This window comes from Chrysemys picta, chromosome 4, assembly GCF_011386835.1.
Source record: "Chrysemys picta bellii isolate R12L10 chromosome 4, ASM1138683v2, whole genome shotgun sequence".
Classification (NCBI taxonomy): Eukaryota; Metazoa; Chordata; order Testudines; family Emydidae; genus Chrysemys; species Chrysemys picta.
Window position 1 is genome coordinate 129,127,704 of NC_088794.1, and position 72,089 is coordinate 129,199,792.

The following is a 72,089-nucleotide window of genomic DNA, read 5'->3' on the forward strand; positions in this document are numbered from 1 at the left end:
TTGCTTCCTTCTATCTCCCTGACCAGCTCTGTAATGAGTCCTGTGCTGGAGTCCAGTGGTTCTGCACCTGACTGACAAAGACTGTATGCTGGGGGATAATCCTTGTGGAAGCACTGTGTTCTGCAGGCACTCTGAACCAGCATGGCTGGCACAAATGGCACAGAGCAACCATGACTTGAGCATATAGTTTAGCTCAGTCCAGTTTTAACGTTTCAAGGATGGGTCTTCCACTACCTTTCACAGCCTGAAAGCTCTTACTGTAGGAATAAGGATGGCAGTTTTGCCAGCTCTTGCAGGTATTTCCTGGTATCGGGTGGGGTTTTTTAAAGCTCTGGCTCCAGGAATCACTTGACTCTCAGCATTCTTCTTTAGAAAAGTTTCTAGCCCTCATTTTTCTGGAAAATCTTAAAACGTGACCTGTAAAGGCTCGAATACCAGAGGGGGTGGGGGGGACCTCCCATTCAGTCTTTAAAATCTCATGCTTTTAAGCCAGTCCCAGGAGTTGAGTGTGCGGTTTGGCAATTCTGCAGATGCATCGCCCTTGGCTGTATTTTCCACTTGCCTCCTGGGGTTTTACTCATTAGATGGTCTCCGAACTGGAGTTCCTGAACACGGCTCCTTTGCACGGCTACCTTCGCGCTCCTGGTCCTTTCGCTCTGGGACAGCGCAGGCTTGCGCCGCCAAGCCAACAAAAACTACAACTCCCAGGGTGCACCGGGCTCGGGGGTGGGGAGGGAGCGACGGTGGCCGGTGAGGTGCGCGGCCGGCTCTGTTCTCTTGTAGGCGGGCTCCGCCGGGTAGGTAGCCAATAGGCGAGGGCGATAGTGGGATGTGCGTAGACTGGCGGGCGGGTTGCCTGAGGGCTCATGCAGTGCGGGAATTTCGGACGGGGAAGAAGGAGCGGTTGGGCCGGGCCCGGCTCCTGAGACCCAGCAGGTATTTGAAGCTGGGGCTCTGAGGAGGCGGGCTCAGCCGGCTGGAACCGGCCTCAGCCTGCTCCCCTCCCCCCGGCGCTGGGCTCCGGCCCGGGAAAGGGGCGGGAGAAGCTCCTGTGTCGCGCTTTGCCCCGCGAGTCCCCGTGGGGGGAAGGGGTTTGACCCCACTCGCTCCCCGCCGGGGATCAGCCTCTTCCCCCTCCCGGCTTGCTCGGCGCGGGGCTCACTCCTGCCCGGCTTCCCCACGCCCACGGGCCCATTTCCACCCGGGGAGACGTTACTGAAAGGTCTCGAGGTTCATCCCGCCCCTTAAGCTCGGGCGGGGCCTACCCAGCTGTGGAGCCCACAACCCCGCAGTGCCCCGCTTCTGAGCCTGCCCCCTCAGCCCCCCGCCCCAGGGGCTTTTGATGGCCGCGGCGTTGGACGCGGGTAATGCTGTATACGCCAAGGTGTGAGTCATGGGGGGAGGGAGAACGGGCGGGATCAGTCCAGCACGTGCAGATAAGAGTGAAGTGTATTTCTCATCTCTTGGGGAGGGGTGTGAAGGGAGGAGAAGTGTCACGGGGAAGTGGAGGGCGGGGACCACTTGAAATCCATCATCACTTAAGACGATGAGGATGCGAGAGAAAATAAGTTTTACCTTGTAACAAATGTATCCTTAAAATCCTGCCTAAATGAGTTAGGCTCGAGCAGGTCCATCCTGTTTGCGACCCGGACTGTGGAGATGAGTTGGCTCCATTTTTCTACTGTTGATAGGACTCAACTTGCACAGGTGTAGACTCAAACCTATTGTCCCGATGGATTTACAAGGAGAGCACTTCAAGGCATCCCTCACATTCTCTATCATTCATTAGGAAATTTTGAGTCTCTTCTGCTGGTGCTAAAGATTTTGTGATGTTTGGAGACTGTCTTGTTCCTGATTAAGTTTCACACGTTAAACTCATCGCTGTTTGAGACAGACTTTGAGATACCACTTTCTTCTTGGTGAGAATCAGCATTGAGTGCCCCAAATGAATATCAGAACAGCAGTTCTCAACCTCTGCAAAATCACCCCAAATACCTCAAACTGAAGGACTTCCTTGTTGTTGTGTAGGTGTCTGTTGTTGGTCCAAAGATGTAGAGATTTGGGGGTTATATCTGGTTTGGCTTTTTAGACATTTTCCCAGATAATAGAAATATATGAAGGGCTTTATCAGTCTGAGAATTATATGAATGGAAGTCAGAAAGTTGAAGAAGATTTTAAATCTAATTGAAGTACAAAGTGTTAATTATGGCTGGAGAAGATGGTTTAAACTGGTTTAAAATTAATCCAGAATCAGGGAGGTTGCTTCTAAAAAGAACTAGATTTCGCAGGTCTGATTCATGCTGCATTGAGGGATTCAAAAAATTAAAATGTCTTTCCCTCTGTGAAGAGGCCTGTGTCCAGTTTTCCCAGCTTTCTGCAGTCTTGACAAAACATTATAAAATATTTTAAAATCCACCAAAATTCACCCTGTCTAGTTTGAACATAAATACTGAGAGGGAAGAACTTTTAAATAGCTGTAACGAAAGCAATTACTTTGCTACCAATTGATTTTTAATAACCCCAGTTAATCTGAAATGTCTGGTGTTATTCTAAACGTGTAACAGAAGGCCTGAAGGAGGGGAAAAAACTTTCTTGCATAAATTAGATCTTCAATTGCTGTAGAAACTACCTGTTTTCACACTGGAAATATCTGAAATATCAGTGGCCATTTTGGTGCCTTTCTCTCTGAAATGAGCAAAATTGTGTCCATTGTTTTGAATAAAACAAACAAAAATCCCAAACCTGCAAACAGTTTAAAGTATTTAGGAAATTTAAAAAAGAAAGTGTTTTTGTGGAGAGGAGGAAGGTATTTTTTTCTTCTTTGCTGGCAGACTTGGAGAGTTCTGCTATGAGTAAGCAATATTAATGATGCACAGATTTCATGTCTAGCTGGAACTGCCTATTGACTAAAAGATTCACAGGTTAGCAGCACTGTCCTCTCTATGCTGAAAAATAAAAAGCGATCCTATTGAGATAAACAAATCTAAAAATGACAGTTTGTAGAAAATAAGAAAAGAACCAGGAAGGAATTCAGCAGCATAGTTATTCTGAATGGCCACATACAGAAATACTTCCTTAAAATGAATTTGATTTATAGTCATTTCACTTTTACTGAGAATGGAAGAAAACACAAACTGGGAAATGTCTATTCAAGCTTATTTAAGAGTACAACAGCAGTAACTGGAATACTATTTCAGATTGCATTTATAAAGATTACTGATTGCGAGACTGAATTGCTGAATTGTGTGCATACCTCAAGCATAGCATGTGGAAAAGCAGACCGTCACCTTGTACTCACTAAAGAAGTTTTGGAGAAGAGTTCAGACAAACCAACCTCTACTTCCGTTGTCATTTTTCTGTTTGTTAGGAGCAAAATCTAAACTATTCAGTCTATACAACTTCTGAGTAAACAGCCCTATAAAGTGGTGCAACCATGTGCCTTAAAAATATGTTCCTGCCAGTAAGCAGGGTCAAATCTTTTCAGTACTTAAGAGAGAGATGTCAAATAATATACTACATAGTACCCTACATTCAAGGATTTCAAAGCAGTTTGTGAGCACTAATTCAATTAAGCTTCACAATACTCCTGTGAGATAGAAAATATTTCTGTTTACTGATTGGGGTGAGGTGGGGGGAGTGGTAATACACACAGAATGATGAAGTTGCAATGACTTATTACGGAGAGAGAGACAGACTAGCATCTCCAGGCGATAGACCATCTCTCCTCTCAAAAGGTATATCTACACTAGAATAAAAGGCCCATGGCACAGCTGTGGTTGTCTTGGGCTCAGAGGGCTCAGTCTCTAGGGCTAAAAATTGCTATATAGATGTCTGGGCCCGGGCTCTGGGACCATCCCCCCCTCGTGGGAGATTTCAAAAACCAAAAAAAGCTATGATGTAGGTAATTTGTAGTCTTCTAAGGCTGTACTAAATGTATGCCCTAGTGTGGTGTTAGTGGGTATTGTACTGTTTGGATGAGAGATAAAACTGATGCTCTGTCCTTAGTATGTATTGTGCAAGAGGAATAATTTTAGTGCTGGTATTCTGGCAAACTTCTAATTTGAGTAAATTGTATTTGATTATATCTAAACACCTCCCCCCCCCCCATCACTTTCATTTTGTTATAATCTTCACTTCCTGCCCTATAAATTCTGTTGTTACTATATTGTTAAATAGCTGCAGCATTCCTCTCTAGAAATGAATGATTTTTGTGCATCATTTTGTAAAGCATTTTAAGATCATATGCAATGAATGTTTACTTTTGGTTGGTTAGTAGTATCCCAGTGAGAAGTAGATGCTTTGAAACAAGGGACATCCTCCAAATATGGAGAGGGTAATATTCCAGTCATATATCTAAATTAAAAGTGTAGTGGTCTACAACATTTAACAGACCATTTAATCTTTGGGTGGCAAATTATGTGCAATAACAAAAGTAGCAACAAAGGGTTGTCTTTTCCTTCTTTGTTGCTGTTTACCTTGTCTCTTCAAATTTCATTGTCTTAAAAATGTGGGGTTTTTTTTTTTTGTAGGCAGCTACAACTGCTTCCAATCCCAAAATCTTCCTGTTTTTATACTGTGTAGCTTCTGAGAAGGTACATATCTGAACATATGATCTCAAGTGTGGAAGCATGGGGAGCCAGAGCTTCAGTACTTCCAGAGGACAGGTTTTCTGCAAAAAGAATGCTTAGCCTTGAGCACGCTGCCTTTTTAAAACTATAATTGCTTGGCACCTATGACCTAGTGATAGCTTGACCAACTTGTGAGTAGGCACAGTGCCATCCTAACAGATGGATATGAATGTGTAGACAGTCAAGAAACCATGTATGAGTATCTAGTATAATTGTTAAGGGCAGGATTCTCAGCTGGGAACAGTCAAACCTCTGTTCATTCTGAGCTTTCACTTTATGGTTAAGGGGATGTCATAATTAATTCATTTATTGACTGAGTGTCTGCAGGCGTGTAACTTTTGACCACGTTGGATAAAGAAAACTGGGGGGAGAGGGGAGCATTTTTCACTAACTCCTTTTGTGGAGTTAGTTGAAGTAAGCTGTTTTGTTCCCTGTCAGCAGCAGATCTAATGGTGAGGTTACTAGGGTGAAATATATCCATAACTCTTCATTAATAAAGCTAATATTTATGTTGAATATAAATAGTTCAAGTTTTGTCTCTGGTTGGTAGCATTTTACAAAGAATAAATCCCAGGAGAAGATGTGGCAGCACAGGTCAATATAGTATTTTCTGAAGCCAGGTATATGGTGGTGGAGAAGAAGCAGTAGTTCCTGGTGTCTATGGACCACTCTCTCTGGCTAGTTCAAGGAACATTTGAATTTGTACAAATCACACAAGTCAGATTTCTCCGCAGTTATAAATGGAGGAAAAACTTTAACCTGATGCTATTGTATCTCATTTAAAAAAAACCCTGAAGTGTCAAGAAAAACATTTCAAGAGGACCAAGTGCAAATTATGGGTAAACTTTGTTTTATTAATTTAGATGAAGTGTCTCAAAGCTGTGTCTGGATTATATATAAAAGGTGGTTTTATTTTACAGTAATAGCTAGAAATATTGGAAAGCAATTCAGAGTTTAAAAAAAATCTTTGCATTTTGGATACTAAAAGGTTCAGATGTGATAGGTGTGGGTAATAGTATTTTAGAAATACATTTTAGAGGTACCCTTCTCTTGAGGTGGTGATTTCATATTTGTTCTGCTGCTGGTGTGCCTATATCTGCTATGAGTATTCAAGTGTAGTTCTACTATCTTATGAAACTTTGCACATTTAGGAGGCTCCTGAAGAGTAGAACAGTATATTATTTCTTTTACTTTGGGGGTGGGGAATGGAAGCATTTTATTTTTTTTAACATTTTATTTTTCATCCAGGTGACGCATTTCCGGGCTGCAGACTTATTAGGTAGGGGGCACATCTCATTTGCCAGGAAGTGGTGCTGGCAGCTGGTGGGAACATGATACCTGTTGTCCTGTCCTCCAGGAGAGTGTTGCAGACTCTGGCATGGCAGGGGGCTGCTTGGGGGAAAAGCAGTGGCTATTCAGACCAGGGAGCTTCAGGGAAAGGGTGTGGTGCTTGGGGTTGCTGCTACAGTTGCAAGGCCCTCTATTTCTCAGATGGGGGAGCTGGAGAGAGGGCCCCAAAAGTGCATAGCAGCCAGGAGGGGAAGCTGATGAGTAGGGAACAAAAGTTCAGCAAGACCAAGAAAGGAAAATACAAGGAAAAGGAGGACACTGGGGAGTCAGAGAGGAAGTTGCAGCGGGGTGAGGCAGAAGGGAGCAGAAATAGGCCAATTCAAGCAATTGTTTCAAGCCTTTCCCCACCGTCTCATTGCACCTTCTCTGTAATCTGCACTGTGCATTTGCCTTTCTCTGGTCTTGCTGAGTTACCACTTACAAGCTTTTCCACTCACTGGCATACTGTCCTAGCTTTAGTGCATATTAGGAACCTCTTCACTCCTTTTCTCAATCTCCTCCCTTTTAATTCAGCGACACCTAGTTTGAATGGCAATCAGTATCCATCTGCAGAGGCCCACCAGATGAGTCCTGGAGAAGGGCAATAGGTGGCAGTTTCTCCCCATTTGCTGAATGATAGCTATGATAGGATCATCTTCAAAATTGTCACCTTCCACTTCGTGGCAAACAGTATATGGCTCCTACATCATGGGAATAGTCAGGAACTGTGATTACATAGAAGAAATACAAATAATTATTCTGCTGTCCAGGAACCTCACAAATTGAGCATTGTTAGAATTTGAAGACCCAAGGCTAACTGTACTTTAAAAAAGGTAAGCTCTGTGTATGGTTATATGGTTTTATTTTTCATAGGGAACAGACAAAGATCAAGTTCTATGTAAAACAAATTAAGAAGGCCTTTCACATGAAAGATGTATATGCATTCCTTGACATATCATACCCAAACAATCTAGATAGAAAGAATTGACTCAGTGAAATTTTGGTTCTTGTCCCAGTGTTGGAAAACCCTAAGGGGCTTATTGTCTAGTGAAGATCTCAGTCATTCTGGAGGGTAACATATTTATTTGACTGTGATGAAGCCATTAAATTATTTAGTTTCAAAGTGTTCTCTTCCCAAGCTGGAATTTGAAGGTCAAGAGGCAGAAATAAGATTTATGTTCAGAACCTTGAAACTGGAGGTTATTTATTACACTGTTGAGGTTTCTGGATTATTTTAAATGCTGTCCTGGGATACAGTAAATCCACTGTTGCATTTTTGTTACAGATATATTTGTGGGAGAACATTCTATGACTACTCGAATGGTTCTTATAGGTGTTTGATCTTTTTGTGGCATCATGCCAATCACAAACTTAACTACTGCAGACATGGTTAAAGAGAAAGTTGAGAGTTCTTTTTTAGCTGTATCTAGCTTCAGGACTCCAGTTATTAAAGACATGGACTACATGAAACATTTGTAAATTTAACAGGCTTGATAAAGCTTATTGTATCACAGCTAAATATATTTTTCATATTGTCAGATCATAATTAATTATCAAATGGAATAGATTCTGTAATTCTCCAGTATGTATTAAATTATGCAAAGCCTTCTAATACAAAATCTTTTGTTCTGAAGCTTCCTTTTTTACTTTTTATCAGATTTTTCTTATAATCAGCTGAGAAGTTTTTTTCCTGATCCCTGAAGAAATATGCATTGCTTTTCACCTAGGATTCATGCCAACAGGATTACCTTGCAAATTTCTTACAAAGTATTTTTGTAGTAACAATTTGGCAATTTCAACAACCTATGGTTGCTTTGTGGAAGTCTGTCATGAGCAAAAAAGAGCATAAAAAACTGGCATATGGAGTAGAATAAGGATGCAAAAGAAAATGTGCTCAGTTTATAACCCTGGCATTTACTTCTTATAGTGAAAATGCCATATATAAAGAAGACATCTGGAAAAAGAGGTCCTGTGAAGAGGAAGCTTGCAGAAGAGTTTGCTCCTGGAGAAGTGTTAACAGACACATCAAAAAAAGAGTGGAAATTAGGCATGCCTATAGGTCAAGGTGGCTTTGGATGCCTATATCTTGGTAAGTTTGTGTGACCCAAACTACAACTTCTTAAAATGAGGGTCTTTAAGGTCCCCCCTCCCCAATAAATTGGGGACCCTATTGTCTTCAAATTAACAACTGTTTGGTTAGAGCTGCCGTTTAGTGTTTTTCTTTCTTGCAGAATTGAGAAATGTAGGTAGAAAATTAGTTATTAAAGGCATTGAAGATATAGTCCTCCATACGCTGTATTTGGAAGCCCCTCTTGGTTCGTACTCTAACCCCAACTACTTCATATGACAGATCATATTTTTTTCTTAGCTGAAGTGACATTCTTTATTCCCATATAAATCATCCATCTTTATAATATCCCTCAAATGTTTGTAGACAGATTTCATAATTCCCCCTTTCTCATATTTAATTAGTTTATCATCTTAAAGGTCATTTATGCACTTTTAATTTAAATTTAGTACTTGTGAGAGAAGCCAGATTGTTGGTGTGGCCACCAGCACTTCAGGCATCATCCCTACACTGCCTTGCCATGGTATTTCAGCTCTGACTTTGGAGGACCTATCTGTAGAGGTGAGAGGATAGCTCAGTCTCCATGCTAATTTGGTCTTTGGTCTCTGTTCTGATGGTATTATTTATCATGAGGATACTTGGCACTTAAATTCTAAACTGAGACTATTGACTCATTTGATATAGGATGCTGACCAGACAACAGATGACAGCTTTCCATTTCCTCTCTGCTGGGTTGCATTTGAACTGACATGGTCAAGTGCTTGATAGATATTGCAGGGAATTGGTTATGTAATATCAAGTCCAAGTTTCAGAGTAGCAGCCGTGTTAGTCTGTATCCGCAAAAAGAAGAACAGGAGTACTTGTGGCACCTTAGAGACTAACAAATTTAGTAGAGCATAAGCTTTCGTGGACTACAGCCCACTGCATCCGAAGAAGTGGGCTGTAGTCCACAAAAGCTTATGCTCTACTAAATTTGTTAGTCTCTAAGGTGCCACAAGTACTCCTGTTCTTCTTTTATCAAGTCCAAGAATTTCACTGTCAGGGTATCATTAAATTTAATTTTGTAGTGCTTTCTGTTTGTTGAGTGTGAGAAAACGTGTGAAAAATAATTTGGCACCTAATCCTTAAATGTATCTGTTTTCTCAATAAATGGGCAGTGTGAAGGTGGTCCTATCATAGCTATCATTCTACACACCAGTGTTGAGGAGATGAAACTTTAGATGAACACTCTAGCCAAGGGCCCTTTTGACTATGTGGTGCCTTTACTGTGTGACAAGATGTCCTCCCTCTCCTCCCAATTTATGTGGCATGATTGCATTGAATTATGTGGCATGCAGTCACTTATTGATTACAGAATCATTTGGTAAGCCATAGTGCTCCTAAAATGAACTGGCAACAGTAGGAGGGGATTAAGCGTTGTATTGAAAGACGGTAGCTGCCAAGTGGGGTTTCTAGCCTTGCCATGGCGGCCCTCCACTACTGCATGTTTTTGCCCATTCAACTGGTAACCCTACCAGAGATAGAACTCTGCTCATGTTATACACTTGTGCATATTAGTAGTTGCCTTTGCAGGAAAGACTAACCTTGCTCCCACTCAGAGAGTGCTTAAGCCCCTTCTCCCACTGGTATAGATGCGTGCCCCGGCTCCCTGAGTATCTGGTATTTTAAAATTGCCTGCCATGGAATCCCCCATTAACACATCTCCTGTGGAGTTTCTAAAATGGCACTCAGACAAGCTGAGAGCTGAAAGATAGGAAAATATTTTTTGGATATATATGGTATCTTCGTAAAAAGGTAAATGATGGTCTCCTGTGCGTAAGCCACACTGTAAATTAGGCCTTACCTTTAAGTCACTTGAGAAGGTACTATTGAATGGGAAGGGGGTGGGGGACTCCTTTATCATTTAGTAAATGTCCCCAGTGGGAGAAATCAAGACCGGAAATTTAACTTGGTTTTCTGCATAATTCTGACACCAAGCTACTGAACAATTTATATTCATGTTAATATTTAATTACTTTATAGAGTAGCTAACCAAATGACATAACAAGTAGTAACTGTATGTGTTTTACGATAGTTGCCTCTCATTCTACTGATAAACGCTTCATATTTTAACAGCTGATGTTAATTCTTCAAAATCGGTTGGCAGTGATGCACCCTATGTTATAAAAGTGGTAAGAGAAATTTTGAATCTATTTATTTCAAGATATAAAATGACTTCTCTAGTATTGCATGTATAACATGAAACATCCCCTCAGCTAGAATTGAGTCATATAGTGCGAGCTTCATTAATGTACGTTTAATAATAATTGTGGTAATACCTAAAAGCCCCAGTGAGGATCAAGACCCCATTGTGCTAGCTACTGTACAAACATGTAAGACATGATCCCTGTCCCAAACAGTTTACATGCTAAACACAAAGTGATATATGAAGAGAGGAAAAGAGAAACAATCACATTTGTGCTGTAGGGAGACTAGAGAAGGCTAGGTTTCTGTAACAAGACAAGAGATGTTAGAATCTGAACTAGAGTTTTGGCTGTCTGGACAGAAAAGTTGGAATTGAAAATATTGGATAGGAAGGAGTGGTAAGATCTGAACACAGCCTGGGTGTATGGGGCAGTTGATGAGAGGGAATTGAAAATGACCTAGAGGTTATGGTTCTGAATTACTCTCAGAACGATGGTGTTATTAAGAGTGACAGAAAGGAGGGAGAAATGAGTATTGCAGAGGGAAGATCAGAAATTTAGTTTTGGCCATGTTACATTTAAGTTAATGGAAAGACATCAAGAGAGGCTGAGACATGAGTCTAGATGAAAGGCGGCAGATCAGAAGTGGAAAGGCAGATCTGAGAGTCACCAGCACAAAGCCAGTAGTTGATGCAGTGACCCAGATCATGCAGCACAATTCTTTACTTTACACCACTCAGGCAGCACAAACTGGATTAAATGTCTGCAAATGGCTATTGAAGAACTTCCTTCTGGTGTAAGACTGATCTAGGCAGTTCCTGTGCCAGTTAGCCTCTTCCTTCTCTTGGTGGCAGGAGTAGACTAGGTGAAGGCCAGGGAAATGGCAGAGCACAGCTTTGCTACACCAATTCTCCACTAGGAATTTTATGGTGGGTGTAAATTAGAGTGGCCCCATGACTGCACCGACTAATGTTAGGGCAAAACTGATGCTGAATCAGAGCTTTAACTGACTCCCTTATGGGTCCCTACCCGATGCCAAGATGGAACTCAGACATAGGAGAACTGAGCCTAGTATGAGCATATAACAACAAAACACCTTAGTTTAAATACTGAAGTTTAAGTGTACAGCTAAGCTTTGTTGAATCAGAAAGTTGTTGCTACTTAGTTTTTTACCTAGTGATGGGAAGGTAAAAGAATAAGTATACATTTAAATACGTTTGTTGTAATTGCTTGCACTAGAGAAAATAGGCTATATATTAGTTAATGATAATACATTCATGCAACTATTGGCCAAACTTTGCAATAATATGTATTGCAGTTTAACTTTTTTCCAGTTTAACATGTTCTTTTCCCAACCTAGTTGATATGTAGGTTACATTTGATTACTTTGAATGTGGCCCCTAATTTGGGTTCTGACTTTGAAAAGTAGCTCCAGGAACCACTTGAGAAATTGGGAACATAGTAATGCACATACTAGATCAGACCAGTGGCCCATTTGGTAAAATATCTTGTCCCTGGCAATGGTCAAGACCAGATGCTTCAGAGAAAGGTGCATGACCTTTTATTGGAAAATTGCGCAATAACTTGTTAGTATGGACTTTTGTTCCTGAGTCTAGCTCTGAAGCATCATGCTTTTTCCTCTGTCTGCTCATTTGTTCAGCAGCAGTGAAATCTACTGCACTAATAGTTGGCCCTCTGTGAAAAATATAAATGTTATAGTAGATTTTTATTCCAGTTTAAAAATCCAATTAATTTAGAATAAAACAGTCTGCTTGGCTCATTGCATCACTTTGGAAACTGACAGTGTCACATCATATGAACTATAAAATATACTTATTTTTTGACAATTGGTGGTGAACCTGTTGTTAGAAATGATCATTTGCTGCGAAGTGGCATTTTGCCTGATAAGAAATAGAAGGTATTGTAACAGATTTTTGTTGTTCTGTAATAATGGAATTGCCTTTTTACTGCGTTTTGTAGCACCTCTATTGCTAAACTCCCTGAAAGTTAATTCATTTCCTTTTATTCCTGTCTATGTATTCAGGATGTCTTTGCACCAGTATGAAGTGCTCTGCACCCAAGTTTTTGTACTGCTGTTTTCTTCTCTACTGGTTAAGCAGTTAGTGCTCTTCTTTCTGCTCTCCTAGTCCATGCATTTTGACTTCCTCTTCAACAGATATTTGTTATACCTATGTGAATGACCCATGACTTGTTGCTTCCCTTCTCAACTGGGATGCAACTTCTAATAAGGGTCTGTTTTTGATGCCCTGAGAGCCAAGTTAACTCACAGCAGAGATAAAGAGGTTAATTGCTGAAGGATTATTAATGTTCAGTAGTTTGTTCACCCAGCAATGTTCTTCAGATGGTTAGACTATTAAAGCAGGATAGAAATTGGCTTAGTCTTCTGGCATAGAGTTCTTATCGTTTTGGTATCTAATCGGTATAAAATGAATAATTGTAAAGTTTTTCACAGTTTTTTCCTAATGAAGAAATGCTTCTTGAAGTATGAACTTTCAGATGTTTCTGGGCAAACGTGGGTGCAAAGTTTATTTAATGACATTGCTTATCTTTACTAGCTGGGACAATTTAATTAATTCTTAAAATATTGTTAAAGAAAAGAGGCAGATATGTCTTGAATTTTGACATATACAATGTAATGGCAGAGAGTGATATTTCCTCTAGTCAAATTTTAGTTTCAATTTCCTAAAGCTTGGGCATGAACTTCTAGAGTACATCAGGTTTGAAATCTAAGTATTTTATAAGGTGCCAATCACTGTGGTATTGAACATTGTTATAATACATAATCATAATACAGCATCATGAATGGGGAACTGCGGCCAATGGGAGCTGCGGGGGCAGTGCTTGCAGGCAGGAGCAGCATGCGGAGCCACATCCCCACCCCTTCCCAGGGCCATAGGGGCGTGCTGGCTGCTTCTGGGAGCGGCGTGGGGCCGGGGCAGGCAGGGAGCCTGCCTTAGCTTCACTGCGCTGCCTGAGGTAAGTGCCACCCGGTGGGAGCCCGCACTCCAGCCCTGAGCCACCTTCTGGAGCCAGCACCCCATATCCCCTCCTACACGCCAAGCCCCTGCCCCAGCCTTGAGCCCCCACCTAGAGCCAGCCCCCCATACCTCCTTCTGAACCCTCTCCCGGGCTCCAGCTCTGAGGCCCTTCCTGGAGCCAGCACCCCATACTCCGCCTTGCACCCCGACACACTGCCCCAGCCCGGAGCCCCCTCCTGCACCCAAACTCCCTCCCAGAGTTTGCACCCCTCACCCCCTCCTGCACCCCCGCCCCGGGCTCAGCCCGGAGCCCCCTTGCACACTCCAAACCCCTCTGCCACAGCCCCTCCCCCAAATCCCCACCCCCTGCCCCAGCCCGATGAAAGTGAGTGAGGGTGGGGGAGAGCAAGCGACAGAGGGAGTGGGGGGGATGGAGTGAGTGGGGCGGGGCATCAGAGAAGGGGCGGGGTAGATCCTGGGTTGCACTGAAATTAAAAAAGTGATCTTGAGTGTAAAACCTTTAGAATTAACTTTATTATGGAGGCATTAGTTGCAGCTCCATAGTTAAAGCTGAATTCTGTTTTACACTTAAAGCATGAATCAGCCTCAGTTATGAAAAAAACAGTGTATGCTTACCAAATTCACTTACTCTGTGTACAGAATATATTTTCTGAGAATTTATAGGTAAATCTGTTAGTTTGGGTTAAAATGAATTTTAAAATGTGTGCTTTTAAAGAATTTAGCATCAGTCAGCCTTTTTTGTTCCAAATGATCTTAGTAACAGAATAAGACTCTTCAAGCTTTCTATATAGTTGCAGTTAATTGAAATCTTGTACATAGGCTATATTTGAAGAAATTGTTATAATTAAGCTTAATTATTGTATTGTTGTGATTGTATAGGCAAATATGTGGTCAGGTCAGCAGCTCAGGTGACTGGGGCTGTTGCGATATCCTAGATAACTCAACCAATCACCACCCTTTTTCTACAGCAAATTTGCATGTCACAATTCTATTGGTTATAATGAGTGTGATATAAAGAATACTGGATGAGTGCCAGAGTTCTCAGTGGTAGATTACTTGGCCCAACTGTCCTTGCTCTTTAAAGGTTCTGCCTACTAGCCTGGGTATCAGTACTTGAAAGGCTACCCATAACACTGCTGCCTTGGCTCTACTGTAAACCAGGGCAGTACTGCTGGGGGAACAGAGTTAAGGACCATTTGAGAAAACTTGAAAGTGCAGAAGTATTAGGACTTGGGAACTGGACTACTCTTGTCCCATTCTTCACATAATGACGATCTTCTTAACAGTGCTCTAAATCAATAAATAGTTGCAAATTAAGGGTCTGATGAAATTCATCCTAGAGTACTTAAGGAGCTAGCAGAAGCAATCTCAAAATTGCTAGCAATTATCTTGAAGCACTCATGGAGAATGGGTGAGGTCCTGGAGGACTGGAGAAGGGCAAATATAGTATCTATCTTTAAAAAGGGGAAACAAAGAGGACCTGGGAAATTGTAGACCAATCAGCCTAACTTCAGTACCCAAATTGATTAATAATTTATTCCAGTATCTATTTGTAAGCATCTAAAGGCATATCTAGTGGGGACCCCTAAGGGCCCATCCTGGGTGGAGTACTATTGAGTATTTTCATTAATGACTTGGATAATGGAGTGGAGAGTATGCTTAAAAATCTGTGGATGTCAACAAACTGGGAGGGGCTGCAAGCACTTTGGAGGACAGGATTAGAATTTAAAATGACTGACATATTGGAGAATTGATCTGAATTCAACAAGCTAAAGTTCAGTAAAGATAAGGGCAAAGTACTACAGTTAGGAAGGAAAAGTCGAATGCACAACTACATTGGAGGTTTTAAGAACAGGTTGAACAGATACCTCTCAGGGATGGTCTAGGTCTACTTGGTCCTGTCTCAGTGCGGGGGACTAGACTAGATGACTTTTTTAAAGTCTGCTAGCCCTGAATATATGGACGTATACCTAGCTTATAGAACTGGTAGGGACCTTGAAAGGTCATCAAGTCTAGTCCCCTGCCTTCACTAGCAGGACCAAGTACTGTCCCTGACAGGTTGCCCCCCATCCCCATCCCTAAATGGCCCCCTCAAGGATTGAACTCACAACCCTGGGTTTAGCAGGCCAATGCTCAAACCAATGAGCTATCCCTCCCACCATGTCTATGATTTTGTCACCTGCTTTGCGCTGCTCTGGTGATGCAAAGCAGCTGTAAACCCAGGTTAACTGGCCAGTGCACTCTGGTTATTTGCCCTTTTCTGATGTACCATTGAATCTGCCCTTAAAAGTTACAATTATAAAAATGATTTAAGATTCATACTACATATCATCAAGTCATTAATAATATCATATGGTAACATCTTTGGGTTTCTTGCTTAGTTTTCATGTATGAACTGTGTAATAATTACAAGCAAAGGAAAAAAATCTACATTGAAATGGAGTTAGGGTTGAGTGTGTGTATCGTAATCTAAGAGTAAAACACATTACATGTAGGCATACTTGAGCTACATGTGTTTGAGCTAGCTTGTTAACAATTGTAGTGTAGTTGCAGCAGCATGGGCTAGCCACCTGAGTATATTCCCAGGATCCTGGGTGGGATTGTACTTGGGTGGCTAGCTTGTGCCGCTGCCTGTGACACAGCTAGCTTGGGTGGGCTTACATGTGCTGATGTCACACCTCCTGATGGCAGGGTGGACATACCCTAAGTGTCTTATTCAATAGGAAGAGCTAATACTAAGAGGCATTATCTTGTAAGGACATACAGTTGTAATCACCCAGGGCTTCAAGACTTGTAAGGGGGACTTTTAGCAAGACTGTTTAGAGATCAGTTTTATATACTTTTCAGTCCAACCATTTCAAGAGTTGAGATTTTTATTAAGAGGATAATCTGTTGTATGATGAACCCCAACATTACAATACCCTTAATTCAGGGAACCTAAAGATGATGACAAAAGTGTATTTAATAAGGCCTGCTAAAGCACTGCTGTAAACAGTTAATCATATTTTCCGTTAACTTGTTATTCTTTAATCAGTATTGGCTGTGGTGGAGGGATACTTTCCTGATATTCCTAACACTTTCATAGATTCATAGATTATAGGACTGGAAGGGACCTCGAAAGGTCATCGAGTCCAGTCCCCTGCCCGCATGGCAGGACCAAATACTGTCTAGACCATCCCTTATAGACATTTATCTAACCTACTCTTAAATATCTCCAGAGACGGAGATTCCACAACCTCCCTAGGCAATTTGTTCCAGTGTTTAGCCACCCTGACAGTTAGGAACTTTTTCCTAATGTCCAACCTAGACCTCCCTTGCTGCAGTTTAAACCCATTGTTTCTGGTTCTATCCTTAGAGGCTAAGGTGAACAAGTTCTCTCCCTCCTCCTTATGACACCCTTTTAGATACCTGTAAACTGCTATCATGTCCCCTCTCAGTCTTCTCTTTTCCAAACTAAACAAACCCAATTCTTTCAGCCTTCCTTCATAGGTCATGTTCTCAAGACCTTTAATCATTCTTGTTGCTCTTCTTTGGACCCTTTCCAATTTCTCCACATCTTTTTTAAAATGCGGCGCCCAGAACTGGACACAATACTCCAGCTGAGGCCTAACCAGAGCAGAGTAGAGCGGAAGAATGACTTCTCATGTCTTGCTCACAACACACCTGTTAATACATCCCAGAATCATGTTTGCTTTTTTTGCAACAGCATCACACTGTTGACTCATATTTAGCTTGTGGTCCACTATAACCCCTAGATCCCTTTCTGCCGTACTCCTACCTAGACAGTCTTTTCCCATTCTGTATGTGTGAAATTGATTTTTCCTTCCTAAGTGGAGCACTTTGCATTTGTCTTTGTTAAACTTCATCCTGTTTAACTCAGACCATTTCTCCAATTTGTCCAGATCATTTTGAATTATGACCCTGTCCTCCAAAGCAGTTGCAATCCCTCCCAGTTTGGTATCATCCGCAAACTTAATAAGCGTACTTTCTATGCCAATATCTAAGTCGTTGATGAAGATATTGAACAGAGCCGGTCCCAAAACAGACCCCTGCGGTACCCCACTCGTTACGCCTTTCCAGCAGGATTGGGAACCATTAATAACAACTCTGTGAGTACGGTTATCCAGCCAGTTATGCACCCACCTTATAGTAGCCCCATCTAAATTGTATTTGCCTAGTTTATCTATAAGAATATCATGCGAGACCGTATCAAATGCCTTACTAAAGTCTAGGTATACCACATCCACCGCTTCACCCTTATCCACAAGGCTCGTTATCCTATCAAAGAAAGCTATCAGATTGGTTTGACATGATTTGTTCTTCACAAATCCATACTGGCTGTTCCCTATCACCTTACCACCTTCCAAGTGTTTGCAGATGATTTCCTTAATTACTTGCTCCATTATCTTCCCTGGCACAGAAGTTAAACTAACTGGTCTGTAGTTTCCTGGGTTGTTTTTATTTCCCTTTTTATAGATGGGCACTATATTTGCCCTTTTCCAGTCTTCTGGAATCTCTCCCGTCTCCCATGACTTTCCAAAGATAATAGCTAGAGGCTCAGATACCTCCTCTATTAGCTCCTTGAGTATTCTAGGATGCATTTCATCAGGCCCGGGTGACTTGCAGGCATCTAACTTTTCTAAGTGATTTTTAACTTGTTCTTTTTTTATTTTATCCGCTAAACCTACCCCCTTCCCATTAGTATTCACTACGTTAGGCATTCCTTCAGACTTCTCTGTGAAGACCGAAACAAAGAAGTCATTAAGCATCTCTGCCATTTCCAAGTTTCCTGTTACTGTTTCTCCCTCTTCACTAAGCAGTGGTCCTACCCTGTCTTTGGTCTTCCTCTTGCTTCTAATGTATTGATAAAAAGTCTTCTTGTTTCCTTTTATTCCCGTAGCTAGTTTGAGCTCATTTTGTGCCTTTGCCTTTCTAATCTTGCCCCTGCATTCCTGTGTTGTTTGCCTATATTCATTCTTTGTAATCTGTCCTAGTTTCCATTTTTTATATGACTCCTTTTTATTTTTTAGATCGTGCAAGATCTCGTGGTTAAGCCAAGGTGGTCTTTTGCCACATTTTCTATCTTTCCTAACCAGCGGAATAGCTTGCTTTTGGGCCCTTAATAGTGTCCCTTTGAAAAACTGCCAACTCTCCTCAGTTGTTTTTCCCCTCAGTCTTGATTCCCATGGGACCTTACCTATCAGCTCTCGGAGCTTCCCAAAATCTGCCTTCCTGAAATCCATTGTCTCTATTTTGCTGTTCTCCCTTCTACCCTTCCTTAGAATTGCAAACTCTATGATTTCATGATCACTTTCACCCAGGCTGCCTTCTACTTTCACATTCTCAACGAGTTCCTCCCTATTTGTTAAAATCAAGTCTAGAACAGCTTCCCCCCTAGTAGCTTTTTCAACCTTCTGAAATAAAAAGTTGTCTCCAATGCAGTCCAAGAATTTGTTGGATAGTCTGTGCCCCGCTGTGTTATTTTCCCAACATATATCCGGATAGTTGAAGTCCCCCATCACCACCAAATCTTGGGCTTTGGATGATTTTGTTAGTTGCTTGAAAAAAGCCTCATCCACCTCTTCAGGTGGCCTGTAGTAGACTCCTAGCATGACATCTCCTTTGTTTTTTGCCCCTTTTAGCCTAACCCAGAGACTCTCAACACTTCCGTCTCCTATGTCCATCTCTATCTCAGTCCAAGTGTGTACATTTTTAATATATAAGGCAACACCTCCTCCCTTTTTCCCCTTTCTAAACAGTCTCTGTTGTTAAAGGCATTTTAGTACACAGAAAATGAATTCTTATTGAAGTATCAAACTATCCAGAGTTGGGTGGTAAAGAGTGATATGCTTGTATGTGGGTGTATATCAGCTTATATGGATTTTAAGAGCTATAGTTCTTAATAGCTTTAGCTGCTGTTTTTTAGCTATCTAATTTTAAATTACTGTTTTAAAGGAACCCAGCCAGAATGGACCTCTTTTTACTGAATTAAAGTTCTACATGCGAGCTGCTAAACCAGAGCAAAGTAAGCAGTCTATCAGAATGAACTAAAAGACCATGTTTTCCTATAAATAATAATTTGAGTTTTTAATAAAATAAAGGTGAAGTGGCAGCCTTTAACGTTAAATGTGTTGGTTGGCTCATCAAGAGAGCCTGTTTAGATTCATTTTTTAAAAACGACCTTCTTATGTTCATTTACATTTCTTAATTGTATTCCTTAATCATAAATGGATGTTTCTTTTTACAATGACACACTTTTTTTTTCTAAATGGATAATTACTGAAGATAATTGTTTGTAAATAAGAGTTACTGAAGTAGAACCATTGCTCTTGTCCTCTTTCTCACACCTAAGGTCATAAACCTTTGAGGGCTCAGCCTGTAATATCACCAGAACAAATAGGATTTTCTTAGTGTTTAAAGCCAAACAAGATTTTAATGAGATTAGAAGAAAAATTAGTAATTTGAAATAACTTAAAAATAGTTGAGGCAGTATTTGGAAAAACGGTATCTGCTGTGTTAAAATGTAGTCTTGCAGTTACATTTTTGGTATGTAGTTTTCCATCAGTAGTATTAGTTGTATTAGTATCAGGATACATTACAGTTGGATCTCCTTTATCAAATACCTGTTCATGTTGGGATATGTTTCATTACCAGATTTAGAAATAGATAGACGAGCCTACTTGTTGTCTGGTATACTTGGTTCATGGCTTCTCACTATCAGATAATGATCAGATCTTACATGCATAAATTTTAAATGATTTATAAGTAATCTTTTCCACAAGACTCCTGCAGTACAAGTTCATAACTTTGTTTTTATTTATATTTTTAGTTCAGAAATGGACTAGTTCCCATAAACTGAAGTACTTAGGTGTACCGAAGTACTGGGGCTCTGGCTTGCATCAAAAAAATGGAAACAGGTAAAATAAGTCTTGTGTTTAGGACATTTTAATATTTTCCCACCCACAACAACTTCTTCTTTTATATCCATCTCAGAGTCCAGCTCTTAATTTATAAATCCTTGATCATTATAAGCTACATTCTATAATTTTTCTTTTAATTATCCTGAACATGTGTTCAGAATTAATCTTTTAATTCACATGTATAAAGAAGGAAATGCACTGTTTTACTAGACTTTGCCTTCTTATCTTCAGTTTGTTTACTCTTGGGAGAGAAAGTCTTTTTATTTAATCTGAGAACTGGTATAGACAGTCCAATCCTTATTTTATTTCAAAAGTTCAAGGCTAGGTTTTTATACTGTTTCATGTGAGATTGAGGAATCCATTAGCTCAGAGATATACTGACTTTACATGCATTTATGGCTAGTCTGTAATAGCACAGAATCAGTTGGGTTGGAGATGGCTAACTCTTTGACAAAACAGTAGTGGTTACTCCAGCAGCATATATGACATCAGCAGGGAAAGGTGGTGGAGGAAGCGAGATCCATGCTAAGTGTGGAACTTGTAGAATTAGGGATCTTGTAGACTTTGCACAGTAGTGCAAACTTTCTCTGGCTAGGTCAATTCATAGAGCAATTAATGCTATGGCCTCAAGTGTCTGAATAGGGCATTAAATCATCCAGTAATCTAATGTAAAGAACTTGAATTCAGGTGATACTGGGCTGCAAAAGAAAATGCAGTATGACAAAATGTAACTGTCTCAATCCAAATGAGCTTTTCAAATTCATAATGTTTCATGTGCAGGGCTTTTATGGAATGAGCTTTTATAATAAAGTCAAACTATGGTGACCTTAGAGATGAATATCAAAACATATTTGATAGGGGAGCTTCATTTCAATAAGTAGAATGCACATTTAAATCTTAATAGTATTACTTTTAAAGCAGCCAACTTGTGAAAGTAACCACTTAAGTAAAATATAAATTACTTTTGGGGGAAAAAAAAGTTGGTCTTAACAGGCAATTAATAGTTGCTCTTTCCTGTTGTTAATGAAACACCATAGTACTTTCCGAGATGGGCGCTTGTTATACTGCATAACTTGCTGGATCTCAGGATCATACCTTTGATGGAGGACCTTTTGTTTAGGTGATATAAAGCAAACAAAACAAATATTAGGGTTGAAGTACAGTACAAAAAATTATAGTGTTCATAAATTTTTGTTTGCCTGCATAGCTGATTTTTAGTCTAAAAATAAACATGCTTGAATTCAGTAATTAGTGCAGTGGGGTAAAATACATGGGTAAAATACTGTACACGTTTTAATTCAGTAACTTTTTTCCCCCGGTTTGAATTTCAGCTATAGGTTTATGGTAATGGACCGATTTGGGAGAGATCTTCAGAAAATTTATGAAGAGAATGCAAAGCAGTTTGCACACAAAACTGTGTTAAAATTAAGCTTGAGAATAGTAAGTAATAGTAATTCCTGAAACATTTTTAAAATCCATCTTTCTAATGTAGCCTTTTGCTAAAAGGCAATTTGTGCTGAATAGTGGTCCTCTGCTGGCTGGAGTTGGGTACTACGCTGATACTCCTGTATATTGTGTTTTGTTAGCTTGATATTCTGGAATATATCCATGAGCATGAATATGTGCATGGAGACATCAAGGCCTCAAACCTTCTCCTGAGCTACAAGAATCTTAATCAGGTATTTCTGATATCTGTGCTTCATTTCTCCTGTTTTAATCCTGTTGTTTGACAACACACTGAGGTGCTTTGAACCTGTGAACGTTAGCAGAAGTCTTATTTTTAAGAATGTATACGGTTATATTTCTGCTTGACATTTATATTTAATATTCTACATTTTTGATGCAATTTGCTGGCAGTTTATCAAGTTGGCTATTCTGCCCTAAATAATATTCAGGAGGAGTGCTTGTGATACAAAATGAATTTCAAATAGCTATTTGGGGGTGGAAGCTTAAAATTATATAGTACACCAGTAAATTATGTTTGCCTGTCTGCTTTGTCATTTTTTTTATTTCCTTTGTTCAAGGATCCATCAAATACAAGTGTTCTGTTACTTGGAAAATTTGGTCTCTTAACATGTTGATTATTCAAATCAATTGATTTACAGAAATATATTTAGTTTTCTAATTTTTTTTAAACCCTTTAGTGTTTGGAAAATGTGCATTTAATTTCCATAATTCTACGTGTTTCTCTGTCCAAATAGTTTACCTCACAAAGTAGATTAACTATTGCCAGTATATTTAGAAGTAGCCAGGGGATAATGAAGAGTACTACCTGGCATCTATTCTTTTGTAGTACTTCTTTTGTTGTAATAGGACAACAACAGTAGCTTTATATGAATACTCAAGAAATACAGCATGATAAATGTATTCTAATCTCTGATATCAATACTGTGAGCCTCTTTTACTGTTGTCCAATAGACCATTGTAATCCAGCCTGCTCCTAGATAAGAACTGAACATTTTACTTTGCACTGCCACTAGATCAGCAGTAAATGATTTCTAAAACTGGTTGTCATTTTTCACATAGTGCATGAAGTGATTGAATTTTATATACGTCTCATGTTTAAGAATGAATAAATGAGCTTTTTAATCCAAAGAGCTGACCTTTTGGAGTTTTTGTTCTAAAGAAGTTCTGAGAGTCACTCGTATTTATTTTTATATGAATTGTTCTGTATGAATAGTCCTTTAATCTTTGCATGGTATGTGGGATTTGATAGGTGTACTTGGTTGATTATGGCCTTGCTTATCGATACTGTCCAGAAGGAGTGCACAAAAAATATAAAGAAGACCCCAAAAGATGTCACGATGGTACAATTGAATATACTAGTATTGATGCACATAAGGGTGTGGGTAAGTAGTCAAAGCTTCAATTCACTTTGTTCCATACAAGACTGTTTTTATTTTAATCACAAACCTTTTAGAGAGGACATTTTAAAATAGATTCCTATTTACTGTGAAGTCCTAACACTGTGTTTTAAAAAACTAAATGTTCCAACTGTATAGCAGAAGTTCAGCTATGTTTTTTCTGAAATTTGCTGGGCAACAGAATTAGAGCATTTACTAATTTTTTCAGCTGTTACTTTGCTGTAGTGTTGGAAATCATTTGTATTCCTTTTCATATAGACATGATTGTATCTCCTTTATATAAGAAACCCACCTAATCTCTTAAAAGTGATCATGTGTATCTGTTAGTATGAGACATATTTATTGAATTGGTACTAACTGTGTGAGTGGACAGGTGTGTGATGATTCTGGGGTGATTCTGGTGAGGGGAAAAATACACAGCTATTTAAGGGAGTTAATGGTCCCTAAATTCAATTTGAAGTGTACTTCTCCCATATCTGGCCAAGGCTGAGCCTTAAATTTAGTGTGATGTAAACTACCATCCTTTAAATCTAATCTGTGTCCATTGAAAATAATAGAACAAAAAGTGAAAAATATTAAACATTATAGTAACGTGACTTTATAAAGAGCAAAGCTTGCCAGACCAAGTTTGTTGCTTGTTTTGATAAAATTATAGAATTAGTGGATGAAGAACATAAGAACGGCCATAATGGGTCAGACCAATGGTCCATCTAGCCCGGTATCCTGTCTTCTGACAGTGGCCCATGCCAGGTGCTTCATAGGGTACGAACAGAACAGGTAATCATCAAGTGATCCATTCCCTGTTGCCCATTCCCAGTTTCTGGCAAACAGAGGGTAGGGACGCTTCAGAGCGTGGTTTTGCAATAGAAATGCAGTAGAAGTGTTATATTTGAATGTTTAGGAAAGTTTTTGATGTCTTGCACAAGTTTAATTTAAAAATTAAAATCTGCTTGGATGTAAACTCTAAGCTTTGTTAGTCAATTTTTAGCCCAGGTGAAAGGGGATTTTCCTGTTGATACATTTAATAACATTTTAATAGGTATCTTGTGGAACACGTGAAAGCAAATATGTTATATCCCTCGTCTTGTCAACATATAGGATTTCAGAATCTTCTGCAAGCAATGTTTCAGTATTCAGGAAATCTGAAATATTTCCATTTGTGGAATAATAATTTGAAGAACTCACATTTCAACTCTGTTCCCTATTTTTGGGGAATGGGGAAGTAAAAATGTTTTGAACATAACTCAGTCAGCTCACTCACTCTATTCTGTCACAATGCGAGGACTTAAAATGCTTCAGAAATTGGGATAACTGCAGCATGTCATAGTCGTGATTGGAAGAAAGAGAGATTAATTTCAAATTCCTTTCAGTCTTCCAGCCATTTGAGCAATACTTCTTGTTTCCTTTCCTTCCTGCTTCCCTCTGAAATAAACTCAAAGCATACTGTCGTTGTTAATTACTGTTAACTTTGGCTTCCAGTTGTCTTACTGTGTTTACAAACTTTAAATGTGTGTATGTATTTATGTATATTTGTAGCTCCATCAAGACGGGGTGACTTGGAAATTCTAGGTTACTGTATGATTCATTGGCTCAGTGGCCATCTACCATGGGAGGACAATTTAAAAGACCCCAACTATGTCAGAGATTCAAAAATTAGGTAAGGAATTTATTATATTTTCTCATTTGAAACTCAATCTAGGAATAAAAATATTTCACTGTAGCAATACTATGTATTCATAAACAATGTGCTGCTTCTGTGAGGAGTTGAGTAATACTACGTCTACTCTTGCAGGCTGGAATGGAGATTCCAGAGTTATAATGAAGTCCAAAACTGTAGGTTATATTCCCCTTCAACCTCCCCCTTGATTACATTCCCTTCCTTTTATTCCCATCCTACCTTCAAAATAATAATTTACACCTTCTCTAATTACACCCCCTTAACTTTTGTACTTGTCAACACCATATCCCTCTGTTAAGTATCTTTATATTAGCCCCTCACAACACCCTTGTGAGGTAGACCAAGCACTACCACCCCCATCTTACAGATGAGGAACTGAGGCACAGAATCTAAATAGCCTACAGAAAGTCACATTGGAAGTCTTTGGCAGATTAAGGAACTGGACTTGGATCTCCTGAGTTCCTGACTACTGCCCTAAACAATGGATCATCCTCCCTCATTTCCTCTGTTTGCCATCTTAGCAGAGAGTAAGTGCTGTCAGGTGCCTGCAGTACTGCTTTTGCCACCACTACCTGGCAGTCATTGCTCAGAGCAGCTTCTTGTCCCTCCTGTTAACACTGCTGCCTCAATGTTTCTCAGAGCAGCAACTTCTCTCCTCTTCTAGTTGCTGATCTGATAAAAGGCAGCAGTGCAAGGGGGAGTCGTAATAGTTCTGAGTAGCAGTGGCTAGAGCAGAAATTGGCCTTGCATGGATGCAAGAAGGAACTGACATATGAGGGTTTAAAGTAGAACATCTTCTGAGCCAGTTTTCTACCTGTATGTAGTTTGGAGTGGTTGGTGAGAGAGCCAAAGTCTTTTACGTTGACTGGCTGATATATTCACCCATGACCACAAAGGTTCTGGGCCCATGTTGCTTATTGAAAGAAGTGCATCTCTGTATCTTTTGTTAAATTTTATTAAAATAATTCAACCAAAACAAAATAAAAATCACCACTACTTAACTATTATTATTAAACTAAAGTAAGAATAAAGCAGTACAACTACCAAATAATATCAAATCAATGAATTAGTCTTTGCATTGGATTGGAGTTATGTCATAAAATGAATTAAATCATCAAATTAGTTCTAGAAATAATCCTTATAAATGCTAAAGAGAATTATAGGAAGGTGCCGGTCTGAATTCTTTAGTTGGGAGTTATAACCAATGTCAATCAAATCTGGGACTTAGAGCTGGTTAAAAATTCAGTACTAAAATGAAAATATCTAATTGACACATAGCTGAGAGCTAATTGTTTCCTTCTTAGAATTCTGTTCTTGTGTGGTGGCTAATCCTTGATGGTTTCTTGGACTTCCCGTTGATTATTATAGTTTGTGAACTTTGCTTACTCATCCTTGCGTCATCTCCCTCCAAGGTGTATGGACAAATCAGGTGTAAGACCTACCTTGGAGCCATGCAGCAATGTGGTCCAATCAGGTTTGAATTAGGTCATTAGCTTGTGTCAATTCTGGGAAAGTCCTTTTTTAAACTAGTAATTTAATTTTTAAAATATCTGGGATTTTATGTACTACAGGGACTGAAAGTCTGCCCCCTGCACCTTCGCCCCACCCTATCTATCTAGAGAATATATGAATGGTGGACATTAAACCACGTGAGGAAGCTGGCATGGTCTTATCTAGGCAAAAGGTCTTTGTGCCATGTCATCAGTTGATGGAAAATGTATTATGGAAAAATGCTATAAAAGTAGCTGATTTAAAAAAAAACCCAACAGCTTAGTAACTAAATTAAAAATAAAGAAAATCTTATGACCAATATTGCCACTGTTTTCACAAACAAGACAATTTACAGTAATACTTGGAATGGGCTGTAGGTCATGCAGCTTGCCTTTTGAAAGTTTCATCTTGACACAGGGAAGTTACTTTAAAGCATCTCAAGATGAAACTCACTTTAAAGATGTTCAATTTTATATAGGGTCTGCATTCTGATATTTCTTATTCTGTTTTTCTCACACCTGGATCTCAGCCTTGTTCCTTAGCTTATAAAGTCAGTTGCTCGGGAACAGCACAGTGCTGCAACTCTGTTTCCTTAGGCAGGGATTCAGCTGGCCCTGCAGAGGGAATTTTCTTGTCTAGGTGAAGTGAAGAGCATGTGATCACAAGGATCCTGCAGAATTTAAAGTGCTTATGTTGCATTTTTTTATCCAAAGATCTCAAAGCACTTTACAAATGTGGATAAGTATTCCCCTTTCACAGAAAGGAAGACTCTGGCACAGATATTGTCATGCAAGGAGCCAGTTACATAGATAGAAACAAAACTGAGGCTTCCGATTTTCCGGTTTCTTGCTGTAATCACTAGACAAGTGTAAAAGGTAACAGAATCAAAACAAAAGAACTGTAAGAAAAGGATTATACAATATTAAAATTATTTTTATTTACATGTCAATATTTAATTTTTTTCTTAACTTTTAATGCCTTAATATGTTTAAAAAAAAATACAGATCAGCTGTGAATGAACAAGCTGTTTTGCAATTATTAAATATAATTTATCCACAATCTAAACTATTGATTCTTCCACTTTTACTTCTCAGATATAGTGAGAATATTACAGATTTGATGAACAAGTGCTTTCCTGAGACAGAAAAACCAGGTAGGAAGAGCTTTTTAAAATATTAGTACTTGGGGTTTTATTCTATTAGACAAACATTTAATCCTTAGTCTCTCAAAAAATATAAAGCACATTGAAATAAAGCATTAATGATTCATTCCTCAAAGAAACCTGACTGGCCACCTCTACCATACTACAGCCAACTTTAATAGGGTTTAGGTAGATTATTCTGTTAGGCCAGGAATGCACTCACAGCATATCTGAAATTCCCATTTTCATGTGGCAGTAACTACTTTAATATTTGGGTATGTGTAGTAATTTTTTCTGTATTGAGTTGAATACAAACACAGACAGATGACACTTCAGCTGCTTAGAAAGATTGAGTGGGTGTCAGATTGTTGTCAGCATGTAGTCCATCTGGGAGAGGTGTCTCTGATATTCTGTTCCTCCTATCGCCTCTTTGGCTATATCTGCACTTGAAGCTAGGAGGTGTGATTCCCAGCATGGATGGACAGACTCATGCTAGCTTAGCTTGAGCTAGCATGCTAAAAATAGCAGTGTGGATGTTGCAGCAACCACAGCGGCTTGGGCCAGGCCGTGTTGTTGGCTGGGTTGCACCTAGGTGGTAGTGTTCACTGCTATTTTTAGCATGCTAATGCGAGTCTGTCTACTCTGTCATACTTCCCAGCTGCTGTGTAGACATACCCTTTAAGTTCTTCCCAGTGACTAGAGCCAGAACCTGCCTCTGCTTCTGCCTTCCCAAACAGCAGTAAAGTGAAACTGACCAATGTTTTGAATAGCAGTAATTAAATTTACAAGACAGGTAAGTTTTCTTTCTGTTATAGGAAAGGTGTGAACAGTAGCAGTCACTAGTTTAGTCTGCAGACTGGAAGATAGCAATCCTCTGGCTCGCACTCATTTCTAGTTGGAAACATCTTCACAACTGTAAGGGTTAGAAATTAATTTTTGTAATAAATTTAGATTCTAAAGAAACACTTGTCTGGGAAAACTTGTGACTCGCCATATGAGAATTGGCTAGCAGATTTTCAAAGTCCTGACATTAATTTTACATGCTTTTTTGCAGAAATTAGAAATGGAAAAATTCTCTTGGGTCACCCAATCCTAATTGTCAATACAGGATTGTTTCATTCTTATTAATATTTTAGCAAATATAGTTTTAAAGGTGAAATGATGAAAAGTCCCTGCCTTTGATTAAAATAAAATACATGAGAAATAGTTTCTCCTTAACTTACCTGGCAAAGTTCTGGGCTCAGGCTCTTATTTCACCTGTAGTAGATCATCTTAAATGCAGGGAAGAAATATCAGTTGAATAAAAGGCTCACTGTAGAGGAAATAAGCATATTCAAAAATAGTTTTTAAAGGCTGAATATTTCCTTCATTGTAATGAATGTAGAAAAGTGGTGCTGTGATAATTTGTTAATGAGCCCTGGGATGATTTTTTTCTTATTTCTAAAATATGCTGTATTAAACAGCTATAATTATGTTTAAATATCCATATCAAAGAATCCCAAAAAGGATGTATACATAATTCTCACATTTTTTGGTAAAACCTATTGATTACCAACTGCTTTAAATAGAAATTAATTTTATGTACCATTCCCTCAGATGAAATAGCCAAGTACATGGAAAAGGTGAAGTTATTGAGCTACGAAGAGAAACCTCTTTATCAGCATTTCCGAGAAATACTTTTGCAAGGTCTTAAGGCTATTGGGCAAAAGGATGATGGCATACTGGACTTCAGTTTTTCAGAGAATGGAGATTTGCGAACCAAGCCTGTACAAAAGGTTGTTTCTTTTTACTTTTAAAATCAGCTTTTAATGGATCTTGTTTTAAACTAAATAAAATGATATGGAAAATGGATGTCATAATTAGCCTAAATAGGAAAGTAAGGAAAAAGAAAAGTAAGTCTCAACTGTTTGTTAGCTTTACAGCATATTTCATAAGCAGACACATGGGCTAATTTTAATTTAACTAATTGCTCTGAAAGTTTTTAATATAGCATAATGTTAGCAGGTATACTTTCACATGCAGTAAATAATACCTTGGGAAAGAGAATGTATATTTAGTTGTAATGACATTTGAACAGATGAACATTGCAGTTAATTTACACATTTTTTTTTTCAAGAGTCTAAAAAATTCCAGATGGGCCAAAGTGTGAGGTAAAATCAGAAGTCTAGTTACCTTTTGGTTTCATTTCAGGTTTCTTACCTTACATAACTATACCTAAATACTTACTTTTAAATGAACATCCTTATGTCATCAAATTGCTACTGAAATTCAGGTATTGTGTACAGTATTATTATTTGTATTATCGTAGCACCTAGGAGACCCAGCCATGGACCAGGACCCCATTGTGCTAGGCACTGAACAAAAAGGTGTTCTTCACAATTAGTATAGTACTAGATTAGGGGTATATTAATCTTTTTATTTAGGCTTGGCAGATTTTTTTACTATAATTTTGATGTATAATTGCAATGCTTGTTTTTAAGTATTTATTTTATCAATTTAAATTTTCACAGTTGGGAAATTGAGGGGGGCAGACAATTATTTAATGACAGTAGATATTGAGATTCAGCAAGTTAGCTTTATAACTATTAAAATACAAATTGTCAGCATCACATGTCAGAAGATACAAAGTAAATATCCGTAAATCAAACTCTTAAGTTCTCAAGCAACATTTTTCTTTGCCTATCTGTACATTTAGATTATTATCAATGGAAATATTTTTTGTTGGTTTGTATGTGTATGATGAAATGGATGTTTACCGACAAAAATCTAATACTTCCAGAGGTACTTGTATTCAAGTAGACCGAACTCTAAATTGTGTCTCACATATGGAACCTTGTTGTGCATTTGCATTTGCACAAGTAGCTCTTTCCAATTAGTAAAATGTACAAACATACTTACACCACGGAGGAGATTTTATAATTCACACATTTCAGAAAAGGATCCTAGCATATTAACTTTATAGGTAAATACTGATTTCCCATTGTCAGTATGCAACTGCTTGTGTGGAATCTGTGTGGATGTTTATACAGAAGAAACATATGCTAGTGGGACTAGTTCTTAGTGAAAGCTATAGTACTATACATATGCAGAAAACCCTCTGCAAATTTATTTACAGATGTAAATTTCATCATTTCATGAAAACTGCTCCCTAATTTTTTGAGGAAAAGTTAAAATCTGGAATTTGTTATGAAGAAGGATACTGAGGCATTAATATAACTAAAATTTAAGCTAGGTTACCAAATAAGCATTACTGTTACTGCCTGTATAGGACAAAACTTGATAGACAAAGGCAAGTAACTGGGAGACAGACATTTTAGACTTGATCCTCACTAACAGGGAGGTATTGGTGGTGAAGTTGAAGGCAATGTGGGTGAAACTGATCATGAAATAATAGATGTAAAAATTCTAAGGAAGGAAAGGAGTAAGAGAAGCAGAATAGGGACAACGAACTTCAAAAAAGCAGATTTCAACAACTCAGAGGTATGTACATAGGTATGTAAGGTCCTCTGGGCAGAAAATCTGAGGGATAAAGTAGTTGAGAAGATCTGGCAGTTTCTCAAGGAGATTATTAAATGTGAAACAGCAAACTATCCCAGGCAAAAGAAAGATAAGAATAATAAGAGGCCAATATGGCTCCTTTAGGAGCTCTTTAATCATTAGAAAGGAGTCCTACAAAATGTGGAAACATGGACAAATTGCTTAAGAATACAAAAGTATAGCACAAGCATGTAGTGATAAAATCAGAAAGGCTGAGGCTCAAAATGAGTTACATCTAGCAAGGGACATAAAAGACACTAAGAAGAGGGGGTCATAGAATCATAGAATATCAGGCTTGGAAGGGACCTCAGGAGGTCATCTAGCCCTGCTCAAAGCAGGATCAATCCCCAGACAGATTTTTGCCCCAGATCCCGAAGTGGCCCCCGCAAGGATTGAACTCCCAACCCTGGGTTTAGCAGGCTAGTGCTCAAACCACTGAGCTATCGCTACCCTCCAATAGATATATTAGGAGCAAGGGAAAGACAGGAAAGTGTAGATCCTGTATTTAGTGGGGAAGGAGAGCTAATAATGGATGACATTATGAAAGCTGAGGTGTTTAATGCCTATTTTGCTTCTGTCTTCACTAAAAAGGCTAGTGGTGACCGGATACTCAGCACAGTACTAACAACACTGGGGAAGGAATTCAACCCAAAATAGGGAACGAACAGGTTTAAGTGTATTTAGATAAATGAGAGATATTGAAGTTGGCAGGACCTGATGAAAATCACCCTGTGATACTTAAGGAACAAGTTGAAACAATCTTGGACTGTTAGCAGTTATCTTTGAGAACTCATGGAGGGTAGGTAAGATCCCAGAGGACTGGAGAAGGGCATACATAATACCACTCTTTAAAAGGGGAACAAAGAAGGCCCAGGGAATTATAGGCCAGTCATCCTAGCTTTGGTACCTGGTAAGTTACTGGAACAGATCAGATGCTTACAGATTGATTGTTTAATAGAAGATAATTGGGCTATATGTAATAGCCAAAATGGATTTGTCGAGAATGAATCATGCCGAACCAACCTAATTTCCTTCTTTGACAGGGTTATAGCCTGGGTGGGGGGAGCAATAAACATATATCTTGATTTAATAAGGCTTTTGACACAGTCCCATGTGACGTTCTCATTAGCCAATGTGGCCACAACTATTTCACATTTGGAGACCATATATACCTTCAAGTCAGCGGCACTGCTATGGGTACCTGCATGGTCCCACAGTATGCCAACATTTTTATGGCTGACTTAGAACAACGCTTCCTTAGCTCTCATCCCCTAACACCCCTACTCTACTTGCGTTACATTGATGACATCTTCATCATCTGGACCCATGGAAAAGAGGACCCCTTGAGGAATTCCACCCTGACTTCAACAATTTCCATCCCACCATCAACCTCAGCCTAGACCAATCCACACAAGCGGTCCATTTCCTGGACACTACTGTGCTAATAAGCGATGGTCACGTAAACACCACCCTATACCGGAAACCTACTGACCGCTATACTTACCTACATGCCTCCAGCTTCCATCCATTCCACCACACAATCCATTGTCTACAGCCAAGCTCTAAGATATAACCGCATTTGCTCCAATCCCTCAGACAGAGACAAACACCTACAAGATCTCTATCAAGCATTCTTAAAACTACAAAACCCACCTGCTGAAGTGAAAAAACAGATTGACTGACCCAGAAGAGTACCCAGAAGTTACCTACTACAGAAGTTACCTACCAATAAAGAAAATAACACAACGCCACTAGCTCTCACCTTCAGCCCCCAACTAAAAACTCTCCAGCACATCATAAAAGATCTACAACCTATCCTGAAAGATAATCCCTCACTCTCATAGATCTTGGGAGACAGACCAGTCCTCACTTACAGACAGCCCTGCAACCTGAAGCAAATACTCACCAGCAACCACACAACAAAAACACTAACCCAGGAACCAATCCTTGCAACAAAGCCTGATACCAGCTCTGTCCACATATTGATTCAAGTCACACCATCAGAGGACCTAATCACATTAGCCATGCCATCAGGGGCTTGTTCACCTGCACATCTACCAATGTGATATATGCCATCATGTGCCAGCAATGCCCCTCTGCCATGTACATTGGCCAAACCGGACAGTCTATACGCAAAAGAATAAATGGACACACATCTGACATCAGGAATCATAACATTCAAAAACCAGTAGGAGAACACTTCAACCTCTCTGGTCACTCAGTAACAGACTTAAAGGTGGCAATTTTTCAACAGAAAAGCTTCAAAAACAGACTCCAACGAGAAACTGCTGAACTTGAATTAATATGCAAACTAGATACCATTAACTTTGGCTTGAATAGAGACTGGGAGTGGCTGGGTCATTACACAAATTGAATCTATTTCCCCATGTTACGTATCCTCACACCTTTTTGTCAACTGTCTGAAATGGGCCAGCTTGATTATCGCTAAAAACGTTTTTTTTTTCTCCTGCTGATAATAGCTCATCTTAATTAATTAGCCTCTTAGAGTTGGTATGGCAGCTTCCACCTTTTCATGTTCTCTGTGTGTGTGTGTGTGTGTGTATCTAACTATCTATGTGTTCCATTCTATGCATCTGATGAAGCGGGCTATAGCCCACAAAAGCTTATGCTCAAATAAATGTGTTTGTCTCTAAGATGCCACAAGTACTCCTGTTCTTTTTGTATTCAAAGAGTAGTTATCAATGGGTTTCTGTCAAACTGGAGAGAGGTAGCAGGTTGGGTCCAGCAGAGGTCCATCCTTGGTCCAGTACTAGTCAATATTTTCATTAAGACTTGGATGATGGAGTGGAGAGTATGCTTATAATATTTACGGATGACACAAAACTGGGAGAGGTTGCTAGCACTTGGGAGGACAGGATTAGAATTCAAAAGGAGCCTGACAAACTGGAGAGTTAGTCTGAATTCAACAAGATGAAATTCAGTAAATACAAGTTGAAACTACTACCCTTAGGAAGGAAAATTCATATGCATAATTACAGAAAGGGAAATAACTAGTTAGGTGGGAGTAGTGAAAAGGATCTGCGGATTATAGTGGATCACAAATTGCATAAGTGATGCAGTTGTGGAAAAAGCTAATATTCTGGGCAGTATTAACAAGAGTTCTGTGTGTAATACCTGGCTTGTAAATGTCCTGTTTTTATTCTGTATTGGTGAGGCCTCAACTGGAGTACTGCATCTAGTTCTGGGTGCCACACTTTAGGAGAGATGTGGATAAATTGGAGAGAGTCCAGAGGAGAGCAGCAAGAATGATAGGCCAGGTTTTCGAATCCTTTTTAAAACCTTTCCTCATAAAAAACCAAAACAAAATCTGGGCATATTTAGTCTCGAGAAAAGAAGACTTGGGGTGGGGACCTGGTAACAGTCTTCAAATATAGTAAGGGCTCTTATAAAGAAGACTGTGGTCAATTGTTCTCCATGTCTGCTGAAGATAGGACCAGAAGTAATGGGTTTAATCTGCAGCTAGGGTGGTTTAGGTTAGATATCAGGAAAAACTTTATAACTGTAAGGGTAGTTAAGCACTGGAATAGGCTTCCAAGGGATGCTGGGGAATCCCCATCATTGGAGGTTTTTAAGAACAGGTTGGACAAACACCTGTCAGGGATGGTCTAGGTTTACTTGGTCCTGCATCAGTTCAGGAGCCTGGACTAGATGACCCCTCAAGTCCCTTTCCGCTCTACATTTCTGTGATTGAGAGGTGGGCCCAGGTATTTAAACATAGGTATTGAAACATCATTCTTTGTATGTATTTTGTACAGCCCTATGTCATACAAAGTAATTTTAATCAGTAACATATTTCTAAACGAACTTACAGCAGAAGTGTAAGAATTTTTCACTTTATTGTAGTGAAATAGTATGTTTAAGCTAATAACAAAACAGTGACTTACAAACAAATAATTGATAAAAATGTTGACTCCACTGATGACAAGAAGATCAAGGGTAGTCCACTACGTTTGCAGGTGGGATTTTTTGGCTGCTCTAACAGCAACAGAATTGTGTGCACACATGCTTCTCTACAAGTATTGTTTGAAAAGATAGTGTCTGATATTACTGCTTAGTCAGCCATACGTTAAAGATCTCATGCAGAAAGTATGAAACCAAACGAAAAGCTACAGGAGATTGAAGTCCTCTGAAGTAATACCTCAAGCTTTTCTAAGGGCTTGTCTACACTTGCATGCTTAAATTGCAGCCACTGCCTGGATTGCAGCGGCATCGATTTAGTGCAGGTCTGGTGAAGACATGATAAGTTGATCAGAGTGCTCTCCCATCGACTTCAGTATTCCACCTCCCAGAGGGGTGGAAGGTAAGTCGGCAGGAGAGCGTCTCCCGCCAACATAGCGCAATGTAGGCACTGCGTTAGGTCGATGTAAGCAACTTCGCTCAGGTGGGTGATTATTTTTCACACCCCTGAGCAACATAACTTATATCGACTTAAGTGGCAATGTAGACCACACCTAAGTTACGATTTTGCATGGGAACTAATCCCCTGGTTAAAAATTGCATTACCATAGTTTTATTGTTAATGCTGAATCATGTGTAAAGATCTGCCCAGCAAGGAGAGCTCATTAACATGAGTTCCTTCCCCTGTGGATCAATGTGGTTTGGATCTGTGTGCTGAATGAAATCTGTTTCTGTTGGTTGGCTGACTTTGCTGTGTTAGGTTGGCCTGCTGCAGAGCCAACATCTGTGACCTTCTGAGTCTCTTGTGTCCTTGTCCAGCTCAGAAGACTATATGTATTTCCTATTAAATCAGGCCCTAGGTTTTAAAAACCTAATGTATTTTCCTTTAGTCAGGTCAATCATCACCATTCCCTAGATGGCGACATTACTTACCTATAGGTGTTTTTGTTTGCATGCATTGAGGTTTTTATTTATTGTGCCCCTTTTTGTTTTCTTCTGGTGGGGTGCCATAGGCCTAGTCATCTTACATTCATTTGCAATGGTTTTGTTGAAGTGTTTAAACTGAGAGCAGAATATAGGTCTCATAGCTTAGTGGTTCCCAACTTTTTACTAACGTGACCCACCAACTGCAGCCAAATTCATGTGTGTGGCCCAAAATGTTAGGCCAGCATCCTTCTCTTCTGCTATCACCTCCTCACCCTTCCAAGAGGGCACCAGCCGCCCACAGCAGCCCAGCACTGCAAATCTAATCCTGGCTCAGCCAAGAGAGGAGGCCCTACAGGGATGGGGGAGAGAGTTGGAAAGGAAGCTTGCCTCACTCACCCCGCAGTAGTAGGAGCTTTTGTCCTGCAGGGCTGGGCCTTCTCCCTTCATTGGAACCTGACACACAAAGTCACACTGTCACTCAGGCTTGACCTGGCTGTGGCAAAGTGTACTTTCTGTTGCAGTTACATACCATGCCCGAAAGCCCTTCCATCTATGCTAGATTTTCTAGGTCCAGTATTTCAGCTGTGGTTTCAGGATAGAAGGGAAGGGATTGTACTACTCCTACTGCCAAGGGCCTGTCTGACAGCACTCCAGAAGGCTTGCTGGATGGAGAGAGGGAGTTGGTTCTCACCAAGCAAGTCCCTCTTTCCTGAAAGTTGTGTGTGTGTTTGTTTGGCTCGTAGAACCGCATGGTGAATTACATGAGGATATTGATATAATAGGCATCATGGAAACTTGATGAAATGAGGATAATCAATGGGACATAATGATACCAGGGTACAAAATATATAGGAATTACAGGGTATGTTATGTTTGATAGGCCAGTGGCAGTGTTTTTCTTGTTTTTTGTTTTTAAAAGTGTATTCAAATAAGGTGAAAATCTTAAATGAATCAAACTGTACTATAGAATTTCTATGGATACAAATTCCATGCTTGAATAATTAATAGAGTAGTAGGAATATGTTACTGACCACCTGACTAGGATGATAGTGACTATGAAATGTTAAGGGAGGTTAGAGAGGCTACAAAACCAGAAAACATAATAGTAGATGATTTCAAGTATCCTTATATTGATGGGGTAAATTTCACCTCAGGGTGTGATACAGACATAAAGTTTCTAGACACCATAAATCGCTGCTTCTTGGAGCACTGTACTCCTGGAACCCACACTCTTGGTTTAGTCCTAAGTGGAACACAAGATCTGGTCCAAGAGGTAATTGTAGCTGAACTGCTTGGGAATAGTGACCATAATGTACCGTATATTCTTGTTCATAAGCCGCATTTTTTTTAGTAAAGAAGGGGGTCGGCTTATGAACGGGTATAGAGAGGGAGAGGTGGGACACAGCCCCTCCCCCCAACAGAGGAAGCAAGGAGAGGCAGCAGAGACAGAAGGGAAGAGGCAGGGCCAGAGTGTCTCCGCTTCTGGCTACGCTCCTGTCCCCGCAGCCTCCAAAGCAGCTGCAGCTCCGGGGTTGGCAGGCTGCAGCCTTGCCGCTTGGCCCCACCCCCCAGAGCAGGCTGTGGCTGTGCTGCCTGGCCCAGCCTGCTGGAACATGCTGCGGCTGCGCTGCCCGTCTGGCCCACCGGAGCAAGCTGCATCTGCGCTGCCCAGTCTGCTGGAGCAGCTCCAGCCAGGCCAGAGGCATCCTCCCCAGATAAAGTGGGAAGGGATGGAATGGGGAGAGTGGGGAGGTCCCGGGCTAGGGCTGGGGTCATGTGGGGGGTGGTCACAGGGGTTACTCCCCTGACTCCCAGCTTCTCCCCCCCCCCACCCCCAAAAAAATTTCCCCACCATTTGCTGGCCCATCAGGGTAAGCAGCTGGCGTGCCGGGACACTTTGTTTACTTAGGTTTACCTTCGTGCCTGCGGATGCTCAAGGTAAACAAACCATCTTGGCCTGCCACTGGCTTATCCTGATGGCCCGGGAGCCAAAGTTTGCTGACCCCTGAATTATAGGCTTATGAACGGGTTATAAACATTTTCCATTTTTACTTATTCATCTTGGGGGGGTCGGCTTATAAACGAACTGACATATGATTGAGTATAAACAGTAATTAAATTTAGCATCATTCTAGGGAGGAAAGTACCAAAAACAAATAGTGAAATTTAACTTTAAAAATGGAACTTACACAAGAAGGACGCTTCTTAAATGGAAATTAAAAATAGTAGTCACAAGGGTAAAATGCCTTCAAACAGCATGAAGACTACTTAAAAACATAGAGGCTCAGACTAAATGTATATCCCAAATCAAAAAAGATGGTAGGAGGACCAAAAGAATGCCACAGTTGCTGAACAGCAGAGTAGTGGAGGCCATTATAGGCTATAAGGCATCCTTTAAAATTTGGAAGTCAAATCCTAATGAGGAAAATAGGAAGGAGCACAAACTCTGGCAAGTAAAAGTATAATAAGGCAGGCAATGAGAGAATTTGAGAAGCAACTTGCTAAAGACACAAAAACTAACAAGATATTTAAGTCCAAAGCAGACTGCAAGGAGTCGGAGGGATCTCACAAAACTGGGTGACCGGGCAACAAAAGGCAGATGAAATTCGGGGGGGGGGGGGGGAAAATAATCCCATCTATACATACACAATGATGGGTTCTAAATTAGCTGTTACCATCCAAGAAAGAAGTCTTGGCATTACCCTGGATGGTTCTCTCAAAAATTCCGCTCAATGTGTAGCAGCAGTCAAAAAAGACTAACGGTATGTTAGGAACTATTGGGAAAGACATAGAAAATATTGTAATGCCACTGTATAAACCCATGGTGTGCTCTCAGTTTAGAAAAGAGACAACTAAAGCAGGATATGATAGGTGTATAAAATCATGAATGGTATGGAAAAAGTGAACAGATAAGTTACTTATCCTTTCACACAATACAAAAACCAGAGGTCACCCGATGAAATTAATAGGCAGCAGATTTAATACACATAAGAGGAAGTATTTTTCAAGCAATGCACAACTAACCTTGTGGAACTCATTGCTGTGGGATATGGTGGCCAAAAGTATAACTGGTTCAAAAAAGAACTGGATAAATTAATGCAGGATAGATCCGTCAATGTCTGTCTGTTAGTCAAAATAGTCAGGGGTGCAAGCCGATGCTCGGGGTGACCCTCATCTCGGATTACCAGAAGCTGGGCATGGAAGACAGAGGCAGATCATTGCATAATTGTTCTGTTCTGTGCACAAGCTCTAGCATAACAAGAAGATACCAACATTATATTCCAGAGGAAGCCTCTGTAACTGTTAAACTAAACTCCCTGGAGTAAGGGCCATGTCTTATGTTTTTTCCGCGCTTAGCACACTGACAGCACTCCATAATTGTTGGAAAATAAACAGTGGAAATGTGGGTTACAGTGATTCATACTTCCTTCTCACATTCTGTTTCAAACACACAGGTGTTGCTTTTGTGAGATGAATACTGCCTGATTTCCGTTGCCATGTGATTCACCTGCATCAAGATTGAGATTCTTTTTTTATTAAATAATCTTGGAAACAAGATAAATGTACTTTGCTTTTGTGTAGAATGTAATTGATATCTGTTTTTATGATGAGCGTTTAAAATCTCTCACAGTACAATCAGGTGGAATGCATTATCTCCTGTATAAAGGCAATACAGTGCTGAAATATTCCTCCTTAATTTTGGTCAGAACGAACAAAAGTGTCTGTGTTTATTCCTGCCTAATGCATCACAAATCTGCTGACATGCTAACCTTGGAGTCTTGGCTGGCGTTAATCAGGCCTGTGCACCGGCAGGAAAGATGTACCTAATGCACTCCATCAGTGCAGTTTGCATATGGAAGTTCTCACAGGGGAGCTGCCCTGTGCCAGCTGAGGGTTACCTGCCCACTGCAGTTATTGTATGTAATTATCGAACCAATCTGTTCAGCCCAGCAGGGTTTAGATGGTAATCATGAGGCAACACTTTGGAAAAGAAAGATGTAATGTGCTCTCCCCTTCTATCAGCTATGTGAAGTTGTAACACTTTTAAAGATATTTTAGTAAAGCAGTACATTCTTATTCAGTTAATAAAAAAGCAAGTTAAACTTTCCCAATGTTTAGCAAACTTATGTATGTGGGCCAATACATCCTTTGCAAAATGATGTGATTTTTTTTTTTTAAGAAAGTTTCCATAGCCACTTTCAGAATACTTTGCAACAGTGGGATTAATTGTAATAAACAGATAAGTTCTATATATTCAGAAGTTTTAAAATGTGTCTTGAATAGAGTTCAGCATTCCCTTGTAGCTCTCTTTGGAAGAGAACCTATAGTTGCCCTTAGGAAAAAATAATGTGCTGTCTGTGGGTGTTAGATACTTTTTAGCCGTGCAAAAAAAGGCTTTAAGCCTTTGGATTCAGATAAAGTTTGACTTAATATGGTATATGTTAATTACTAAAAATGTAATTAATTTTAATGTTGGGTAAGAACATTTTTCTGTATTTTAGGATAGATTGATTCTTTGATAATTATTAAATTTAAATTATTACTAAAATTAGAGAGGCCTTGATTTAGAAATGTGGATTGTTATAATTTAAAATAAAAACATTCTTAAAATGTGAACAAATAGCTTTTTGTGGAAAGGTAAAACTGAACTGTTTAAAATTGTATATTGTAATCAGTACTGTGTCTAACGTTTAGATTAATATTTTTGAGTCAGTTGCCTTCTGCATATAGGGTATAGTGAATGTTCAGATCAGGTGTAATGGAGATTGTGGGACAAATGACTTAGAATCACAGTGTAACACATGTAAATAGCTTCTACCTCACTCTTATTTAGTCAGTCTACTTGGAATTTCTGCTGTTGTCTCAACCACTTTCTTTTCTTTTTTACAGAAGAAAAGAAAGGCAGCGGCGTCAGCAGCAGCCACAACAGAGGAAAGCACTGGAACAGACATGGAAGATGTGGAAAGTCCACGAAAGAAGAGACCTGCTCGTTGTAGTAAGTCAAGAGCCATATTTCCATTAGTCTGTGCTATTCACTCCCACACTGATAAGAATTAGTCCTACCTTTAAATTTTTTGGCTTTCATGGCAGGTAACTTTAGGAAAATAGAGGTTTAGCTATCTGTCCTATGTACAGCAATTATATGAATATGTTCATTATGTTTGCATGTCATATAAAGCTGATGGGAGTATTAGTCGATAAACATTGATAGTTGCTCCCTGCCCCTTTTGCCATTGGTCATTCTCCCCCTTCGTTTTCATTTTCTCTTCCCCTGTCTTGTCCAATTCGCTGTCAGGAAACGCTGACTCCTCAGGACCAATTCCTCACAGCATGTTACAGCCAGAGGCTAGCAGCAGCAGCAGCTTACAACAGTGAGTGGATTTAAAGTAAAGGAAAGGAGTAGTTTTAAGGATAGAGAATTATGAAAATAGAATTAAAATAATTTGGTAATTTGACAATTGCTTTTCTTAGAAAAAACCATAGACTAGTACAATAGGGTGACTGTAAATCAAGATTAAGATTCATTGGTAGAGCTGTCTGAGAAAACGTGTGTAGTGCATATTCATGCTATTTCTGGCTTTAGCCTTTGCTATCTATCCCTCACACAGATGAGAAAAAAATTCAACTAATTAGAAAAATAGTAAATGATTCTGAAGAATATTTGTTTCAGATTATATTTTTCAAATAAAAGTGCAAAGCAGTGTCCAGGGTTAAGCACTATAAAAATAACAAAACAGTGGAAGTCAGAGACACTTGAGTTTTTAACAAGCAAAACTGATTTTATGGCAAATGTAGACGGGAAAGAAGGAAGGCAGGGGAAAAAGTGATGCTACACTTAGAAGTAGAATTATTTGTAATTTATGAATTGAGCCTGGTATAAATACCTAGACATGACATGAACTACAGCGATCAGACTAGTTTCATACCAGAGTTTGACATTGTCCCTTCATGTTTCAGCTGTTTACAGAGAAGTCTGACCATGAAAAAATGACTTGTGCATTTTTAATATGAATGTTTCTGTATTGCTGACTTCAATTTATTTAATTTTTTTTCAGTCCTGGAAGGTTGTTAATTAACTAGATTACACTTTATGCAGGCAACAGAGGGATTCAGTTTTATGCTGAATTTTATTCTATAGTTTAAACAGATTTTAATTAAGACCAGATAACACAATGTTTTATGATTTTTGTGACCACCAAATCTGTACTCTACCAGTGGTTTGGCCACTAATCTGAACCGCAGGTACTGGCCTAAACCTGATCCAAATCTGAAAACTGCGTTTTTGGTTCTTCCTAGTTAAAATATTTATGATATCTTCTATGACTGATGCATATCCTTACTTATTGCATTGCCTTCTAAAATTTGAGTTCAGTATTAAACAGTTCTTTGTATCAGTTTGGATCTCTCTGAGGGTGCACATGCCTATGCACATGAGCTTGGAATCTTTTCGGAGTAACGGTGTAACAATGTCTGGGCCATACATGTCCTGTGTCTCTTCGTGCCCTCATGTGAGGGCTTAAAGGGTGGATTGGCTGCGACACTCCTTCAGTTCCCTCTTACCATGTATGCCAACCAGACAGAACCTGGCAAATGTTCGACCTGGTATTCTTCCTTGAGCTTCAAACTCACTTCAAATTATATTATGAAGAAAACCCTCTTCAATTCCATGTTTCTAACTGATTTGGATGTTCCAAAAAATTTAAATAAAACCCAGGCGGTGACTCCATTGAGGGTTGAGGCATTTAGTGCTAGCCATAGTCATGGTGGATTTTTAACCCCTATGGGTTTAGCTCTGTCCACAGTGAAATGATCTTGTGCCCTTAATTGGCAGGCACAGCCGATGACTTTTCTGCCTTGGGAGGGGCACATCCCCCAACAGATGCTCAGTCTGTCATTCCTTCTTGGCCCACACTTGAAAATTGAGACACAAGGCTCAAATTACACCTCTTTCAGCAATCCATGAAAGTAATGTCTGATCCTGGAGAGGAGAGATCCATGGAATGTGAATAGAGGAGACTATCCACAGCAAGTGCTGTAGAAAGCAGGCACCTGACCACTTGTTCCAGCCAGAAGTCATCAAAAAGGGCACCAAGACCACTGGCACCAAGACTTAAGACACTGACTAGCCTGACACCTGCACTCTGGCATCAACGACCTCTGCACTGAGTGCTTTGGCACAGACTCCAGCACAAGGAGACCCATGTCATCTGCTTTTACAAAGTGCCAAGCAACAGACCCACACCAAGTGCAAATGCAGCTTTGTGTGTGTAGTGGATTCATCCTCCAGGAGGACTTAAAACATTCCTCCAGAGATGCCTTTTCCAAGTCCTCCTCGATGTTAAGGGCTGGGCGCATGGTACTGACTTTGAAGAACGTGCAAGAGACCGCGTTACTTACGCTGTTTTTGACACCGGAACCATATGGGTACTGAGATATGCCTTGGAGGTACTGACATCTCCTGTCTCCTTAGTACCAGGACAGGCACCTCACCAGAGGCCCCGGACCTGGATTTACCCCAGCAGAACCATTGTTCCCAGAGGATGTACTTCTATTCACCATTTCCAACTCACTCCTTCTCCCCTACATCATATAGGGAACCTCTCTTATCAGACCATAAAAGGATCTGAGCGGGAGGTCTAGAAATGTTCCATTCTGGGCATTTGTGTGACTGGCAGTGGACAAGTCAACAGCGATCTGGCCAGTACCCTTAATGTTCCACATTGGCCTTTGTGGGCCTACGGAGGTTCACCTTCCTGTGTGTCAAGAAACAGATCATGGTCACGTGTGTCCAGGAAAAGGAGGTGGTTTTGATCATCATCGACCTGAATGGCCAGGCCCCTCACCAGAAATGGAGGAAGCCCCTCATAAGCAAGTGGAGACTGCCCTCCCCACTGAAGGAGTCTTCAAGTTCTCCTAATAAGACAGTCACTTCAGCCCCTACACCAGCCGTTGATGACTCTAGAGCCTTCCAAGACCTGCTCTTGAGGATAGTTGAAACCTTGGATGTGGAGACACTGATCCAAGAGAACACACACAAGTTGTTCATCATTCACAGCTGCTTAGTGCTATCAAGAATTTCCCTCCCAATTAATGAGGGTGTACTGGACCCAGCAAAGTAGAAAGGTACCAGGTACCACCTAAGGGCTTTTGAACACTTTTCTGGGCATCCTGTACCAGGATCACTAGCAGTACTTGTGGTCAAGGAAAAAAAACAGGTCCATGGCAATCACAATAAGATCTGTCTGATGGCAACAGCTCTCTGGGATTCTGAGAAGTCCAGGCAACTATAGAGACTTAATCTCCAAGGGAATGGAGCTGTTCTGCAATAAGACAAATGAGGCACTCCATTCCATCAAGGATTTGAGGGCAGTGCTGAGGTTACTAGGGATCTACACCTAAGCCATTTCAGTACCAGCTCCTGCAGTGGCAAAGAACGCTGTTGTACCCTACAGTCACCAACCAGATTACGCACACTGATATACCAGGAGATGGGATGGCAGTCATCCTTTTCCATTGCGCACCAGGCTCCATCCCAGAGGCAGCAGGTTGGATGGGAGCCATGTCAGGATCCAACCCAGCGATGACAATCAGAAATTGCTTTGCCCCTTTCCATTGGGTGTGGTCAGAGATAAAGCCAACAAGTGGGTGGTGAACATTGTAGCCATTCTTTGCTTGCTCCCCACTATTCACCCAGTCCCTCTTCAAGGACCCTTCTCATGAGAAGCTAATACTAAAAGAAGTGGTCTTGTTGTTTCATCTGTAAGCATGGGAGACGTTTCTTAGGAGTACAGGGTAAGAGGCTTCTCTTACCTCCAAACTCCCTTTGTTTCTTTATTTCAAAGAAAGGGTTCTTCATCCTATTCTAGACCTGAGGAGACTGAATATGTGCGCTGTCTCAGATTCAGCATGGTAATGCTTGCCTCCATCATTCCATCTCTTCAGGCTCAAGACTGGTTTGTGGCTTTTGACTTACAGGACCTGTACTTCCATGTTGCCATCCACTCACCCTATAGGAAGAACCTGAAAGTTACAGCAGAGCCAAATCACTTCCTGAACAAGGTACCGTCTTTTGGACTCTACAGTATGAGGGATCTTCATGAAATGCTTTGCAATGGTAGCAGCATGTCTGAAGAAAAAAGAGCATCCACATCAATCCATATGTAGATGGCTGAGTGAATGGAGGCAGGTCATATCAGGATGCTCTGACAAGCTTCAGTTGCGTCTTCTCCTTGTTTCCCCAGCTGGGCCTCCTGATAAATTATGAAAAATCATTAATTATCCCATCTCAGATATCAGCGTTCATAGGAGCCAAGGTCAGTTCCAGGATAGTGAGACAGTTTACCTGCCAGAGGACAGATTCCCTACTCCCGTTAGGAGCCGTTAACTGTTAACTAGGGGTGGGGCTACTCAGGGAGAACTGGAGTTTAAAAAGCCAGCTTCTAAGCAACCAGAGGAGCTAGCGAACAGGAGCAGCTAATGGGGGAGTTTTGTGAGAGAGTTCTCCGGGGGAAGGAGGAGCAACTATGTTACCCTTGGGATGAGTTTGTTGTTTGTTAGTTTATTGTGTGCTTGCTACTTGATTGAAGTATAGTGTGTGGTCTGTTTGGGGGGCCATTTGCTGAGTCTAACAGCCTGCTAGGCAAGGCTGAGAGCATCTTAATGAGCCTTTGATCCCTAAGCCCTTCAGGATCATTAACGGGGGCGGGGGGGGGCGGAGGGGCAGGGCTACGTGGACAACAAGGGGCTTAAGAAAACAGCTCTTAAGCAACGCGAGCAGCTAGCGAACAGGAGCAGTTAATAGGAGTTTTGCAAGGGAGTTTTAGAGAAGGAGTAGGAGAACCAGATAACACCTGATTAACATTCTCTGAATTTAGGCAATAAATGCCCCCTCCCCTCCCAAAAAAGCTGCAGAGGTAAAAAGAATGCATGCAGAAATACAGCAGCAGAGTGGGGGCTATCCAGTTCATTGGACTGAATGCAGCATGTATGATTTACCTCTCTTGTGGGCAGTTGGCATATATGTGCATTCAGTACAGGGAGCTTATAGCCCTCAGAGACCAAGTACGGGCTTTGGAGACCAGAGTGGCTGAACTGGAAGAGCTAAGGGAGACAGAGGTACATATATGAGACTTCGTGGTACACCCCTAACCCCTGTGCGGTTGAGGAGGGTGAAAGTCTTGGGGAAGGAGAACATCAAACTAGAGCAAAGGGAAACGATCCCATAATTGGGACCCTTCTTCCAGGAGAAGTCATGATGTCCTCTTTTACTGAGGACTCCTCTCCGGGGAAGGAATCCCAGTTATTAGGAAGAGACAGTTAATAGTAATGGGAGATTGGATCATTAGAAATATAGATAGTTGAGTTTGTGATGACCAGGAGAAGCGCATGGTGAATTGCCTGATGGGTGTGAACGTTGCAAATCTCTCGAGACATCTAGACAGGCTTATGTGCAGTGCTGGGGAGGAACCGGTGGTCGTGATACACATAAGTACCAATGACATTGGGAAAGGTAGGAGAGAGATCCTGCAGTTCTGCCTGTCTAATTGGCTCTGCGCATGGAACTGGAAGCAACCATGGAGGTCCTGGGCTTTAATGTCTTACTTAGCAGCCTAAATTTGGCCTCCAGGACCTCCATGGTTGCTTCCAGTTCCATGAGCAGAGCCAGTTAGACAGGCAGAACTGCAGGATCTCAATGCATGGATGAGACAGTGATGTAGGGATGAGAGTTTAGGTTTATTAGGAGCTAGGGAACCTTTTGGGAAAGGAGGAGCCTATAAATGAAGGATAGGCTCCACCTAAACCAAAACAGAGCCAGATTGCTGGCGTGTAAAATTTAAAAGGTTATAGAGGAGTTTTTTAACTAAGGGTGGGGGGAAGCTGATAGTTGCGGAGGAGCACATGTATTATAAGGGAGGCTCTATTAATGGGGATTCTCTGTATCCTAGTAAAGAGGAGAGGGTAGAAGTTGATAAAGTACAGGAAGGAACTGAAGAAACAGTCGAATGGAAGAGTGCCATTCAATTTCATCACAAGTAAAAAGTGACAAATTTAATAAATGCTTATATACAAATGCTAGAAGTCTAAATAATAAGTTGGGCAAACCTAAGTGCCTGCTATTAAATGGGGATATTGATATAATAGGCATCATAGAAACTTGGTGGAATGATGATAATCAATGGGACATGGTAATACCAGGGTACAAAATACATTGGAATGACAGAGTAGGTTATGGTGGTCGGGGAGTGGCACTATCTATGAAGAAAAGCATAGAGTCAAATATAGTAAAAATCCTTGCATGAATCAAATAGTACCATAGAATCTCTATGGATAAAAATTCCATCGTTAAATAATAAGAGTATAGCAGTAGGAATATACTACCAACCCCACCTGACCCAGGATGGTGATGATGAAATGCTCCAGGAGATTAGAATGGTTATAACGAGAGAGAACTCAATAATAATGGTGGATTTATACTGTCTTCATATTGACTGGGTACATGTCCCCTCAGGATGGGATGCTGAGATAAAGATTCTAGACCAATGCTTCTCAAAGTCGGGCCGCCGCTTGTTCAGGGAAAGCCCCTGGCGGTCCGGGCCGATTTGTTTACCTGCTGCGTCCACAGGTTCGGCCCATCGCAGCTCCCACTGGCCGCGGTTCGCCGCTCTAGGCCAATAGGGGCTGCGGGAAGCAGCGTGGGCCGAGGGATGTACTGGCCACCCTTCCCGCAGCCCCCATTGGCCTGAAGCGGCGAACCACGGCCAGTGGGAGCTGCGATGGGCCGAACCTGTGGACGCGGCAGGTAAACAAATCAGCCCGGACCGCCAGGGGCTTTCCCTGAACAAGTGGCGGACCGGCTTTGAGAAGCACTGTTCTAGACAACATTGACTGCTTCTTGGAGTAGCTAGTCCTGGTACCCAAAAGAGGAGAAGCAATCATTTGATTTAGTCCTAAGTGCAGCATAGGATCTGGTCTAAGATGTGAATATAGCTGAACTGCTCAATAATAGCGATCGTAATGTAATTAAATTTAACATCCTTATGGGAGGGAAAGTACCAAAGAAGCCCACCACAGTAGCATTTAACTTCAGAAAGAGGAACTACACAAAAATGAGGGAACTAGTTAAATGGAAATTGAAAGGTTGTCACAAGTGAAATGGCTGCAAGCTGCATGAAAACTTTCTTAAAACACCATAATAGAGGCTCAAATTAAATGAATACCCAAATTAAAAGCATAGAGCACCCAAAAAGTGCCACCATGGCTAAAGAGAGTAAAAGAGGCAGTTAGAGACAAAAAGACATTCTTTAAAAATTGGACGTCGGATCCTACTGAGGAAAACAGAAAAAAGCGTAAACTCTGGCAAGTCAAGCGTAAAAGTATAATTAAGCAGGCCAAAAAGAATTTGAAGAGCAACCAGCAAAAGACACAAAAACTAACAGCAAAGATTTTTTTTAAAGTGCAATCAGTGGGGCCACTTGAATGATCGCGGTACTAAAAGTGCACTCAAGGAAGACCAGGCCATTGTGGAGAAGCTAAAAATATTCTTAGCATTTTCAACTGCCTCTTTCAATTAAAAGGAACTTAGCTTTTGGTTTCTTTGTGAAGCATAGCTCTACATAAATAAGTACTAGATTATTGTCTCACGGACCTTTAGGTGGGTTTTTCTTCATTCAGCCAAGACTTACACTTATGTCCATATTACTTAATGTTGAATGAATTTTGGAGACTATTGGTGTCCCACAAGTTACTGTGGAAGGCCGATCATGTGATCCTCTTCTCTTTTGGGTCTGCCCTTAGCTCTGCTTGCTTCCTTTTTTAAAAATAGCAATATAAATCTCTCTATATCAGGGCATGCTCCAACTGTTAACTCATGGGATGTGGGAAGAAACTCCTTAAATGGACAAGTTTTTTCCATAATTGTGTATTACTGGGTTTCTTGCTGCTTCCTTTGAAACACGTGGTATTGGTCACTGTCAGAGACCGGATACAGGAGTAGTAGACATTCTATTGGCCTGATCAGTATAGCAGTGTCTATGACTGGTGTCCAAAAGATTTAGCTCCCCAGCACCCATTTTGTCCTTCCCTTCTCTCTCCTCAAAAAGTCTTTCAGAACAAAAGGGCCTTGCAGCATGGCCTGATAGTCAATACATTTTGTTTTTGGCAAAATGAAGCAGGAAGCAAAGTTTACAGTCAAGGGATTTTAACTCAGAATGCCCCATCTACAGCATCCTCACAGTTAAACCTGTGGGGTTGTAATCTGTAGTGCCTCAAAAGATCTGGCTTTATAGGTTAAAACCAGCACATTCTAATTACATTTGGAAATTAATAGGAAGCCACTGCAAGCTGGGGAGGGATAGCTCAGTGTTTTGAACATTGGCCTGAGCATTGGCCTGCTAAAGCCAGGGTTGTGCGTTCAATCCTTAAGGGGGCCATTTAGGGATCTGGGGCAAAAATCTGCCTGGGGAGTGGTTCTGCTTTGAGCAGGGGGTTGGACTAGATGACCTCCTGAGGTCCCTTCCAACCCTGACATTCTATCATTCTAAGTTGCAGAGCACAGGAATATTGTGCTTCCTGCAAGAGATACTTTCTAACAAACTGTCTGCTGTATTCTGCACCAACTGTATTTAAATGTGATAGGAAACAATTCTTTCTTTTATGTCCTGATCAGAATTTATCTGAGGAGTTAAAAGAATGGTTTGAATGGAGAAAAAAGCCCGTGGTGTAAGGGGTGTCTTACATTAAAGATCCTTGTAAGTGGGAGAAGGGTGTTTGACTCCCGTGAGTCAGTATAAAACTCTTAACACTTTTTTGTAGTTTTTCCTGGTTAATGTCATCCATACACATTTTAAAATTGGTAAATATATTTATTGAAAACTGGTTTTAATATATGGTTATAGAAAAAAATTAGTCAATAGTTTATTTCTGGTATATGAAATATACGAGTCTGTTTACTCTGTATGTTTGGGAAAATAGGTTTTCTATCAGTCCTCTTATTCTAAGAGCTCTCTGAGACACTAATGGCTTAATTCAGTTTAATTTAGAACAGAGGACATGGCTAACTCTTGTTGGACCTAATAAAATGTGGAAACTTTTTTGTGTTTACCTTCTATTCAAAATTAATAAGGATATCATTTTGCATGTGATCTGATCCTGTAACAAAGTGCAAGACTTCTGGGGAAAATCTTCCATTGGTCAATATTTTGTGTAATAGAAATTTTTCATGTTCAGCTGAATTGTTTCATAATAATAAATTAATAGTCATCTCTCTCTTGTTAATCCATAGTTAGATATATTGAAGAATGCTGAGTGGGTGTTGCAGTACTTGCAGTCCAAACCTGGGTTTAAGGACCTGGAAGTGAAATTTACTTCTGGGGATGAAGGGGGGGGGGGGGGGGGAATACTGTACTGACTCATTGAAGCACTTACTTACAGTGAAATGAAACCTTTTCAGGATTTTATTAAGCAATATATTTAAATAAAATATTTTTTCTGATTGAATTCACTGCCTAATGGAAGGGTTGATTTTTTTTTTTTTAAACATGTACTATATATGGTTATTTATGTATGTGGAATTGGTTGTTGGGATGTCTTCAACAAAGTAATTGAAATACAGGTTTTCTTTTACAATTGTAAAAGTAGTTTGATTTAAGCAACTTAATATTTTTAGTTCATTTTGTAATAAAACACTTGAAACCCCAACCTCAGTCCTACGGCACGTACAGCATAGGATCATGGAATCATACATTGTTGTTTGTCCTGCTCGTTTTCCCATGATATCCTCACCTTGTGAAAATTCCAGACTACCTGTGTTATGGTGTCATCTACCAGGAAACACAGAAGCAAAGAACAATGAAAAGCAGTGTGTATAAAAGCAGACTCTACTCCTCAGTCCTTTAGTTTTTCTTTGCTTCTTCCTTCCTGGAATCATGGAATTAATTTTTCCACTCTTTTAAATTCAGTTCCTCCTTTTCCTTTAGTGATTTGTGAAAAACATTAGGAGATGACCACAAGAGAAGAGACAAGTCTAAATATGGTCTCTTGATCCTACTTTGATTGTACAGGTTTCCAGTGCCTCAACAATCTTGGAGAAACATCACATTCCAATGTTTCCTATATTAATTGTGCAGGCTCTCCTTGCAGGAAAATTTTTGGGGAGAACCCTTCAGGGGAACATATAACTCTTGTACTCTCATTCTTTAAAGGAAAAAGGGCTCTACCACAGATCTTTATTCCTTCTGCCCTATTGATTTGTTTGCAGCTGGTCAGTCTTAGTGATGTGTCTAGTTCTGGTGTTGTTTTTGGGTCCAGTGCTGCTTTGGTTTTAGCTCTCCCCCAGTCTTTGCTGCCTGACTGCAAGTGCCCGCTGCCCCTGTGTCAGAGAGAACAGAATGTGTGGTGATACGCACATCTGGCCTTCTCTTGCACATAAAATGGCTCCTTTTGTAAGATTACGTGTCTCAGGCCTGCTCAGTTCAATCTACCTTCTAGACACCTTGCCCCTGATTGGGAGCAGCTTTCATTACACCACTGAGTCGTTACTGTCAATGCAGGGAGTTTCCCTATGCTGTATTTCCAGGAAAAGTGTTGCAGTTTCTTCAACAATATTGCAGCAAGGTACATTCTTGGATGTTAAATTTCTTAATTTTTATGACAATGAGGTTTACGCTTATGTCAGTATGTGTTCCTCTCCTCTCCATCCCCTTTTAGGCTCTCAGGCCTTGTCTACACTACGAGAGTAGTTCGATTTTACTTGCATCGAATTTTTGTAATCGATATTGCAAAGTCGAACGTGTGTGTCCACACTAAGGACAGTAATTCGACTTTGTGCGTCCACACTAACGGTGATAGCGTCGACATTCGAAGCGGTGCACTGTGGTCAGCTATCCCACAGTTCCCGCAGTCCCCTCTGCCCATTGGAATTCTGGGTGTAGCCGGCAATGCCTTCTGGGTAACAAAATGAGTCGAGGGTGCTTTTGGGAAACTGTCGTCATCCGTCCATCACTCCCGCCCTCCCTCCCTGAAAGCGCCGGCGGGAAAACAGTTCGCGCGCTTTTCCAGTCATTGACAGCGCGGACGCCACTGTACTCCGAGCATGGAGCCCGCTGCGACCATCGCTGCAGTTGTGGCCGCTCTCAACGTCTCGCAGCTTATCATAAAGGTTTCCCTGAGGCAGATGCAGAAAAGTCAGGCAAGGAGGCTACGGCACCGCGGTGATGTCCTGAAGTCTGAGAGTAGCACAGACCTGTCAGAAAGCAGGCGACCCAGCGCCGAGGACATCACAGTGGCAATGGGTCATGTTGATGCCGTGGAACGGCGATTCTGGGCACGGGAGACAAGCACTGAGTGGTGGGACCGCATAGTGCTGCAGGTCTGGGATGAATCCCAGTGGCTGCGAAACTTTCGCATGCGGAAGGGAACTTTCCTGGAACTTTGTGAGTTGCTGTCCCCTGCCCTGAAGCGCAGTGACACCCGGTTGCGAGCTGCACTGAGTGTACAGAAGCGAGTGGCCATAGCCCTGTGGAAGCTTGCAACGCCAGACAGCTACCGGTCAGTCGCGAACCAGTTTGGGGTGGGCAAATCTACCGTGGGGGTTGTTGTGATGCAAGTAGCGAAGGCAATCGTTGATGTACTGCTGCCAAAGGTAGTGACCCTGGGAAACGTGGAGGCGATCATAGATGGCTTCGCAGCGATGGGATTCCCAAACTGCGGTGGGGCCATAGATGGAACTCACATCCCTATCCTGGCACCGGACCACCAGGCCACCCAGTACATTAACCGAAAGGGATACTTTTCCATGGTGCTGCAAGCACTGGTGGACCACAGGGGACGTTTTACCAACATCTACGTGGGATGGCCGGGCAAGGTTCATGACGCTCGTGTTTTCAGGAACTCTGGTCTGTTTAGACGGCTGCAACAAGGTATTTACTTCCCGGACCACAAAATAACTGTTGGGGATGTGGAGATGCCTATAGTCATCCTCGGGGACCCAGCCTACCCGCTAATGCCCTGGCTCATGAAGCCCTATACTGGCGCCCTGGACACTGAAAAAGAACTCTTCAACTACCGGCTGAGCAAGTGCAGAATGGTGGTGGAGTGTGCTTTTGGCCGTCTCAAGGGGAGATGGAGAAGCTTACTGACTCGCTGTGATCTCAGCGAAACCAATATCCCCATTGTTATAGCAGCTTGCTGTGTGCTCCACAATCTCTGTGAGAGCAAGGGGGAGACCTTTATGGCGGGGTGGGAGGTTGAGGAAAATAGCCTGGCTGGTGATTACTCACAGCCAGACAGCCGGGCGATTAGAAGAGACCAGCGGGAAGCGCTGTGCATCCGGGAGGCTTTGAAAGCAAAGTTCCTGAGTGAGCAGGGTAACCTGTGATTTTATAGTTTGTGTACTGAGAAGCTAAACCTGCCCCCGTTTCTTTACCCAGGTAATGTTGACTATCCTATCCAGTTACATACCCCCTTCACCCCCCCTCCAACACACGTGTCGAAATAAAAATAGTTCTACTTTGTTAAAGCACACCGTTTTCTTTAATACTGTTTTAGCGGGAATTTTTTAAAACTGGGACGCAGACTGTGGTGCGGGGCGGGTCTAGTGTTGTGATGCGAATGCAGCTTCTAAACTCAAGGATTGACAGGCTCCGCTGCGGTGGGATGCTTGTTTCAACGGAGCCTGTCACCCCTCCTGATCGGGACTGTGTGTATGGGAGGTCTATTTGACTTTGTGGCAGGGGGAGGACGGTTACAGATCCCATGCTGTGTGGCTCTGTGATCCTGTCTAAGGACCGGCGCTTAAGATCTGTAACTGCCCTCCCCCGCCACAAAGTCACAGAGCAACCCACCCCCCCCAACATTACATCAAAACAACCTCCCAGACTAACCGGGGCAACTAGTCACTGCATCACTGCACTGTGTATGTGCCCTGCTGCTGTGCCTGCCCCCGACTATGTACCCTGCCAAAGGAGACTGTCCTGTCCAATTTCCAACCCCCTTTCCCCTCCTCCTCCAAAAGAACATGATTGAAACAGTAGTTAACAGAAACGAATTTTTTATTATCAACTACACATGGCATTGGGAGGTGAAACTTGGACGTGGGCTTGTGTCAGGCGGGAAGGAAAGAACTTTTCAAATTTTGGGAAATGAGAGCCTTCTGCTACTAGAGCTCTCTGCAGGGGTGGAGTGAGAGTTAGCAGGGACTCTGCCGCCTCTCCTTCTTTGCACTTTGGGTGAGGTGGGTATGGGACTTGGTGGCGGGGGAGGGCGGTTAGAGATGGACTGCAGCGGGGCTCTGTCCTCCTGCCTCCGTTCCTGCAGAACATCCACAAGGCGCCGGAGTGTGTCCGTTTGCTCCCTCAGTAGTCCAAGCAGCGTTAGAGTCGCCTGCTGGTCTTCCTGCCGCCACCTCTCCTCCCGATCCATGTTGGCTTGGTGCATTCGGGTCAAGTTCTCCCGCCACTGGGTCTGCTGTGCTGCCTGGGCTTGGGAAGAGGCCATAAGCTCAGAGAACATGTCCTCCCGTGTCCTCTTCTTCCTACGCCTAATCCGCGCTAGCCTCTGGGAGTGTGATTCCAGGCTAGGTTGTGAGACAGTCACAGACGGGGCTGTGGAAATGGGAAAAAGGGAGTGAATTCCTCTGAAAGATAAATGTAGTTGTGAACAAAGAACATAGTCTTTCTCTGTGAACAAGACCATGCACAGCACCTTTCACATGCGCACTCAGCACAAGGTCGAATTCTCGGCCTTCGCATTCTGTGCCTGGGGTCTTGAACAGCACATTTGAGAAGCGAGGCAGCACAACGGAATTTCTGTTGCAGGCAGACATGGTAAGCCGTACACTTGTGGCAGTTTAAAACTTTTATATTACCACTGGCCTCATTTCACATTTAAATCAATGTCAGTCCCTGCTGCCAGCAATCCGGCAAGCGGGAACTCTGCCCCTGTCCCACCCCCTCGCGGCTGTCCCCGGGAACGATCCCTTTCGGCTGCCCCTCTCCCGCCTCCACCGCGTGGCTGCAAACCAGCGGTTACAGTTCTGTAAAGGAACGGGAAAGCAGTCCCAACACTAACATTCCCCTACCTAATTAAAAGCAGGTCACCATGGCCGACATCACCCTGATGAGGATCTCCGAGAGCGACAAAGAGAGAATGCTCCGGGAAAGCCTCCAAAGACCAGGGCCGTATGCCGCCCTGCTGTGCAGAGCAATGATCCCCGAGTACCTGATAATCTCGTGGCGCGGCAACGTGTCGTACTTCGGAGGACCCAATAAGGCCGCTCTCCCCAAGAACCTCATGCAACGGCTTTCAAGTTACCTCCAGGAGAGCTTCATCGAGATGTCCCAGGAGGATTACTGCTCTATCCCCGCACATATAGACCGCATTTTACTGTAGCTGCAGTAGCAGGGAATACACAGTAGAGCGGCTTGTGCAGGACAATCACTGAAAACCGGACATTGCTAGATTTCTTTTCAAAACTTGCACTGCCCCTTACTAAACCGTTAAGCGCCTAGGGCACACTAATCATGAACAACCCATTCTTTTAATTGTTAATATTCCTGTTTTGTTAAAAATAAATGTTTAGATGTTTACAACACTTACTGGCTGATCCTTCACCAGATTCTGTGTCCGGGGTAATGGCTGGGGACGCTTCGTAGGGGATCTCTGTAAGGGTGATGAAGAGATCCTGGCTGTCGGGGAAATCAGCGTTGTGAGAGCTGCCAACTGCCTCGCCCTCCTCATCTCCTTCCTCATCTTCCCCGTCCCCTAACATGTCTGAGGAACCGGCCGTGGACAGTATCCCATCCTCAGAGTCCACGGTCACTGGTGGGGTAGTGGTGGCGGCAGCACCGAGGATGGAATGCAGTGCCTCGTAGAAACGGGATGTCTGGGGATGGGATCCGGAGCGTCCGTTTGCCTCTTTGGTCTTCTGGTAGCCTTGTCTCAGCTCCTTGATTTTCACGCGGCACTGCGTTGCATCCCGGCTGTATCCTCTCTCTGCCATGTCTTTAGAGATCTTCTCGTAGATCTTTGCATTCCTTCTTTTGGATCGCAGCTCGGAAAGCACGGACTCATCGCCCCACACAGCGATGAGATCCAAGACTTCACGATCAGTCCATGCTGGGGCTCTCTTTCTATTCACAGACTGCATGGCCATCACTGCTGGAGAGCTCTGCATCGTTGCCAGTGCTGCTGTGCTCGCCACGATGTCCAGACAGGAAATGAGATTCAAACTGGCCAGACAGGAAAAGGAATTCAAATTCAAATTTTCCCGGGGCTTTTCCTGTGTGGCTGGTCAGAGCATCCGAGCTCGCACTGCTGTCCAGAGCGTCAACAGAGTGGTGCACTGTGGGATAGCTCCCGGAGCTATTAGCGTCGATTTCCATCCACACCTAGCCTAATTCGACATGGCCATGTCGAATTTAGCGCTACTCCCCTCGTCGGGGAGGAGTACAGAAGTCGAATTAAAGAGACCTCTATGTCGAACTAAATAGCATCGCAGTGTGGACGGGTGCAGGGTTAATTCGATTTAACGGCGCTAACTTCGACATAAACGCCTAGTGTAGACCAGGCCTTAGATATTTAGGACTTCATGACAAAGAAACTTCTTCCCACCTCCTTGTTTTGCTTGATTTTAAAAATCCTTGAGAACTGAACTCATGAATGGGGAGCTTGAGAACTCATGCATCTTCTCCCTACAACCAAAAAGTTTATTTTTCCACTTAACATCTTCCTGCTGGGAGGCCCTCTCTAATATTCAGATATGGATGAATGGATTCTCTTTGCAGCATTCCATCCATCCAGCCCTTCCTTTGAGCAGAAGGAAAATATCCCATTTCTCTTTCTTCTTTCATTGAAGAATGGAATGTTGCACATTAAGGAAGCTGCTCAGCTCAATCTGGGATGGGATTTTAGTGTCAGTCACTGAAAGGGTGAAGATTAGTTTATTTCCCCCTGCCCCCAGAAGAGGTGATTCAGGCATTGCTGTTTACCCTTCATCACAGAACAAAAGTAAGAAGAACCTCAGTGAAACCGAAAGGCAATAAACCGATAAGTGTTTTTTATAGAACACTCATCCTGTGTAACTCATTGCCACAAGATAATCATTAAGTTTACGAGCTTTGTAGGCTTCAAAAAAAAAGATTAGACACACATTTTAATGAAAACGTTGGCAATTACATAAGATATATTTTGTAAAGTTTGGAAGAGATATAAACTCAAGGATTTAAGTCAACTTTTAACTGAGGGGGGTTAGGAAGGAAGGATTCATATGCGCAGGTAATTCCATAATTTCCCATGTCAGAGTTTCTTGCACCTGCTTCTGAAGCAGCTGCTACTGGCAGTTAGCAGAGGGGCTACTGAAATAGATGGCCACTACTCTGATCCAGTATGGCAGTCCATTTGGGTAATTCCTGGGGTGACAAAGCCACCTTACTTGATAACACTGGCTTCTTCTGGTGAGCAATCAGCCATTCTCTTAAGATGACTTCCAATGAACACAAGCCCAGCTCGACTTAGGTTAGTCACACACACAACAGTAAGCAGTTAGAGGAACTGAGACAAAGTGGATAATTCTGCTTTTTTTAAAAGGTCCAGAGGTATATAGTTCATTTCTTGTAGGAACTCCAGGCATTAGTAGAAACTAAGGAGCTGAAACAATATAGATTTTGGTTGTTCTCTGTTTTTTTGAAAAAAGTTACCTATGTTTATTTTTCTTCTATTTTATTTTCCTGTCATGTGACTACCACTGGCACACACGAGTGTGTGGCTCCTGACCTCTCTCCATCAGGAAGAAAGGTGTCAGAAGTGATTCTGCATCAAGTTCTGCTCCTTTTACACCTGGCAGGCAGGTTGTCCAGTTTGCTTCCTGCTTTACTTCAAACAGGAGCTGGAGCCTCTGCCTGAGAAAAACATCTTGGCCTGTTTTGTCATATACGACTGAGCTTTTTATGAAGGAGAAAAATGAAACTAAAGAATTTTGTCAGGAAATTTAAATCCTGTTTGGATGGCAATGTTTGTTACCTTTGCTGTTACCGAAAGATTGTGAAGTAACTGATGGAGTCAGGGAGTAAGTGTGGGTGTTGTATTTAAGAGTATATTGTGTATTTTTAAAGAGATTATCAAAGATACCCACAGCCTCGGATTGGGAGCTCTTTAGTTGTAGAGTAGATGCAAACTAATTTGAGGTATTATGCTTTTAAAATGCTAATAATATAAATTATCTTCTCATAAAACTTTCCTGCTGTCTTTACTGTGTAATGATACTGTACTTTAATTTTATTCTATTTTTAAAAACTACAGATTCAGAAGCCACCAAAACACTGAAGAAAAGTTCACCGAAAGGCAGAAGAACCAGAAAGAGAGTCCAGAAGTAGAAGAACTAGAATAATGTGCTCCTCTTCTTTGCTTCGCTTTGTTTGGCTACTGTAATCTTTGCTTCTCTTTTTAATGTTTATTTTTAGAGGATTTGAAAAATGGCTGTGCTGCAGTTTGTACCTTGTTTGGAAGAATAAATGTTTTATTAAAGTGTATTTGTGTACTACATGTACAAAAATACTATCCATAAATGCAGAAGTTTTCAAGTTTTGAAGTGAGGTTGTTTTTAGTATTTGCATATTTTTTATGCTTTTGAAGGAACCTGAAGAGAAGAGAAAATTGTGCCTCTTTTGCTCCTTTATGATGTAGCAAGAAAACCTGAAACTGTATTCAAATGATTTTTTTTTCTCCTTGTTGTTATCTTAAAAATAGCAATGTCACATCTGGTCTTCCCTGTTTTTGCATGAAGACTTTTTGGAGGCATGAAATATGGACATAGCATTAACTGGAGGGGAGGGAAAGGGATTTTTGATCATTGCATAGACATCTCTTCAGGTATTTCTGAAGTGTTTGAATTAAATAATATAGATGAGTTTTACTTAATCAAGTTTCATTTGAATGGTATTTGTCTTTGTATCAGTTCTCCAATTATTCATTGTCTTCCAGGAGGGTGAGTAGGGGCAAGACCAGAATTTCTGTAACCTCCCCTGCCCCCAGTAACCAAACACACCTCAGGCTTTCTTTTTATATCATAGGGAAGCAAGAAAGGGTACAAATTCAATTTTTTCTCTACTTGGACACCTTTTTCTAATAAAAACTTGGGTCTCATACTTTTCACATCGGAATGATGCTTTACCTTTGCTTATAGGTCAGATGACATTCTCATTTGAAATTCCAGTTTTTGTAAAAAGCACTACTCTTATGCTGAACTTCCTCATGGTAATTCTTGGCCCAACAGGCATTTTTTGGAAAAATTGAATAAATGGGTATGGTCCATACTGAAAATTAACACTTTTTTGCACTTAGGCAATTCAAAAAAGTCCTCTTAATTTGGCCTGGACATAGTTCTCAAGAAGGAAATGGTGGTGTGATAAACTGCTTAAGTAGTAGTTATGAACAAATGAAATACCATACTGTACATCGCCAATTTATTCTTGGTGATTTAAATGCTTGTATAAAGTAGTTATCCAGGTATCCCACACACTGAAATAAATGGGTATGTTAACACACAAAGTGCAAAGTGTTCATTGATTAGGTGATGCACCAGATTTTCTTCTTAAACAAGGAAATTAATGTTTAAAATAAGATTTTTAAATAGACCAGTGGAAGAACACCTACTGCCTTCTCACTTCTGGCATTATCAATGCGTGAGGGAGGAAATAAACATGAGGCTTTCCTAGGACTCTGCTGTGCATAGGGATTATGGAAATACGGCTAGTATATTTCCAAGTATAGTACCACCATGTGCTAATACTTTGGCTACCTCAGATTTTACCCCTCAATGTCTGTCTAGTGAGCTTCTTTCCAGAAGTGAAGGTAAGAGGCTATGGCAGCCTTTACATTTCAATCTTTTTTCCAATTAAAGTTTGCTATCAAAAGTTAAAGTGAAAGCTAAAGTAATAATTCAAAAGCACAGCACTCAAAAATCCCCCCAGAGAAATATTACAGGCAAACAAATATAAATTATAATATCTGAATGTGCAAAGCTAGCTTTATTCATGCGTTTGTTCTTTATTGATTATTGAACATTTTAAAAAATTGAATGAAACACTTGTGAACTTTACTGGTATGCGAGATCTCTCTTCCATACTTTCCCAGTGGTCAAGACCTGTGCTTCCATTTGATAACAACCAAGACCAAACTTACATTTACAAAGACATTTTATGAAGATATTTTAGTTTGTGCTAATTTCTTGGTAACAAGAAAGAAAGGCCTCTGAGGTGAGGTGGTTATTTCAAAGTGTTCTAGGAAGTGAAGGTGCTTTAGACTCCAGGTGAATGGCTTCTTAGGCTTTCTCTGCTCTTGTTTGGTCACAAAAAAACTACATTGCAAAAGCACGATCAGAGGTCAAGAATCTCCCCAGGTGCTACGTGTGAATTTACATGATGTATAAAGTGTGGGCAACAGCAGTGGAAAGCTAAGTGGAAGATTGTGATGAAATAGTGTGATAGTTACATTTGGATGGCAAAAAGGTGGGGAAAATATACCACTTAGTTGAAGGAGTAGGGTGGTAGTTTTTGTTGACATGCCATTTGAATGTAAAACCCGTAACACAAAGGAAGCAAGCTGCCTTTAGACTGCATTTAACTGCTCTTGATGACTCCAGTTGTGTGTAAATATTAGAAAACAGCAGGGTCCTACATTCCAAGAATCACTTGAGCAGTGCCATGAAGACAAGTGTCCTTACTGGCATTGTAGTCATACTCCCAAGCTCTCCTGCTGTTTCTAATCTGTGCGCACAGCCGTGAAAAAACTGGACTGACATTTACAGGCACAGCAGGGAGACACTTGAGTAGGGAATGTTAAAGACTCCACTACCTACGTTTCAAAGTGGCCACCATACATGATAAATCTTCACAGGAGAACTAGTCTGCACTTCAACTGATGGTGTAATGAGGATATCGATAATGAAGCGGAGAACTCTTCTTTTAGTGCTGAACATTTAGCAGACAGTTGGGTTTTTTTTTTTTGTAATGTAAAATATCTGGAGGGAGAATCTAATTTGGGATGGATGCAGGATTTTTTTAGATGGTGCTAGCTTGATGGTCTTACCTTTTCCTGGTTGTTTTACAGGAATATTTCCCAGTAAGGTCAGACATCCCAGAATGAAATAATTCCTGGAATCTGCTGGTATGTACAAAAGGGTCAGTTGCTTTCGTGAGTAGAGTTTGACAGACTTTACTCACTGTTTTGTCCCAGTGAGCTGCCAGATTTGGGATGCCATAATACCAGTAATGCAATTAGGTTTTCTGCACATTGTCTGGTTGACTTCTCAGTTAAGAGTTTCTTTCCCTTTGGGAATAAGACTAGACAGACTGTCATTTGCTATTACTAATTCTGCTTAGCATTATCACTGGAGCTTTTTTTTGTAATTAGCTATCTTAGTTGGCTCTTAAATTTTAATAGCCAATTGAAGCTACGTTTTAGCCAAGTTCCATATCTAAATTGCATTCAGTCCATTAACAAAGTTGGTTAAAAGGCTATTAAAACAAAAGCCAATATATGGTGGTTAGCACTTACATGTTTGCAGTAGAAGCAATGCCAGCTTTCAATGAATTTTCTGAAGAAACATGTACTTCCTTCTAGTGAGGAAAATGCACAAACAATGACCAAACTTAGTTTTGGAAACAAAGGCTAATTTTACAAACTACTTTTGAGTCTCTTCCCCCTCCCTCCCCCCCCAAAAAAGGGTGTTTTATCTTGGGTGGAGAGGGTATTCAGGGGGGCAGTTAATGGTCCTGCTTAGATTTGACAGGTTTTTTTGAAAAGCCAAATAAATTAAATGTTTTGTCTCTTTCCCCCCCCCCCCCCCCCTTTTCAGCTGATCAAAATTATTAGCAAAACCATCTGAAGCACCTTCTGGTAGAATTGTAAGCTTGCTGAGTTTAGTTTGTAAAACATCCTGCCAGACATTAAAAAAAACTGTAGGCATGCCAGCACATAGGCTCAGAGTGCCACTTCTCTAATTGAGAGACCCTATTATATTTTTTTTATTCTGAAGACCTTTGCTGGATACCTTACCTCCCTTAGCAATTTAATGTAGCATGTTTCTAGATTTTTATCCATTGTAGCAGTAGTTTAAATTAAAGAAGATTTTGCTTTTTTGAGTTTATAACTTGCAATTAGAACATGGTAGGAGATGAACAGCTTTTGTATCATTCTGTAACAAGTAACTGTTTTCTTGGCCATTACCACTAAAAAAAAGTGGAAGGATGGCTGGGCTAGTGTGAAATTAAGACCTTAGTCCCCACTATAACTTAACACTGAGTTTACCAGTTACTGGCACGGTCGTCTCAAAATATGATTTGACCACACTGTGCATGGCTAATACTAGGTTATTAACCATGATATTTAAGTTTTGCTTTTGCCAGAGGTTGTTTTTCATTGGCACAGTATTTGTTTTTTTTGCAGTGTGAGCAGAACCCCCTAACTCTTCTTTGAGTGTTTGCTCATGTCCATTATAGTGTATGTGTATGCCCGCCATGTGCACCACCGTCGGAAAGTTTTTCCCTCAGTGGTATCCATCGGGTCAGCTCTGGTGTCCCTTGGAGATGCCCCCTCGTGGCACTGTATACAGGGGCCTTACGACCCACCACCCCCTATTCCCATGTAACCATTTTGGCTGATTCTTCAATCTGCTATGTTTCCTTTCAACTGCTGTGGTGCTCAAAGAGACAGTTTAACTAGCCATCTGTGGAGGAATCCTGGCTGGCTCTGCTGCCTCTGGGCCACCTTGTGTCTCCGACACACCATTATAGGTGGCATGACTGGATCCCTCGTTCACCAGCAATCCCTGGCTGCTAGAAGTGGTTCCTGGGAACCATATGCAGATGAGCACAACTTCTCATGCTACTCATCTATCCTCCTTGAAGTGTTCCAGGTTGGACTTTCTCTCTCCGCAATTGAAGGTTTCTCATATGATGGAGTCTATGAATTCACCCTTTTGCTTCATTTTTGTCCTTTGATTTATTGCAAAATGCCACCACTATGATAATGCATTTATTTTACCTGATGAGAGGTGCTAAAAAGGAATTGCACCTTCACTGTGAACTGAACTTAGCTATGCTAGGATGTGAGGTAGGCTGATGTCCCTTCAGAAAAAAACAAAAACTTTCATCGGATGCTACTGAACAGGTGAGGGTTTTCTCTGTTCATTTTACAACTTGTTAAGTTTGACATCACCAGCTATGCGACCACAGTTGTGCTCCTTCCTTGTTGCCCATTTATTACCCTGCCTCCACCAAGAACTGTCCCCTTTCACATGGAAACAGTTCATACTCATGCAGTTCCATCAACCTGAATGTTTAAACTTTTTATGTAACCAACACATTAAGGCTTATGGCCAACATACATTATTTTTTGTAAGTAATTTCAAAATGGATAACAGGTTCCACAAATTCCAAAGCCACTGGAAAGTGAAACAAAAAGCCCTGAATTTTTGCCTTAACCTTCCGGAAATTGTGGAACACACTATGCAAGCCTTCAGCACTCTAATGGGTGCTCCAGGTGGACTCTGGCATATATAGAGAAGGGAAGAGAATTTCGGAGTAGGTGCCCTTTGATGGAAAAGGCTCTGCCTTACATATTTTTGTCCTCTCTCTACCTTGGGACGGTCAGCAATTCCAGTTCTGCAGACCGCAGGTGTTGACAGATTTTTTTTTGTAAGTAATGCTAGAAGAAATAGTGATGAGAATACACTAAGACTGTGCTGAAGTACAGTGGAAACAAAAAGAAAATATGCATTTTTATTAATTTAACTCATAAATTTATTCCATTTTTCAGTCCACTCAAGACTGGGTAGAAGTTGCACAATAATAATCCATATCCAGAATTTTTAAAGTGGGGATAAATGCTACAATTACAAACTAAGCAAAAGAACTAGGGATTAATACTGTGTGTTTATTAAATGGAACCAGGGCATACACAATAATGCAAGACACATCCAGGAAGGATACGTTTAGAAGACAAAACAGCCCTGGAAGGGAAAGTACTTAGCTTTGTTCAGAGAGCATACTATAACATGCAGCTTTGGGAATTAATGAATTGCACCTCAGAATATTAAAAGAAATTGCTTTATACCACAAGGAATGCATGATCTGTGTCTTGAAAAACAAAAGGTATTCCTCTCTCTCTACAGGTAGAGGAGTGGAATGCTAGATGTACTTCAAAGCAACAGTCCGCCTCCAGCAAACTTTTAGCTCCTGCCCATGCTAAACCCCAACAAAAGTAGTTTTACCAATAAACCAAATCCCTGCCTGAAAGCAGAAAAATCAATATAAAATAAAAGGACCTTTTCTTAATACAGCATGCCTACCAATCTGTCATAAAAGGATTGTGTCCTTCTGAACTTTAAGGAGGAATCTATACTGGCAAGAATGAGACCCATAATTTACCACCAACACTCCCTAGTAGTACCAGTGATAGACGACCTGGTAATTTCTAAGTCCAGGTATATAGCAGAAGAGTTGTGTGAATAACTGGTTCACTGGCAGTTCTGAAAAATGTGGAATAAAAATTATTTCAGGTCAACTGAAACTTTTCAGAATCTTAAGCAAATGAAGAACTCTGACAATTTCATTTTAGGTCGAACAAAACATTTTTGTTTTGATTTCAGGCATTTTTTACTCTTTAATAAAAGACAGGGAAATCTGGACACAAAGGGGGATTTAAAGCCTCATTAACAAAACAAATGCCAGTGGTGGTGGTACTCCTTTTATGCCCATAACCCACTGATTAGGGCAATCATCTGGAATGTGGGGAACCTAGGTTTGAATTTGCACTCGGGAGCAGGGACTTGAACCAAGGTTATATGGGTACAATTATCCAGTTACTTTGCTGTAACATGCAAATTCATACTCTATGTATTCTCCAGTTCCTGTTAGGGGGTTCCCCATTCTCCTTTTCTTACCTCTTCCAGAATTAAAATTCAGAGGTATTGGCCTACTCCTGATTTATCAGATGGCAGTACTGACATCTTATATCATTCTTGCAGGAAGGGGGAGGGTCTTTCAAGGAATTCTGGGTTTGATTTTCAGAACCTTTAAATATTAACTTTCTAGCATGATATGAGAACAAAAATTGTATCCTCATCTTGCAGAGGCACCCAGTAGATCCATCGCCACATTCTTTTATCAGCAAATTCCTAAAAACAAATGGAAATTTAATTAAAATTCCCCCCTTAATACAAGGCTGTAAATTAGTCTTGTATGTAGCACAGCAGTAAACTGAACTTCATGATACAATTTTTAATATTTTCTGCCACATTAAATATTGCCCTGTAAGGTTATGAAAAAATTCTGTTCTGTAGTCATGACAGGAAATGGCTGACATGTTTTCAAAATTGTCCTTTTTTGCAATGAGGGACAGAGAATTTTCAGATAGCTGTTCACATGCACTGCAGTGAAATTAAGTGAAGACAGCACAAATAAGAGTTTTTTGCCATGAAGCAAGCATTTCAATGGGCCATTGGCCTGGATGGTTAGGTAAACTTTGATCCCGCTACTTCCCAGGCCTTGTCTACACTTTAAAATAAATATATATATAAAAATCAGCTCTACCGGTGTTAGCAATGCTATACTAGATGGTCATCACGGCTGTGGGTCTGTGAATGGTGCCTAAATACCCTTATGAATGTAGCCCAAAAAATCAAAATGTTTTCTGTCAAAATGAACTGTTTTGACTTTTCCAATTTTCTTTCCAGCTAAAACAATTTGCCAAAATCAACACGAATTCACAACATATTTTTAGTCAACCCAAATCAGCATTTTTCATTGAAAAAAGGTTTGGCCAAAAAAAATTCAGCTAGCCTCTATATAGGAGACAACATTGGTAAAAATGTCTGAACCAGGCATGCCATTAAATATTGTAGTTAAATGGAGCAGGAACTGGAACCCAGGTATCCCCGCTCCCAGGTGAGCACCCTGAACATCAGGCTACACAGTCTCTCTCTCTCTCTCTCTCTCTCTGTCTGTCTCAATCTCAATAGGAGAGACAGAGAATCCCACCTGGAATAGCCTTCTGATTAGGGCAGTCACTGTGATTGGAGAAAACCTTACATTTGAAATAGATAATGGTAATTCATACAAGGGTAATTTTGTTCCCCCAATGAACAGGCTTTCTTGGAAAATGGAAGTAATTATACTTTATTTGAAAACATTTGGAAATGTAAATGGGTATAAAACTATATATATTTGTATCCTCTTCCCATCTCTTGTATGTACTTTGCTATAAGCTCCCTAGGGCAGGGATGGTGTCTTGTTCCTGACTGGAACTTCTTATTTCCTCTGTAAGTTAAATATTAAAATAATTGCTTTATCTAATTCTAAGTCTATATTTCTTCCTCTTGTTTTTCTAATCTATTCCAATCCTCATCTGTTCCAACAAACAGTTACACAAGCCCCTACAAAAAAATCTTTGGTCTTAACTAATGCTTTCATTTTGGGTGATTCTGTAGATAATTTAAAATGAGAGTAATGCATCAGATGCAGCAGCTAAAAAGTATGATTAAGATAATATAGCACAAAATCAGAAAAAGACAACTTTTAATCGCTGCAGTTCACAACACATCCTTAGAATCCGCCAGAAAATCTACAGTGCTCTCTCTACAGCAGCACAGTTTAGTCTTTGTGAAGCTTTCTTGGGGCATCCAGAACTGCAAGTCACCCTGTTACCCCACTGCCTTAGCAAAAGAGGAATTTGCTGGTACTGCTCTGTGACAGCTCCCTGCCAAGTCTATTAGCCACAAACTCCTTTAGACTCTGACCGTCCTAACTTTACCTTGCAGGTTAACCCTGAGTGTGTACTTCAGTTTCCGAACTCTCCAGAAGCGCGTCTCTGCAGCATCTGGCTCCTGTCATTGGCTGCCCACAGAAATACCAAGTCTGTCTCCAAAGAGACAGAATACGCAGCCTGGTGGCTCAGCTGGAGATGCACACCTCGCTTTAATATACCAGCCCAGAGATGAATTTATAATAAAACAAGAATAAGTTTATTAGTAAGAACAGATTATGATATTAAGCAGAGATAATAGAAACAGAAAATGGCTACAAATAAAACAAAAATATAATCATGCTTTCTATTGACTAAAATGTAACAGATTACAATCCTAGTCTAAGGAAGTTTTCTCACCTTCAGCAACTTCTTAGCATCAACAACTCTCACAGTCTGGGATCCACTGTTCATGGAATGCAAAGAGCACTACCTCTGTTCTCTCTGTAATGGATAACCAAAATGTCTTTTTGCGGCTGCTTATATTCCCAAGGCTTATTGTCTTTGTCACCATAGTCAACATAACCCCCTGGGGTTCAGACTCCAGTATCTTCCCATGCTGATTTCACATCCTCATGTTAATTTTCTCCTCCTGTTTCACCCTGATGCAAATGAACTGTCCATTGTCTCTGGCATCACCATGTTCAATTTACATTAGAGACAGGGAGGTAGCTGTCATTCCTCTTGTCTGGAAGAAAACCTGTTCTCCCTTTGTTTAGTTACAGACTTTAAAGCATAATATCAGTAAGAATCCATAATTCTCTATACAGTGCTAATGCATACATTTCACAGTGATATTAATGACCGGTGTGTCACTGTCTTTCATTTGGTATCTTACATGACATGTTTTATAAATGTCATGACAACAAGGTGTAGTGAATTTGTCAGGTTGATAGAAGTTGCTGTTATATGGCAGTGAACCCTTTGCCAGTGGGCACTGAGGGGCTGTTAGGGACACAGTCATGGACAAAATTGAAAGGATACCATTATTGTTTTAGAGGATCATCCAGTTGGGAATGAAGGTATTACTGAGGAAGCTGTTGCTTTTGGGAAACTCGTCAAGATACAGAGTGCCATTTCAGTATCCTGTTTAACCGCCAGAGAATTCCTTCACTTGCTAGGAATGATGTTTTTGTGTCTAGAGGTATTGACTTGATTATGGTTTCTCATGAGTGTTTCAGAGATACTCCTGAGAGAGAGAGTGTCTAGATTATATACCCCTGATGATCTCATCAGTTTTCTAGTATCTAGATTGGTGGGCAGACAAAGGTATGTTGTGTGTCATCTCAAATTCCATTGAAAACTTGTTTATTGTGGAAGCTAGTCTGAAAGGCTGGGTAGCCATCTCAGGTCATCAGTCAGTCTGGAGAAGTAGTTAGGATTGGAGAGTATTCAACTTTTAAAAATTCAAAGCTTTATCTCTAAGGCTAGGTCTACACTACGCACCTTTTAGCAACAAGGCTGTGCCGCTAAAGGGTATGCTGTGCAGCCACTGTTTGTTGGCAGGAGAGAGCTCTCCCGCTGACAAAAAACGTCCACCCTCAATGAGCGGCAGTAGCTTTGTTGGCAGGAGAGCTCTTCTGCTGGCAAAGCGCTTTTCGCACTGGGCTTTTTGTTGACAAAACTGTTGTCCTTTGGAGGGGTGTTTTTTTACACCTCTGAATGACAAAAGTTTTGTCATTCAGGTTCCAGTGTAGACAAAACCTGACTCAGACTTCTTGAGAGGAACCTAGGGGGACACTCTGTGCTCAAAATGTCCAACGGAAGATCAGTCTTGTACACAGCTAAATAAGGATCAAAAGCTCTAGTAGCAAGGGGACCTCCCACTATTTCAATGACTAGAGAATGAGTAATTGCCTACTTACAAAGGGAACTTTGACTGAGAAAGGAAATTGGTTAAACTAATTGTTGACACAAGGAGAACAGAATTTCCATTAGGAATTATTTGACAAGTTAATTGCATCAGAAAAAGTAAGACTGTTGGGAACCTCCTATTCCAGGGATGGTCCTGAATAGGTTCTAAACCAGGCATCCATAGTAGGATTGGTCAAATGTCCTTTTCTTTGCACTCCCTCCCTCATTCCTCTACCTCTTACGTTGGAGACAGAAGATAGAAAGGACAGAATTTTTCATATTCTCTTCTGAAACTGGCTAGGTAGATTATATGGATGTGACCTAGTGTGTATAGCTAGAAACTCATCTTATAAATGTTTCCACCATTAAGTAGGCCATATCCATCCTCGCATACCTATGGTAAGTTTGGACTAAATTCTGTACTCTGATTTGGGTGCACATAGTCCTCAGAAAAGTACAGTGAGATTGATAGGGTTAGCAGAAAGTTATGGGGAATGAGCAAAGCCAGTCAGTGACCAGTTGTGACATACTAGGGTACAATCCAGACTAATGAGTAGCTGTGTCACCCCTGCCCTGTAACCTGGGGTGCCCTTTACAATGCCTTGCTTTTGTAGCCTCCAATCTGAACTGCTCAGAAACAGCTTCTGGCATTAAGTCACTCCCAGCTATGCCAGTGTGGTGTGTGCTGCAGCCAGCCAGCTACACCTTGGCTCTTATCAGCCTTAAAAATTACCATATTTCCCCCCAGAAATGTACGTCCTGTACTTCCTAGCCCTCTCCCGGTCAGTACGAATATACTGAATCTATTATTCCTTTAAGGGAATAATATGCACACAGCTTGTTACCCCAAATGGAGTTACCCAGATACTTCAAAGATTGAGCACACTGGATTAGATAAAACAATACAACTACACCTCTACCCCAATATAATGCGACCCGATAGAACACGAATTTGGATATAAAGCGGTAAAGTGGTGCTCTGGGGGGCGGGGCTGCGCACTCCGGCGGATCAAACCAAGTTCGATATAACGCGGTTTCACCTATAACGCAGTAAGATTTTTTTTTGGCTCCCGAGGACAGCGTTATATCGAGGTAGAGGTGTAGTTTATTAACTGCAAAGAGAGATTTTAAGTGAGTACAAGTAGCGAGGCATAAAAGTCAGAAATGGTTACAAGAAAAGATAAAACACTGGTGCCTACCTTAACAAACTATATTAGATTCAAAGCAAAGTTTTCTGACCATGTGCTTTCAGCAGTCTAACTGACTAAACTCTTTAGGTCAGGACCCCTCCCTCAGCATCCACTGGCTGCTTCCTTGTCTCTTTAGGTCCTGTCAATGCGATGGGGGTGTCTGCTCCTTATTTTTACAGTGAGAAGAATTTCCAGCTGGGAGCAAGGCGACAAGCAGTCTGTGTGGAAGGAAACTCCATGATGTTTCTTTGCTAAAATGTGGATTTTTTTCACCCAAACTGCCTTTCCTGCCAAAGAACAGCCATTTAGCAGGTAGTGGCCCACTGGCCTTGTTTACACCTGGCTGAGGCATCAGCGTGTCCCTGAGGAACTGGTTTGGCCACTCCCCAGACTTATCTGGAAAACATACTTGTAGACATGATTTCAGCTTACATTTATAACTTCACCTATAACACTGCTACATGCATTTTGCCATGATATTATTAATCAGCAATGAGTTTTTAAATGATACCTCACAAGACATGCCTTATACAAAAATTATTACAATAGTGTGCAGGGTGTATGGGTATATTCTGTCATACAGGTAAAGCAGAAGCCTGTCATTTCTTCATTGTGGTGAGAATGGACAAGTGGATGGATCAAATATGCAAGACTTCTACTTGGAATTCATTCATAGCTTCTGTATTAAGCATTGTATAGTGGTAGGTAGTTGGCTCTCTGAACTTCTTATGCCATTGGCATAAGAGTGCTCTGTGTTGTAATTTATTGCTAGTATTTTTAGAATTAAGCCCCATTTCAAAGTTAAGTTTGAACCTGTTATCTATCTAAGTTCTATGTCCTTATCAATAATCCTCATATTTCATTGATGAGATGTAGATATGAAAGGGAAGAATCTGCAAGTTAAAAGAGAGCTCCTTTAAAAATGTTGTGAATAATAGCCATTCTGTCCTCTCTAGCCTGCAAAAATTAAGCAAGCATCAGGAGAAGGGAATTAATCAACAGCAAACTAAATGATATAAAGAGGTTATTTTTCACCTGTTCTTTCTTAAAGGGTAATGGAAAGAGACTGAAGTCAACTAAATTGAGTATATTAAAACAATGCTCCCAACCTCACAGATCAAATCTATTGCTTTAAACTGGGGCTGGGCAAACTGGCGCAGGGGCCTCATCGAGCCCTCCAGACATTTAATCCAGCTCTCGAACTCCCACCAGGGAGCAGGGTCTGGGGCTTGCCCTGCTCCGGAACTCCTGATGGAGAGCAGGGTCTGGGACTTGCCCTGCTCCACGTGGCTCCCGGAAGCAGTGGCATGTCCCTTCTCCAGCTCCTATGCATAATGGCAGCTAAGGCGCTCTCCATGCTGCCCCAAGCGCTGCCCCCGCAGTGCCTATTGGCCGGGAACCCTGGCTAATGGGAGCTGCAGGGGCGGTGCCTGCAGACAGAGCAGCGCTCAGACCTGCCTGGCCGTGCCTCTGCGTAGGAACCGGAGAGGGGACATGCCACTGCTTCTGGGAGCTGCTTGAGGTAAGTGTTACTTGGAGCTTTCACCCCTGACCCTCTCCTGCAACCGAACCCCCAATTTCGTAAGCATTCATGGCCCACCATACAATTTCCATACCCAGATGTGCCCCTCAGGCCAAAATGTTTGCCCACCCTTGGCTTTAAACCCTTAAGAGAATAAAAAGATTAATTTTATCTTAATAGTTAAGCAGTTAAATGTGGAATAAAGGCAGAAGGTGCAAAGAAGTATGCTGCATCACACAGTGTGATTTTGTTGGTGGTTCTTTGAGTGATTGCAGGAGACCGTGCTCTTGTACCAGCAGACAGGAGCACTGGCCGTGTCATGCAGCACTTGGTTCCGCATCAACCTCCATTGCCTTAGACTTCATGCCCGTCAGCCAAGGGAGATTTGTCCTCTGTATTGGAGATTGCCTCTTACGTTTCCCAGCCTTGGAGGTGGTCTCACTATTCTCCACCAAGGCACTACTTCCTGACAGGGACCCTCCACAGGGAATATTGTTGAGCATGTGGGCAGGGGCTCATTGGGGAACCTGTAGACTTCCCACCCAGTTTCTAGGTCATACACAAGGCATTCCAGTTCTGTGTCCTGGGAGAGATGTGAGGGAGTCAGCAGGCCTAGTACCAAGCAGTAAGAAGCAGTTCAGGAGTAACCTGCTTGGCAACTAGTGGAGGAGGAGCAGCCTTAGCCTGCACTTGTCTCTTCTTCTTCCTCTCCTGTTGAGGCAGTCAGGCAGTCTCCTCAGGGGGTATTTCTCCTCCCCCCGATGGCAATAAGGCCCACCCAGAGCAGTTAAAGAAGATGGCCTCAAGCCTGGGATCCAGGTGGAGGAAGTTGAGACCTCGCCTCTGCCTTGCTGTTATTTTTGCCAACACCGTGCCTTCGCAAATGGCCTTACTTATTAATGATGCAATCATGGACCCCATTAAGAGTCTCTGGCAGACCCCTTCATCCCTTCCTCCCATGTCAAAAAGGGCCAAATGTAAATATTATGTCCCATCCGAGGGATTTAAATATCTCAACCCTCAT

The 72,089-nt window shown here is 41.2% G+C and overlaps 2 protein-coding genes across 18 annotated transcripts; one reads left to right on the forward strand and one right to left on the reverse strand.

Moving 5' to 3' along the window:
• Positions 1-777: 777 nt before the first annotated feature.
• On the forward strand, positions 778-59,245 carry VRK1 (VRK serine/threonine kinase 1). Of its 17 annotated transcripts, none has more exons than XM_065593575.1 (16): positions 829-936; positions 5,877-5,907; positions 6,492-6,790; positions 7,885-8,046; positions 10,141-10,196; positions 19,184-19,253; positions 20,058-20,145; positions 21,480-21,588; positions 21,735-21,827; positions 22,865-22,997; positions 24,549-24,669; positions 27,276-27,334; positions 28,919-29,097; positions 40,595-40,700; positions 41,001-41,076; positions 57,998-59,245. In XM_065593575.1, the coding sequence occupies exons 4-16, from the start codon at positions 7,890-7,892 to the stop codon at positions 58,083-58,085; spliced, it is 1,335 nt and encodes a 444-aa protein (XP_065449647.1). In that variant the 5' UTR covers positions 829-936; positions 5,877-5,907; positions 6,492-6,790; positions 7,885-7,889; the 3' UTR covers positions 58,086-59,245. The 17 variants fall into 17 exon arrangements, with proteins under 17 accessions (XP_005307070.1, XP_023959067.1, XP_042714626.1 ...); XM_065593574.1 differs by lacking the exon at positions 5,877-5,907 and adding an exon at positions 5,179-5,467 and having other exon boundaries at positions 832-2,024; XM_065593572.1 differs by lacking the exon at positions 5,877-5,907 and having other exon boundaries at positions 794-936.
• Positions 53,728-56,278, reverse strand: LOC135983196 (uncharacterized). Its single transcript, XM_065593585.1, has 2 exons — positions 55,298-56,278; positions 53,728-54,303 (listed from the first exon to the last, which is right to left on the reverse strand). Exons 1-2 carry the CDS (start codon positions 55,872-55,874, stop codon positions 53,828-53,830), a joined length of 1,053 nt encoding a protein of 350 aa, XP_065449657.1. The 5' UTR covers positions 55,875-56,278; the 3' UTR covers positions 53,728-53,827.
• Positions 59,246-72,089: the final 12,844 nt, after the last annotated feature.

Excerpts from the sequence above, each read along its gene's own strand:
- VRK1 (XM_005307013.4), top strand. The coding sequence starts at position 7,890 with ATGCCATATATAAAGAAGACATCTGGAAAAAGAGGTCCTGTGAAGAGG. Across the intron at positions 27,335-28,918 it reads TCCTGAGACAGAAAAACCAG|ATGAAATAGCCAAGTACATG; the intron begins GTAGGAAGAGCT and ends CCATTCCCTCAG. Across the intron at positions 29,098-40,594 it reads GAACCAAGCCTGTACAAAAG|AAGAAAAGAAAGGCAGCGGC; the intron begins GTTGTTTCTTTT and ends TCTTTTTTACAG.
- LOC135983196 (XM_065593585.1), bottom strand. The coding sequence starts at position 55,874 with ATGCAGAGCTCTCCAGCAGTGATGGCCATGCAGTCTGTGAATAGAAAG. Across the intron at positions 54,304-55,297 it reads ATCTGGTGAAGGATCAGCCA|CCCCGTCTGTGACTGTCTCA; the intron begins GTAAGTGTTGTA and ends CCATTTCCACAG.